Here is a 52804-nt window from a genome sequence, read left to right as displayed (position 1 = left end):
GTTATAATTCAATTTTTACAAATAGAATATTAAAATAAAATTAGAAAAAAATATATATTTCATTTCTTTTATTTATTATCATTTCGAATTTGTAATAATTCTATTACAGTTACAGTAATTATATTAATACATTAATATAGTAATATATAGTATTAATATAGTAATATATATTATATACTAATATAGATAGTATTTAGAATTTAGAATATTCTATCCATTAAGATTTAGTATGTATAAATCTATTTATAAAAGATTGGATTATCAGGATAAATTTAACCATATATTTATATCCTTAAATTAATTGAATTTATATACGATAAAGAATTCTCAATTTATATACAAAATGAATTCTAAAAAGTAATTATCAATTCGATATCTCTATCGAATATATATATATTGGGGCAAAACACTAAAATAAGCTAAGGGGAAGAAATTTTTACGTAAATCTGTCAAACCAAAATCTGGTTCATGAATCAACCAATGCATGTTTATATGTAGTTCGAATCAACTAGATTCGAACTTGATCTACACATAATTCGAATCATCTTGCTTCGAATTATACACAAAACTCACACACACTGACACACACTAATTCGAATAAACCTGATTCGAATTACACACATACAATAATTCGAATCAGGTTGATTCGAATTACACCCTCATTTATTAAAAAATTAATAATTTAAAATTAAAAAATATATATTTTATTTCATATATTAAAAAAAGCTAACAAAATATTTAATTACGAGATTTCTTTAAAATATTAATGAGTTATCAATTCGAATTCCATACAATACTCTTTTGTCCATTTATAGCTCATGAATATTTTTTAATAACTTTTTTTAAATTATATGGTGAGATATTACATGATTCGAATTACGCATGGGGAAGTTCAATCACTCTGATTCGAATTATATGGTGAGCAATTCGAATTCTATACAATACTCTTCTGCCCATTCTTGATAGCTCATAAATATTTTTTAATAAATTTATTTTAACTATACCACAAAAAAATTATTTTATTCACTACAGGACGCACGGAGATTAGCGGCGGTTTAATTGTCGAATTGCGGCGGTTTTAAACCGCCGCTAAACAGATTGTCAGCGAAATAGGAACCGCAAGGCATAAGGGCGCGGCAATTATACTTTGCGGCGGTTTCCAGCAACCGCTGGCATAACCGCAGCAAATCATGAATTTTGCGGCGATTGGTTTTCCGGCGGTTTATGACCGCCGCTATATCATCCGCCAAATTTAAAACGGTCATTTATTCGCGGCGGTTTAAAACCGCCGCTATAAAACCGCCGCTAGTTGCTATATTGCTTTTTAGAGATGTTATTCGCGGCGCTTGAAAACCGCAGCTAGTCTGAATAATTTTATTTAATAATTTACTTTGCTTGATTTTACAAACCTGGATAATTTTTTTTATATATTTGAATTTATCTAAACAATGTTATCATTATTTAATTTTTTTAAACTTTTTATTTATATTTTATTAATTTTTTCTTTCATCCTTTTTATTTAAATATTATTAAACCTTTTTTTATATCTAAAATTCTGCACTATGGAAATATAGCTCATGAATATTTAACTGCGAAGCAAATTAACATATATATTTTAATAATGTCAATAGAGTATTTTAATAGTCACCCAAAAAGGTAAAGTTCTTGGCTAATAATTAATGCTGCATACTTAACATAAACCAAACATATACTGAAAGACAGAGTATCACATAAAGCCTAATCTCTATTTTCTGCCATGTCCGTCCAAACAAATCATCCGTGCAGCGATGTCCGGAGGCAGCTCCCCACAATGCTGTTGGACCAGATAACTCAGCACACTCTCTATTGCCTGCCTCTTCGTTTTCTCAGCTGCTAATTCATCCTCCATTGCTTTTCGCTTCAATTCTGCCATTGTCACCTCCGCCTGTAGTTCACACAGCATCCTTTGGGTCTCTTCTACTTGAGCTCTATCCATAGGCGACTGCGAATTCGGACGGAAGAGTTGACTTGGTGTTGGCCCGTGTCCTATCCCACGCACTCTACCCAGGTGCTCTTTACCGAGAGCTTGGGTAAGGGAATCATTTTGTGACAATAATCTTGTAGATTCATCCAGATGCTCAATCTCATGTATTTTTTCCTGCCAGCATAAATAAAATTACACAATCTCACTAGGCTAATAGCATTCTCAAGACATTCTAATAACTAAATCCAATAGGATACAGCATAAATGATTAACTGTACTTACACCAATCTTCCGAGCTTCTTCATGTATATAACTTCCATCAGATCTTTTGTGCTTTAGGATAAATATTTCTCCTCTACCAACTTTCCTCCCTTGCTTTTCTGACTGTGACAATACAAACTATGCCATGAATATTACTTCTTTAGAGTTTTCCAATAATTCTATGTTGTTTTACTATATAAATAAATCAACACTAAATGCCAGTTATACTTGACTACAAATTTATATTACCTATTCTTCTCTTGCCCTAGCCAAGCTTTTAGAACCGCCAGTGTGCGTGTAAAGTTGCTTCTTTCGATTCAGCCTGTTTTGCTTGCACTTCGCCTATTAAAAATCAACAATATGCTGCTGTTCACTAAAGTAATAAATATAACTATGTAGCATATATGTATCCTACGTTGCAATAGACTCAAAATCAGGAGGCAATAAGGTTGGACTAATGAAATGTGGTGTACATCAATCTCATCATCATGGAAGTTTATATTATGATTTTAGCCAAACATTCTTACTGGACCGTGACATGTGCTGAGTATATATGTTTATATTAAATTTAATTACACATGTATATTAAATAACAGGGTTCAAATTCAAATCAATTGTAATAAAAATTATTTTTATATATCAGATCATATCAAAAAATGATCAAAATTGCATGTTCAGACTTGAAAGGATTTCATTATTTAAATAATTACATATATTAGATCAGATTTTGGATCAATAGTTATTAGAATTGAACCGCTTAAATCACTCAATCAGATTGAATATGTGTGTTACAGATTGAATTGGCCTGATCATAACTAGATTAATGGGGTACCTTTGTTCCAGGATCATTACGATAGTCAATGAACCACCTCCAGTGCTCTCTAGGAATTCCCTCCGGGCGCTTCTCAAGATTCTGCTCAAGTGTCCATAATGGTTTGTAATGCGAGTTATACAGCCTCCCCCTTGTGTCCTTCCATGACTTTCCCATTTGCTGTAAAAGTGTTTTCTTGATTATTCCACTGCTATCCTGAAAGTGGAACATCTCCTGCGACGACAATGTTCAGCTATAAGTAGTTGCAAGTTCTAAGGTTAGATATTATTAAACAACGCCGAAAGTCATTACCTTTATGCAATCATCATAAACTCTATCTTTGCCCCGGACCTTTGCCCAACTCTTTTCACAGATAGGAAATTTGCTGTAATCAGAACCCAGTGCTCCTAGAATGCCACTCAACAGGCCAGCTCCATCTCCGACTGCTTGCAGTTCTTCATTGAACCTCAGTATGATCTTGCTACCATTAAGAGACCGCTCCATAGCCTCTCTCACACTCATTTTAGCTGGCTTGACAATTCCTTCAGAATCTATAAAAAAAATTAAAAAAATGGTATTTACGTGTTCAACGTGCCCAACATGTAAGCCATACATACACATATCATTAGCTAAGCAATTAAAAAGTTTAATGGTTCAACACCGATTACCAATGAGATCAACATTCCAAAACTCAGTGGTCTTTCGTCCTTTGCGCTTTTCAGCATCAGAATTCTCTAGAATCCTTTCAATTTGTTCCTCAGACGAATCTACCTCTTGCGCCTCCCGGTCAATGTCTTCATTGCACGGTTCCGTCACTTGTGAACCGCTAGCGGCATGTGTTCCAGGTCTTGGTTCGCTCCTGGGTGGACGAAAGGGTTGCAGAATAGCCCCACTGGAGACACCGCCATTACTGGGGGGTGGAGGGATGAGCCAGTCATCGTCATCAGATGGTGGAGACACAGGAGGTGCAGCTGTAGGCTGCTGACGCGGTGGCGACACTCTTGCGTTTTTCTTGAAACGAGCTTTCTTGGGCATCTTAAAATCCTAATGTAAACACATGTAGCATACCAACATAAATTTTTATCTCATTTTAAAATTATCTACCTCAACAGGCTGGTAAAGGAACCATCGCGTCTTAGGCTAATAGCATTACGCCCAATAGATATACCCGTATATATACGTACATATATTAATTACATTAATATAATCTCTTTTTCCAAATGATCCAGCCATTGCATAAATAAATTACTAGTTTTCTTAATTCTATTGGGACAATGAAACCCAGTACACATAGCATAAATAAATTACTAGTTTTCTTAATTCTCGAATTGTATAAGCCAGGTCCAGTACATTAGATTATTAATTACAATTATTAATATTCCTATTTATTACAGGTGTACTCATTACAAATATTTTTAACTAAGAAGAGCTTCCTTTATAAAAAAAAAAAAAGAGAAGGAGGGGGGAACAGAAGTTAGAGTGTAAAAATACAAAAAACAAAAAATATAAATAACAGAAAAAATTGAACAAAAAAATACTGCACTATCGTCTTCCTGAAACGTCATTAGCTAGTCTAAACAATTTAAACTAGTTAGTATTAACTTCCAGCCATTGTTTCCCATCTTCCATATTGCCTTTTCATATTGCGGTATCCTTATTTATTAGATGTTCAGGAATACACCCTTGCTAATTAAACTTCTCTATTACGAAATATAAGTTAATATATAGTAAGTTAACTTCACGGCATAGTTGGAAAATCATATATCTATCCTCAACACAACTCACACTGCTTGATTATAAATAACTAAAACTAAATATAAACCACTAAGCTAGCTGAATGTTACACAGTGTAACTTATTAACAGCATAAGAAGTTTCGTTGGATAAGAATAATCACCAGCCAAGATAAACATAAATACATGTACAATCAAAGAATATTGCCAAGAATCAGACTTTAGGAGAGTTGATGATTGACATGACGCAATCACACATTGCTAGGATTTCTATTCATTCCCAATAAGCAAACCAAGCTATAGTACAACATAGAAAGTGGAAATCCTAGAGCCAATTTATTATCAGATGAATCAGGAAGTATGAGACAGGGGAAGAAAATGATGTAATTTTCTAGTAATAATGTACCTGCGTCCTCTTTCGTGCACTCACGCAGGAGGGATTCCAAGTGTTCTCTTCGGTCCTCAACAGAAGCTTTGAATCGTTCTTCAACAGTCTTGACCTTTTTATACCAAATGCAGAATTAGATACCTTGTTAAACATGACAAGTTGGCATAATATATTACTTGAGTTCTTTGCAAAGATAACAGTCCTACACATATCAAACTTTAGAACTGAAACTTTATCTTCACTTCATTTGGTGAGCTTCTCCATTTACCAATCTCAGTTTATATTGTGATTAACTTTTGTTATGTTAACACTAAACAGAATTCTTGCTTCCTGAATCTTGATTTGCGATAACGTATTAACCAGCCAGTGTTTCTTATTGGTCTAATCTTTACCATTCCATTAAATATGCAGCTGCTGCTCATCCAGCCATGCCAGTCTCGACGTTCATGCAATCTGACACGGCCAGTGTTAACCACCACCACCATGAGACAAACTCTTATATGACCAAGTCAATCATTAGAATGAATAAAAAAATAAATACACATTAATGGCATTCGACCAACATCTTAATTAAATTGACAGCAACTTATACATCTGATCTTCACTATCACCCCATGATTTAATTCTCTATTAAATAATTACTCATTCTTTGATCACACCATAATGTTGAAGGTTTAGGTGACACGTATTATAATAAATCATGTGAGGTTTTCTAATTAAAAGAAATAAGGAAGGGAAATTCTATAGAAACAGAACAATATATTGAAGTGGCGGAAAGAGAGTAAAATCACCTTAGAAATTATACAAAATCATAATATTGTACTGCATGTATGATTCACTTTTAGATTGCAAATTAAATGGGGGTTGGTTCTATGTTTGTTAATGCACGAGTTTGGAATTGGAAGACATATAAAAATGGTTGGAATAGAAGTTCACTTTCTTGAGTTTGTAGTTTCAAATATGCAAGAGAACAAGACACTGCATAAGATAATAGACAATGTGATTCTAAGAGTAGTTGCAACCGTGACAATGTTATTAGTGATTCTCTGAATGAACACGCAATACATACATCAAGTAGGCTGATTTGATGTCACAACCAATTATAGGAAAGAACCTTCTCAACTTATTAATTACTCTTGCTTTTCTTCACTTAAAATTTTCTGTTTTAATGCTTGATACTCTATGAAGTTTTGAACTAGATTTATAAATGGCCATTTTGTCAAATTGTTAATTTCAATGGCTAAACACTTTTACTGAGCAAAATACATTATACATTAACCAGGACATAATTATGAATTAACAAGATTATCTATAATTATATGAACTTTACTGCGCTTGTACAAAAATAAAAAACAAAAAAGCAATAATAACAAGATTATTTTATGCTATAACCTCTCATCTACTGCATCAATTCTGCTGAACCCATTAGTCTTCTTAACCTTATGCAGTTTCATTATTTGAAATTCTATGGCACCAATGAACAGGTTTTTTATTGAATGCTAATTTGTGTAAAGTTCTTAATTAGTCCCACTAAATGAGCTTCGAATCGATAGAGTATATACTCAAATTCAAACCAGTCTGTTATTTCATTGATATTTGATAAATATTTTGGACTATAATTGTAGATATAATTGATAGAAATTATCTGCTTCTAGTTTTAGGGCTCATACAACCTCATTAACATTAACAATTCATATGCGAGACAGAGCTAACAAGCAAAGAACAAACTAGAACCTTACAAGAAAAGAGGGGTTTTCTACATACCAGAATTGTAAACCACGATGTTGGTTGACGATGGATCCACCGGCAACGAGAAGCAAGATTCAGCCTGTAGTTGTGTTCTTTGTTTGAACGGCAGCAAGGATGGGCGCGGGGAGATGTGTTTCGTGCCTCTGCCCCTTATGTGTTCGCCCGATGAAGAGCTGAGCTGCGGATCTGATTCCGGACAGGGTCGACGGCAGGAGGTAGAGGGCTGGATGGACATGCACGAGACTCCACGGTCATAGATTGGGCCACGGTAGATTAGGGAAGAGTTTCGCGCGCTCTGCTTTCTCCTTTGGCGGGTTTCTAAGATACTTGATTTTGGGTATTATGAGGCGCGGTTGGGTTAGAAAATCGGTAGAGAGTTTGGGGTTAGCGGCGGGCTTGGTGGGTTCGACGCAAAAGCAGAAGGAATTGGCGTCGGAAGGCTAATTTGGAGATGAATCGCAGCAATCCACCCTTAGTTGCTGCGTCTTGTGAAACCGCAGGAAATTCGGCGCAGGGAACCACCGCGTGTGTTGTAGTGATTCTATGCAAAATAATTTAAAAAATTGATTAAAAAATGTTAGGAGTACTATAAAAATTTGTAATGTTCTAATGACTTAGGTAAATACATGCATGTACACAAATTTTAAATAAAATAGTCTATACAAAACAATTAAAAATATATTTTATTCTATCCAAAACAATTAAAAATATATTTTATTCTATACAAAATAATTTAAAAAATGGCTTAAAAAATGTTATGAGTACTATAAAAGTTTGTAATATTATAGTGATTTAGGTAAATACATGATAAAAATATATTTTCTTTAATTTCTAAATTATTATCAACTATGTAGAGTATTTCTTTAATGTCCTAAGTCATTACAAATTTTTATAGTATTCCTAACATCTTTTAAGCCATTTTTTAAATTATTTTGCATAGAATAAAATATTTTTTGTGGTATGATTAAAATAAATTTATTAAAAAATATTCATGAGCTATCAAGAATGAGGCAGGAGAGTATTATATAGAATTCGAATTGCTCACCATATAATTCGAATCAGAGTGATTGAACTTCCCATGCGTAATTCGAATCATGTAATATCTCACCATATAATTTAAAAAAATTTATTAAAAAATATTCATGAGCTATTAAAAATGGACAAAAGAGTATTGTATGGAATTCGAATTGATAGCTCATTAATATTTTAAAGAAGTCTCGTAATTAAATATTTTGTTAGCTTTTTTTAATGCATAAAATAAATATATTTTTTAGTTTTAAATTATTATTTTTTTAATAATTTTTTTAATAAATTATTAATTTTTTTAATAAATCAGGGTGTAATTCGAATCAACCTGATTTGAATTATTGTATGTGTGTAATTCGAATCAGGTTGATTCGAATTAGTGTGTGTGAGTTTTGTGTATAATTCGAAGCAACATAATTCGAATTATGTGTAGATCAAGTTCGAATTTAGTTGATTCGAACTACATATAAACATGCATTGGTTGATTCATGAAATAATTTTTGGTTTGGCGGATTTGTGTAATTTTTTGCTCCCCTTGGCTTAATATAGTGATTTGCCCTTTATTATTTACTTTCTATATTCTGTTTATCTCTTGTGCCTATGCGTTTAGTTATTGTGTGTGAACGATTTGCGCTCTTGTATCTCTATTTTCTGCGTCTTTGAGCTTTTATTCCTTCATCGGGCTTCTAGTGTATTATATTCCTTAATTATATATATTATTGTTTGAGCTTTAGAACTGTCGTGGCACTTTGTCTCCTTTTGCTTTACGGCTAGAGGTTAGACTTAGGGTGATAGGGTGTTACATTTAGCGGTATCAGAGCGGTTCATCCTCATGAGCCTAAGGGATGGACTGCTTATGCTTCAATGCATACTCTGAGTCTGTGCCTGTGCTATTTAGGATATCTAAGTGATATGTTTAGCATGAAGTTCATGAGCACACTTTTGGGAAATTGAAGCACTTAACTTGAGATATTGAGACTGATCACCTTAATATCACTTGTTTGATATGGACAGGATCCGAATGACGTCTCATGGACATGAGCGAGGTACTCGGGGAGGAATTCTGAAGTATGAACTGGTGCAAGGACGTCGAGATGAAAATCTTGGCATTGGTACAAGCGACATGGTTCGAGACTATAGATCCATGGCTCTTGTTAACTTCCTTTAGATTGGTCCGGCCCAGTTTAAGGGAATTGTTAATGCTTTGGAGGCTGATGGGTGATTTTGCGATATGGAGAAGTTTTTACAAACCCAACATGTTCCCGAAGTACAGTCTGTCGAGATAGTAACCTATATGTTGAAGGGAGATGCTCAGCATTGGTGGAAAGAGGTGTGTTCTACTTTGCAAGTGGAAGTAACTGATATTTTATGGAGTAAGTTCAAGACGGAGTTTTACGAAAAATATTTCTTGCAAGTGATTCGTACCGCGAAGGAGTTAGAGCTAATGCAGCTGAAGTAAGAGGGCATGTCTGTTGCTGAGTATACCCAAAAATTTAATAATGTGTGCCGCTTCTCAAAGACTTGTCAAGGAGATCCAGCTGATTATGAAGAATGGCCCTGTACCCGATACAAAAGGAGACTCAAGAAAGAGATATTCAATTATGTGAACCCACAGAGGATAGAAATTTGCCTGAGTTAATTAGCAAGAGTCAGCTCACAAAAGATTGTTCCATGGAGTGGGCTTTGACGTTAGAAAACCAAGACGAGACTGCTCTAGATAAATTGTGCAAGCTTGGGTTAGGTCTATGTCACCGATGTGGTGTACCAGGGCAAATGTCTAGGGACTATCCGCGTGGGAGGACTCCGGATGCAGATCGATTTCAACAGCAATGTTAAGGTAATTACGAAGATGATAACTAAACTCTAATTGCCATATGGAATACGGAATCACTATGTTTATTCGTGGCTTATGATAGAGATGAGAATTTAGGACCGAGAGTGCCAAACTTAGAACCGAACTAAATTGTGCCGCGTAGAGTACTACCGTTACAGCTAGCAGAGTATATGGCGACTTGGGATAACACTGGGTAGATGGTGAATTATTAAGCGTTGAGGCAGTTAGAAATGGAGACAAACAAGTGAGCATGACCTAGGCTTGAATTTGGTTGGGTTTGGCATTGATTTACATTTTATTTTAGTTATGATAATCGAAATTCATTAGTTGTTTATTATGTCAAGTTATGGTTTTGTACTTATTAAGGATGAAAAACCCGAATAGGTACCCTAATTTGTGTTGAGGTCTTAGGAAATATGTTTATGGAAATTGAAAATTTTAATGAGATTTTGATTTAGGTATAGAGAATACTCTAAGGCCCTAAATTGTGAATCGGAGTCTTAGAATGAACTTAAGAATTATTAAGATAATTGGGTATTTAGTGATTGAAAATCAGAGTGATGCAACGGAAGCTTGCTGAAGCGCTGACATAGGATAATGGTAATGAGGGATAGTAGGAGTTGATTAGAAATATCTTAGTCTTGAATACTCGAAAAGTTTAGTTGGTTAATGTAAATGATGATTTCTAGGTAATTAAGTTTGATTGTACTTGCGAGATTAGATTGATCCCGAAATGGTTGTGGAATTGAGTTTAGGTGTGTAATTGGATTTGGGTGATAAGTGAGTACAAAAATATTGTGTTTGAAGGATAAACATTATGATATTTGATCATGTCGATTTTTGGGTTTTAGGTTGGAAATGGTAACAATTGGTTTTGAATGGGGAACTTGAAAAGTTGAGTTGAAAAGTTAAGTTTGTATTGCAATTAAATTGAGAGAACCCGCTAAGGGTGGTGAACTTCGGTTTAGAGGAGGTTATATCGACAATTGGTAAGGATTTGAAGAGTTTTAGAAATTTTAAGTTAGGATTTTGTTTGAAAATTACGTAAGGTTTTAAAAGAGGCGAGAAGGATTTGATATCGGAATAGTTATTGAAAAAGACTTAGAGGAAACTAAGAGTGAGATAAATGAGTACAGCATACGCTTGAATTCGGTTAAAATATGGCGTCGTAAATAAGAATCAAAGATGTAAATAGGAATTTGACCTGAAGTTGAGGAAACCTTTAATGATGATTATGGATAAGCCCAAATTTTAAGAGTATGATTCTCTAACCGTTAGTGGATGGATTATGAGGATATGATACACTGGGAAGGAAAGAACCACTCTCCAAATTTTGTAGGCAAAATTTTTAATTAGGTGGGTAGGATGTAAGAATCCAAAATTTAATTAACTGTTTAAATAAAATAAAATAATAATTTAATTGTTTGGAATGGATTGAAAATAATAAGAATTTCATAAACATAAATAATGTTTTATTAAACATTATTTATATACATCATACTTGAAATTAAAATACATAGGGAATAAAATTTAACGAAAAATTTTTTACATTATTTATTTACATAAATACTTAACGAACCTAAATATTAAACTTTTCCATCATTGATCAAATGACCAATATTTTCTTCAGGATCCTAAAAAAAATCAGATATTTCATAATAAGTGGTATAATTTTCAACAACATCATTTCAAATAAAATTTGTCTCCTTTCCTATGTCATCATTTTTTAAAGATGCTTGATAAAGATCAACTAAGTGCCCTGGGGTACGATAGATAGGTGACTAATGGTCCTTTCCACCACAAAATATTTATCCTTTTTTTATTTATTTTGTCAATTATTTCTTTCTTTATCCCACTTCTGGTGAGATCCTTTCTTGTGAACATATTTTTTTTCTTCCATAATTTTTTTGTTACCAAAATCTTGCCATTTACTTCTTTTGGGGTTATGATTTGTTGCATTTGCTTCAGGAAATGGGGCGGCGCCAGCTGGGTGCGCTTCATAATTTCTTAAAAGCAAGTCATTGCTAAGTTTAGCAACAAGAAGGTAAGAAATTAACCCAGAATATTTTTAAAATTTTTTTCTCGATACTACTGCTGCAAGAGCACATTTGAGGCATGGAAGGTCGATAAAATTTTCTCTAACATATCATTATCAGTTATCTTTTTCCCAAATAATTTCATTTGTGAGGTAATTTGAAACATTACTGAATTATATTCATTTATAGATTTAAAATCTTGTAGACGCAAGTGTGTCCACTCATATCGGGCTTGAGAAAGTATCAATGTCCTTTTTTTATAATTATACATTTCTTTAAGATTCTTCCACAGATTTGCAGGATCTTTTAGTATGAGATATTTATTTTTCAATCATTCGTCAAGATAATGGTGAGAAAAGATCATGACTTTGGCTTTATCCTTTTGTGATGCATTATTTTTAGCCTTAATGGTATCTCCAATATCCATTGAATCAAGATGGATTTCAACATCTAGTATTCATGATAAGTAGTTATTTTTAGATATATCAAGAGCATTAAATTCAAGATAAGAGAGTTTTGACATAATAAAAATTTGTTACCTGAGTCTTCTTAAATTTTGATCAGGATCTCATACTGATAACGTGTTGTAAAATAAATAAAAAAATAAAAAAAGAAAATAAATATAAAATAAAAAAGTGTAAATAGATAATTCTAATATTAATATTCACCACAATTAATCTGAACAATATTGGAAAATTGAGCTGTTTATATTAAATGAGCATCCACCTCATACTTATCACAACAAAAACCATGTAATTTAAAATTTTTAGGTAATGTTTTAGTGTTTAAATAATTTTATTGTAATAAGTAATAACCCATCTTTCATAATTATAATTTAAATTTTTTAAGATAAATTTGTGGCGCTTAAAATTTTAGTGGTCTTTCATAATAACCCATCTTTCATTTACCGTTTACAGTGAATAAGAATTTCTAGTGTTTATTGTATTCGAATATTCAGGGCAGCAGGTCCTTTACGTTGGAAAATTATGGGGGGGGGGGAATTGGAAAGAAGAGGAAGAGAGAGAAGCAACGACCAACCGTTCACCCAAACAACAGGTACGCTGAGACCCCACTGGACTTCGTTCACTTGGCTTCTTTCTACCCTTCCTTCTGTCCCTACGTCAAGTATTCCACACACAGCAGCGTCGCCCGCTCTTTCCTCGACTGGACCGACTTTAACGCCACCCGCGTCCTCCTCCTTCATGACCACTCCCTCCACTGGTGGATCCCTGATGGCCACCTCTGCCCTACTGTCCCCAATAGGTCCAACTACATCCACTGGCTCAATGACCTTCTCTCTTATCACATCATTCCAACCAACTCCATTTGTTCTCAACAAGGTAAAGTCAGGGGTTTTGATATTGGCACTGGCGCCAATTGCATTTACCCGCTTCTTGGCGCTTCCTTTTTTGGTTGGAGCTTTGTTGGATCAGGCAGCTTTGTCTTTTTCTCGGTTTTCGGGTATATTTGGTTTTACCTGGTTATGCACATTATGTGTTTGATGAAATGAAAATGCATTTTTGTAACGCAAGTTTGTTTATATGAAGATGTGACTGATGTTGCTATTAAGTGGGCCACCAGGAATGTTAACAGTAATCCACATATTGCTGAGTTGATTGAGATTAAAAAGGTTGAAGACAAGGAAAAGGCTTTGTGTGTTGAAGGGTTCCATGAGGGTGGAGCCAGGATAAATATTTGCAAAGAGGTAGGCTGTCTTTGCCTTCATTACCTCTTGAATGGAATGTCTATCAGAATAAGAACTATGATGGACCGTCCATTCTTCTTGGAGAGTAGTAAGGGATGATGAAAAATTTGATTTCTGCATGTGCAATCCGCAGTTCTTTGAAAGCTTGGAGGAAGTAGGACTTAATCCAAAAACTTCTTGAGGTGGCACTTCCAAGGAAATGGTTTGTCCTGGTGGTGAGAAGGCATTCGTTGCTTGTATTATTGAAGATAGTGCTGTGCTAAAGCATCAGTTTCGGTATTACTTTTTGACATAAGAAATATCATTCCGTCAATGTTGATTTACTTGTAATAGAATCATACTCATTTATTTTGATGTGGTTGTAGGTGGTTCACTTCAATGGACTTCAATGGTAGGCAGAAAATCAAGTCTCAAGTCCCTTGTTTCAAAACTTTGGGAGGTTGGGGTCACCATAGAGAAGACGACTGAATTTGTCCAGGGTAGAACATCCAGATGGGGGCTTGCTTGGTCTTTCTTGCCACCCATATAGAAGCCATCGATTTCTTTGCCTTAGAAGAATAACATGTCCTTCGTGTTTGAGGTATGGTATATTCTTTTTCAGTTTGGCAACTGTATAATTCTTATAGTTACAAAAATAAATAAATTTTCTACTTATATTTTGTCGTTAAATGCTTATCAGTTGAGCCTATACCATATATTGTTGCATGTCTTACATATTTTGCATTGCCCCTAATTTTAGATTATATAAAGCAAATTTTCAGGGTCTTCTGCGCCAACATGGTGCCATTAATGTATTGGAAGCTGTAAAATCTTACTTCTCTATGCATGGCCTGTCATGTACACTGAATACATCTGCTTTCACAGTGGATATAAGACTACTTCCTCTAAGTCTCAGATTTTGATTTGGTTTTCTTGTCATGGCTGTGCCTCTTAAGCATGATTACATTTTAACAGGTTGTAGCATCCAAAGATGAATATGAGTCAATGTTGAATGATTCACCTGTTATCAATAAATCCATCTATTTTCAACCTACAGGAGAGACATCTAATGGATCAAGACTAAATTTATCTTCCGATAGGTCGAGTGTTTGTATTTCGATATGATTGCTTGATCACTGGCTTTAAAAATGATTTGATTGGAAGAAGTGACATTAACCTTACATTATTTGATCTGTCTAATAGGTTTTTCAGCAAATCCCTGGGACATTGTTAGTGAAGGGTTCATTGCAGGATAGGAGTGGCCCATTATCAGGTTTTTTCACTTATCTTAGTTTCCAATTCGTATTGTTCTAAATAAGTTTCTTGTTGTTTTAGTGGCATTAGTCTCTAGCCGACTCTATAGATGACTTTGGAGTTATGCATTATTTCCCTCTGTTGCTGAAAAGCCATTGGCCAATTAAAATGATAAATTTTATGAACGTGTGCTTCCTCTGAATTATAAACACGTTCAATGTGATTATTTTTCTATGACTTCAATGGAGTTATCATCTTTCTTCTTGTGCGAGTCCGCTCCTCACATGATTTGCAGTGGTACAGACTTTTACATTGAATCCTGCAGTTTTAACTGTTAATTATTACAATTGGTAAACTCAAGTTGCAATGCATCCTATGGGTTGAGTGAATAAAATGATTTAGCCGTGTGGTGTTTTCTTTGCAGGGATGTTTGCAGCTATATTCCAAAAACTGGAGGAAGCTTTGCGCCATGAATTTTGTACGAAATCAGGATAGGAGTTTTATTGCTTGCCTGGCTTATCATATGGGATAGATTTATTGGATATGATGATAAGTTGTGGGATGATGAAAAAAGTTCATGAATGCTAATTTCTATAGTTCAAGGAAACAAGTGACAAGTGATTGTGCTATTTGGGTCTAAAAAGGAAATAGAGAGACAATCATTAGGGATTTTGTTTAATCATCTCTGTATTGATGGTTCTGCTTGAACTTGAGAAGGGGGTTGAATCAAGTTAGTTTAAAACTTAACGTTTCAGTCTCTGTTTTCGTGAAAGCTTAAGTTGCAGGAGATTTTTTCATTTTGTCTCATATGCAGAACAGAAAAAGGGAAGGGAAGAAGAGAAAGAGGCCAGCATGTATCCTAGTTCGGATTCTTAGTGCAATGAATCCTACGTCCAGTCTCCACCACAAACCATGATGGAATATTCACTATAATCCACTGATTACAAACACCAATATTATTGAATTACAACCTAATTCAACTAGTATCTATCTCTAAGATTTCTTCACCAAAGCTTAGCTCTCAAAGTGCTGTCCCAACTTGGAAGGGGAATCCTAACAGATTCAAACTCACCAAGTGCTAACCCAACTTGGCAAGGGGAACTAATCCTAGTTTAATCTTCCAATTACATAAGAATACATTGGCTCTTTTGCATCACTCTTGCCTTTTCTCTCTTGGCTTTTACAACTCACATGATTAACCTTTTTCTCAAAACAGAAAATGGCACAAGACAGCCATAACAATGAAAATCAGAAATTAAGCTTGAGTAGAAGAAAAAGATTCCAGCTCAATGTTTGAGATGATGCTCTGAGTATTAGCTATTTTTTCTTCCCTTTAAAATATTGAAAATGAAGCTTCTTATATGTCTTCAGCTTGCCTTCATTTTTACCTATTCCATTTGCTTGTCCTTGCTGCCCGTTGGAGCTGTCACTCCTGGCATGCAGTCCTTCTTCATCATGCTCCACTAACTTTGCTTGGTTGAGGAGCTCGTTCTCTACTTCTGTTGTCCTTAGATTTGTCTTCTTCCTTGACATGAATTCCTTTTTCATTTTGCTCCAATTCTCCTACTGTCCGAGAAGCTCACCGCTACCTCTGCTTCTGAATTCTTGTGATTTTTTGTGTTTTGCTCAACCATGATCCAAATAGTGCTCTGCTGATGTCCTTGGGTTAGTGGGTTGTCCTTGTATCCTTCTTGCTTTATTTGAGCAACACTTGTCCTTGCTTTGTCCAGCTGTCCTCACATTTCTTTTAGCAAATACATTACCTCCTATACGCAGAACGGTGCTATGAAGAGGAGCTTTGGGCTCGTTTATTTTCTTGAAATACCAAAGGAGTAGACCAGCTTCATTGTTTGGTGGTGAGATGAATTATAGGCCTGCCACAATAAAACACACATTAAACAATATTGGGCTATTAACCCAACTAATGTTTGTCATCATATATTAGCCCAAAGTCAAACTAAGCTCAACAGTATTTATTTTGTGCACCAAACCCAACAAGAACTATCCACTTGGTTTGAGAATTGTACTTACAAGGATCTGAATTTTAAAACAAGCATACCATTTATTCTGTTATCTTTTTCTCATTCTTTGGTGGTCTTTACTCTTAAGGCAGTGTGGTCTGCGGTATTTCACTGCTTCATTTGAGGAAGTATTACTAACTAGGAGTTATGATAAATTATACATGTATTATAGTTGTTGCAGTTTACTCAACTAAGATTTGACCAGTATTTGAATAACATTTGTTTAGTGCTAGTCCATACAAGTATATATTATAGCTCTTTTTCATCTGTTTCTGTAGATTTCAAGCGAAGAAGCCATTGAAACAGCTAAGCTTCTTGCTTTGAAAGAAGGTTTAGGATGCATTTGCTGCTGCTCAAATAGTTACATATATTGCCTTTGGTCTTTTTCATCCATATGTACTTGAAAAATTGAAGCATGCTTTTATGTTGCCTTGTAAGCTCACTAGGGATCAATAATGCCATCAGTTTGCTGGTTTTTGGCTCAAGCTCAATGCTTGCTTCCTTCTTGTAAATTCTAGTGGATAAAAGCTCCTTTAAATGCATATTGGAATAACATCAAAATTCTGGAACGCGCTTTCATGTGTATTATGTAAAAATTAGATTCAATTCAACCTATATCGCTAGATACGAAAAAAAAAAATGTGTTTTAAACTCGGGATGACAATGGGTCTCCATGGACCTCTTTTCCTCCCTCAGATCCCATTTAGTAAAATGTTCTCTCTCCTCACCATATATCCATCATAAATTCTTGTTTATTTTCTCTAGCAAGAGAAATAGGTATTTATAGATATCAAGTTTTAAATTTTTTTTAATAAAAATTAACACAATCATAATAAAATCTAATACAATTCAACTAAAAGTATTAAATTAAATACAATTCAAATACAAATTTAACATAATAACATGCACATAAATTTTTAACATATAAATTAAAATAAAATGAATTAAGATTATTTACATAACTTATATATATATATATATATATATATATATATATATATATATATATATATATATAGGCATTTATGTAAATTTTCTTTTGCCGATCCCGTGAAACATGTATCTCAATTGAGTCAATTTCCATCCTATTCCTATTTATTTACGAAGCTAGTTTCCATTCTCGTAAGAATTTTGCCGATCCCTGTTAACATCTCTGTTGCGAATAATCTCTAGAAGTATCATTTTCTTAGTCAATATTAGTAATTGTTTTTAAATTATTTTATTTATTTTAAATTTTAAATTTTAAATTATAAACTTAAAATGTAAAGTTAACTAATATTAATTAACTAAAAATTATTTCCTATAATTTGTTTTACATACATGATGCGATGCACTATAATTTGATAAAGGCAGAATTTCATAGCAATTATACTAAGGACATAATTAAAACCACTGCCAAAAATTGTTCCTTATTCAGAATAAAAGTATCTTTTTTACTAAAGAAATTTTCCATGTACGGCTTTGTCTTTGGTGGGAAAAGTATTTTCCAGCCCTTGATGGACCAAGTAAAAAGATGCTAATTCAGTGGCTAGAATTGCATCCGTACAACAAATATTAGAAATTCTATGTTTGACCCAAAATTTAATGAATTTGCAGACCGGTTTAGTATGGTTTAGTTGGACCAACTATTTAAAGACCGATTTTTTAGAAAAAAATTGATTTTTTTTACCAACTATTTTTTTTGTAACATGGGCTTAAAATAATGTAATATAAATCCATACTCCCAAAACAGCCTGAATTACTATCCATACTTTAATGATCAAACACTACATATTTTAATCAAACACATATTCTCCTGTACAATTTCATCTTTCATATTGAAATGTGATTTTTTTTCTGGAAAAATTTGAAGGAAATGAAAAAGAGTTTATAATAAATCCCATCTTCCTCTGGCTCTGAAATTTCACCAATTTATTTATGTGAATCGCCTCCCAGCACATCAATTGCAGGCATATTTGATTCCACATCCTTAATCCAACTCATCAGCTTATTATGAACATCAAGGAAGACAATATTCTTGCTACTTAGTAACCTTATCGAATCCTCTATCTCCTCCATATCTCCATTAAATTTCAAGTACTGTCACCGATTTGTTAAAGGTGGCATCATCAAATGAACCATCCTGCAGACCTTGCTCCCAATTGCTACCAATTTGTACAATGAAGTTCCCATCAAGGTCGGTAATCACCTTAATACATTTTGGAATTTGAGGTTTAATTTGAAGTTTAAAGAGAGAGGGAGGGAGGGAGGGAGGGAGGGAGGGAGGGAGAGAGAGAGAGAGAGAGCACCCACTATATGGTTATGGTTGCTGTCAGAAATAAAAAGCCTGTTGTTGAGGATATCAATTGCTAGCTTTCCAGGAAACTTCAATGGAGATGCTGAAAGCCGAGGATCATTATCTTTCTCCAAATTCAACGTAATTGGTGTATTATCCAACAAATTATGTTTTTCATAAAACATTAGTGCTGCCTCCACAAAATCATCAAGATCCTTTCCAAAATAGGAACAATATAAAATTTTCCTTTCAGATCCTGTCAAACGATAGAATCACAATCCAATGAGTTATTGCAAATCTTTTATTTGGATTATAACACAAGCTGAAGAAAGGTACCCTGCAAAATTGTAGTTGAGCTGTATTCAGCCAATCAAGTTTCGATGGAAATTCTGGACCAATCTGAGTGTTTTCCCTTGAATAGTAAAAAGAAATTAACGACAAATGTCTAATTAGAACTTCTCATTTACAAGCCACAGTTGCTCACTCATGGGCTAAATGCCAAAACAAGGCAAGAGATAGCAATACCAAGACTCCTGAATCTCATTATATCGCGCCGAGAACCCTGTAACCTGCTCATAAATTATTTCTGCACCCTCATGATAATAAATCAACAAAAACTCAGGTTGTTGTACGAAAAAATAAAAATAATTTCATGGTATAAAATTACATATACAGAAAGCCGCAATTCTTCATATAGGAGAACATCACCAATGATGCTAATTATGCTTATCATACAAACTTATTTTTGAAGAAAATATTTAGATTTCAGAACATATGAATGGAAAGAAAAACCATACAACATAAAACTATATTACCCTTCAGTTGGGAATATTCCCTTGTCACTACCACTGATAGTTTTTCTAGCTCTATCATCTTTTTCAACAGCAAGCATAGTAGAGGAAGATTGTGCAGAATCATTTGATGTTTCAGATCCTTGGACACTCTTATCTGCAATGGCATGTTTACATAAGACCTCACACAACATAATATCTACACTCTTGAGCAGTATCCAAGAACAGTTGTTAGAAAACAGCTAATCCTGAGATGTACTTTGATAAAGCAACAACTATAATATATTAAGTGATTCAACCAGTAATAAACAAAGCATCTTGCAATAAGAGATAACAGTTCTTAAGTTATAGGACAAATGTGGTTTTACCTTTCTACAGCAAAGATGATAATAAGAAATTAAAGGGATAAAAAGTTTTACAACAAACTCCCAAGACTACATACTATATCCAACAGAGCCTCTACAGAAATTTTTAGTACTGACAATATTTCTGTATGATTTTCTCCAGAGCTTCCAGCTCAATGAACCTCCTCTGTGGCCTGTGAAAAAGCTGCTCACAGTAAAATTTGTGTCACTTCTTGAAATCATCCTTCATCTACAATCATTTGAACCAAGATAGATACATAATTAAATAATTTATCAAAATCCTAGAAACCAACAAAGATATCAAACTAAAATTTTGAGCTACTTGAATGTTTAAGAAATTAGATTCTAAACTTTAAAGTAAGCACAAAAAAATAAAGAAACATGAGTGATAGAAAATTAGGAATTTAAAAATCCTAAATTGAGAAAAAATGTGAAAAGATGTAAAAAGATCTAATATGCACTGATGGATGAACTTGGCCATGCCGAACTTGAAGACGAGAATATGGAGGCGGCACTCGAGGAAGTTCTCAACAGTGAGAGAGATGGAGGATATAATCGAGCTTGGTCTGCGTCTCGTCAAGGAGGTCGTAATGGAACATCCTCAGAGGCTTGGGCGTTTTGACCAGATCTGGAGAGGCGATGAACTGCGGTGGCGACGGCAAGACGACGGCGAGGCGAGCTCTCTCTCCTATCTGAATCTCTCTGTTTTGCTCTTCTCTCAGATCTCCTCAGCCAGCGACACTGAGTCCATGCCCAAATTGTACTCCGAGTGCTTCACATCCGCCGGAGCAAAAGCAGAACAAGCGGCAGAACTTGTCGGAAAAGATGACGCAGCGATGACACCCTGCAGATCTCCTCCACCATGACGCGCCGTTGGTGCTTTTTTGTAATAAGAAATTCTAAAATTTTTTCAAATTTCTCTCAACCGTTATTCTACTTTATTTGTGAACTAACCCATGCATTTTTTATTATTTGAATTTATAACCTGGTCTTTCAAGATCCAAATTATTCTTTCTCCACCGAAAAAAGCTCCTAATTTGGCCATTTCTTTTACTTGGGCCTCTCATATGCAAATTCATTCTCCTTATATTCTTTTGCTTTCTGATTAAAAAAAATCCAAATTTTACGTAAAATCGAAAAAATAAAAAATATAAAATATAAAATCCTAATAAGATTTAAATCATAAAATTTAATTTTAGTATAAATTTCATAAAATTGATACTCATTTAAAATTGTAATATCAAAATATTTTAAGAATTAGATCGAGATTTTAGTTACTATGGTGTGACCCTTTCCATAACTTCTATTATATCACCAACACCCTCTTCCAGATACTTCTTTGCTCTTTGCTCTGCCAAAATCTGATTCTCCTGCACTTTGCTCCTCGGTATCCTCTCAATTTCCTCGCCTAATTTCACTCTGCGATTTACGAGATCCAAATTCATTCCCTCGACGATGGGTGATCCTTCAGCTGAAACCCAGAGAACTTTGTATGCACTCGCTTTCTCTCCCTCTTCCCTTCTCCATTGCGTATCTGTGACTGTTTCCGCGTCCACATTTTAGGGTTTCCACACATTCGATATACTAACTGACATTTATGGTTCGTTTTTTCTTACAAATCTAACTTTAAACCCTAATTTTGTTTTCTGGCCAGGTATCCGTATGTAACTGGTTCCTCCGTAGTCGCCCTCAAATACAAAGATGGGATTCTTATGGCTGCTGATACCGGAGGTCTCATGCTTTTCCTTAATTAAGTACTTTAGCTTCGTAATTGCAATAATTATTTGAATACTTTATTTGAAACTAGCTGTGCCTTCTTTTTAATTCTGAATACTTTCTTGTTTGCCTTTTCTAGTGCTACATTTTAGTCTTGATCCCTTGAATTTTCACTATAGTATTCAATTGGCCTTTATCTCCATTCCAAAATGCCCTCAATACTTACAATCTTAAGGAAATCAGAAACTGCTTTGACAATAAATTCTGGACAGATTTGCTTTTCAATATAGTATTTTTCTTCTGATTGTCTGCAAAGTATTGATTGGTCTCCCTTTGGACTTATGTCAATGATAGGCTCATATGGATCTACTCTGCGGTACAAGAGCATTGAACGTTTGAAGCCTATTGGAAAACATTCACTTCTCGGTGCCAGTGGGGAAATAAGTGACTTTCAGGAGATTCTACGCTACCTTGATGAACTTATGTGAGCATTTTTTCCCCCCCAAAGCAAAAATTGTTACCGAGTATGCACTGGAATTTCAAATTAGTGAAGAATAGAAGGGTCTGCTTGGTTAAATGATTTAGCTTTACATATGCTTGGTTATTCATATGTTTTGGACAGAGTAAAGAAGCATATTTTTCACCTTTTCAATGTTACAAGTTGAAATTTTCCAAGTAACTCTGATTGAGTTTTGATGGATGCAGCCTTTATGACAACATGTGGGATGATGGGAATTCTCTAGGGCCTAAGGAGGTGCACAACTATTTAACTCGGATCATGTATAATAGACGCAACAAATTCAATCCATTGTGGAACTCACTTATACTTGGTGGTGTGAAGAAGGGGCAGAAGTACCTTGGCATGGTGTGCCTTCCTTTGTCTTCTACATTTAGTTCAACAATTTTATTACCTGTAAAGTTCATTCAGTTTTTGTACTTCTGAATCTTATCCAGGTTAGTATGATTGGTGTGAATTTTGAAGATAATCATGTAGCAACTGGGCTTGGAAATCATCTTGCTAGGCCAATTCTACGTGATGAGTGGCATGAAAACTTGACTTTTGAAGAAGGTGTCCAGTTACTCGAAAAATGCATGCGTGTGCTGTTATACCGTGATAGATCTGCTGTCAACAAGATTCAGGTTTTTCCTACTTGCTTTTTTCACCCCCGACTTTTCAGTTTAACAAAACCAGAACATAATTGAACTATCAATATGTTGTCCTGAATCTATACCTGTTAACAGTTATCATTTGCGTAGTCCGTAGTGCTAGCATATTCATATGCCTGGGTACCAGTTATTATATATATGACAATACTAATTTCAATCTGTATTTTGGGAATCTCAAAGGATGAAAGGAAATCGTTTTGATTTGAATGCTGATTTTTGTGTAGCACTTAGTTTTATCTACAATCCCATCATTTTGTGGAAAGCCACATAAAATTTTTCAGATAGAAGTTTTACAAGTCACATTACATTGAGAAGTATATGGCTCAGCTTGAAGCACTCTTAATTAAAATTATTAGGATTTTGATAACCAATAATAATTTAAATGTTAAAGAAAAAATGAAAAAAAGTAATGTGTAGGGATGTTCATCTACTTATGTTCTGACTTTGCTTCTGAGTATTGCCTGAATAGTTATTTTATCATTTTCCCCAAAAACAAAAAGGAAAATATGGCAACCAGGTGCACAAGCATCCCTCGCTAAAACAGGGTTAGGGAAGGGTCACACCCAAAAGGTGTAATGTAACCTGTGTGCATCAGTGTTTGATTCCATGGTTTGCCTCTGTGGCTCCCCTTTCCTTGAGTTCTTTAAAAAAAAAATGCTTATCCAAGTGCAGAACTTTATCCACTCTTAGTGATGTGGCCCAAAAGAATGTTCAAATCAAACCAGAATAATTATAGATTAGACCATCAAGAACTCAAGCGCCACATACTTCAGTTCTTGTGAACAATGAGTTCATATGGTTTGGGTCGGAAATTCATTCCCCCATTTGCCCCGCATCTACTAATCCTTGTGGGGCTCTTAAGTTCCAACTACAAGGAAATACGTTGTCCACACTCCACAGGACATGTTATGAGAGGACACAATACAATAGCACTGGTATAACCATCTTTACTTCGTGACAAAAGAGTGAAAGACGTCTATTGTTGCATTTTTATTCTTGATAAAATTTTAAGTTTGATTGAATTGTATACATATTTAAGTATATATGTAATGTTCAATTTTCAGATATCTAAAATTACTGAAGAAGGTGCAACTGTTTTCCCACCATTCTCATTGAAGACATACTGGGAATTCTCTGCTTTCAAGAATCCAACAGTAGGAGCTGAAGGTTCATGGTAGTAGGCTCTATGTGAAACGGAAAGAAACAGAATTTAAATGGATGGGATGAATCAGCCTTCTGAATTTAAATGATACTTCATTTTGTGTTTATATTTTCATGATCATTTGGATTTACCTCTGTTTCTATACAATTTATCAGTTCTGTTTTCTTTTTGGCATTATTCATCCCCTTTTCCTTCATTCAAATGCTAAATGCTTAAGCCTAAACCCACGAACATGTGGATTTTAACGCTTGAACATTCCTTCTGTTAAGATCTCAGTTTTATTTTAGATGTGTACTATCTTCATTTTTCTCTTTTTCATGAAAAAACGAAAAGGAAAGTCTTCCAATATTGATCGCATTTAGTCAATGGGGGTGTATGTGTCGCTGGAAAATTTATGGGTGCTTCATCTATAGAATCGACATCGTAATGTCATAACGGAACCAAGCAGTAAAAAAGAAGCATAAGTCCTGTTTCTATCTCAATACTCTTCATAATCATAAATAGGGGTGGCAAGCGGGGAAGCCCGCCCCGTCCCGCCAGAAGCCCGCCCTTTGGTGGACTGGCCTGTCCCGCCCCGCCTAGTGAGGCGGTCCCAAAATCCCAGCCCGCCCCGCCTAATGGCGGGCTGGCGGGCCGACGGGCTAAGCCCGCCAAATATTTTTTTTTTTTTACTTTTAACTATTATAATTTTTATATTCACAAATATTAAAGTCTTTGTAATTATAAATATCTAATAAACATAATTATAAACCAAGTTTTCATCCAAAATATAATTATAAATATTGTTCCCAAAGTAAAATAAACATAATTCAAAACATAATTATAAATAGTCTCTAAAACAAAATAAACATAATCCAAAATACTCAATTTTCATCTTCATTCTCTTGTAAGTTGGGGTGGGGGAAGTTGGATTTTGGTAAAAAAAAATGTAAAAATACCCCTTGATAAAAAAATACTAAGCCTGGCGGGGAAGCCCGCCAAAACCCGCGGTTTAAGCGATGCGGGTTAGGCGGGCTTTTGCTATTTGGCGGTCCTAATTTCCCAGCCCAGCCAGTCTTTTTTAACGGGTTACGCGAGCCGACCCGGCGGGTTTAGGCCTGTTTGCCACCCCTAGTCATAAGGCTAGTTTGAAAAGAGTAATGCTAAATAAGATAATAATCTAAAGGCGGCGACTCTGGTCTGGTGTAGAAGCTCTTACTCTGGTGTAGAAGCTCTTATGACTACTACACATGCAGAAGCGTAGTGGATGGAGCTGTAGACACACGCCTTAGGAGGGAACACAACCTGCAATCCTACATCGTTGCAGGTGATGTGCAGGCGGGTAGGTTCAGTTTGCATCCCGTGGGGATTATGATGGTCTCCTTGTGTAACGATTTTTCGCGAAGCAGTGCTTGTGTTTTTTTTATAAATAATTTGATTATTCTTAACTATTAGGGTAAATCACCCATATAAACCATGGTGTAGAAAAATTTACATGAATCTATCAAACAAATAATTGTTACAGGGTTCAACCAAGAGGTCGAATTAGTCTAATTCGAATTACACACAAGCACTGATTCGCGAATCAGGGTGATTCGAATTACACACAAACTCACATACTATATTGACTCTGACTCATAGTAATTCGAAGCATACTAATTCGAATTATAGAATATTTGTCAAAAGTATTAGAAAAAAAATACTATATAATATAAAAAAATATACTACAAAAAATATAAAAAAAATTATAAATATTAGTTGAACCTAAATTCTATAGCATAAATCTAATCCATACAATTATTTTAATACACCAACAATTATATCTATATGGAGCCAATGCTAAATCGAATTCAATTAGTTCGATAATACGAGTCTATGAAAAAAAATTGCATTTTATAAAGTTTAACAATTTTTATTATGTGATAGGTTAGTAACGAGTACATTACAAACCTTCTATAGTACTCATCATAACCATGTTTAATTTAATAATTGTTATTAAAATTTTAGTTGTACTCGTTACAAAATAAATAATCATAATAATTTTTTTTTTATAAAACTTCTTTAAAAGATGCCATGAATATTATAAAAAGTATCTTAAATCGATTTACATAGATTGACTTATAAATTTTTAGTACTCATAAAATTTTCTAATAAATTTTCATATTTTATAAAATTATTTACAATGAGAGAATAATAATAATAATAATAATAATAATAATAATAATAATAATAATAATAATAATAATAATAAGGTTTAAACATACTTTATTATATTAGGTTAGATAAAAATTAAACTATTTAAATAAATAATTCGGTATTTAGAAGTCAAGCATTAGAATAAATTTTTGGGAAGTATTTATCATATTATAAATTCATAATTATGCAAGTATGTAAAGGATTTATTTTTTAAATTATGTTTTTAAATTAAATGGTTTTCAATATTATTAGATTGTCCTATTTTTAAATCGGTCAATTTATTTTATATTTATATATTATAATTATTTATTTTGTAACGAGTACAACTAAAATTTTAATAACAATTATTAAATTAAACATTGTTACGATGAGTACTATAAAAATTTGTAATGTACTCGTTACTAACCTATCACATAATAAAAATTTTTAAACTTTATAAAATGCATTTTTTTTCATACACTCGTATTATCGAATTAATTGAATTCGATTTAGCATTGGCTCCATATAGATATATTGTTGGTGTATTAAAATAATTGCATGAATTAGATTTATGCTATAGAATTCACGTTCAACTAATATTTATAATTTTTTTATTTTTTGTAGTATATTTTTTTATATTATATAGTATTTTTTCTAATATTTTTGACAAATATTTCACTAATATTTTTTCTAAATTTTTTGGCAAATGTTCCATAATTCGAATTAGCATGCTTCGAATTACTATGAGTCAATATGCCGGGTACTAGTTCGAATCAGTCCAATTCGAACTAGTATGTGAGTTTGTGTGTATAATTCGAATCACCCTGGTTCGAATTAGTGTGTAACTCGAATAAGGTTGATTCGAATTAGTACTTGTGTGCATGTGTAATTCGAATCAATGTGATTCGAATTACTGTGAATGTATAATTCGAATTAGACTAATTCGAATTACATATAAATGTCCTCTTGGTTGAACCTGTAACAATTATTTGTGTGGTGGATTCACATAAATTTTTCTACACCATAATTTATATAGGTGATTTACCCTAACTATTATTTTATCAAATTTTCAATTGAGTCGCTATATATATATAAAATTGAATATTTATTCAATGTACTGTATTTCACAGTCAAATTTGTTACAAAAGAAATTGAGAGGCAATGCAAGCTATAAGTTTTGACATTGAAATCAGGTTTAACGTAAAAAAAGTAGGTAAAAAACATCTGAGGCATAAATATTTAAAAAATTTTATTGTGCCATATATTGAAGTAATGACCATACATTTATTAGGTAATTTAACTCTTATTGGGCATATGGCTTTGTATGTGTGGAATGTAGCAATGTAATGGGTGATATGGACTGTGCCAATGACCTAGGAACCATTGTAATATGATCAATTGAGAGTGCATATCATAGAATTATCTTAAGAAGAAAATTGGACTTCTGTGACATGCGAGACTTGATTCACAATATGGGAAGTTGGGGAGGTATTTTGTTGCAAGAGAACTATCAGGGCTTGCTTTTGATGTTGAATAAAGAAGGTTGATGAACTACCACCATCTTCCTAATAGAGCTTAACAATATCATCATGCTCATCATCATGTACATCAGCTGTGATATTGATGGTAAGAGGTGTTCTGGCTTTAAAATGCGGAGAAAAGACATGTTTTTTGTAGCATTATATTGATCAACTAGATGCCTTCTTTGCCACAAAAAGAACATTGTTTGCTTTGTCCTCGTCCTCCATAACTTTGGCCCTTGCCACTGCGGCCATCTCTGCCACAGTTCCTGCTTCGAAAAGAATTATTTTCAAAGAAGTTGTGAACTGCATTCACCAACTATTTGGAGTCCACCAAATTAGTCCCAAGAAATTGCCTTTCTTGTTGCATAAGCAATGAAAAGTGGTGTCAATCGATGGCAACGGCTGCATTAGCATGATACTTGATCAAACAGCTAAAAATTGCTCGTTTAAGCCACGAAGAAATCGAACTACAAATGTGTCATCTCTGTATCCTCAAGTATTGGATGCACATGGACAATTGGTGCGGCAAACACATGAAGGGATGAGTCAAAAGATTTCTAGTTCCTCTCAAATTCCTTGCAACTTTGTGAAATAGGATGTAAGTTCAAGATCAACTTGTCTGGATGAGAAGAGCTCTTCTTCGAGCTCAGCATGCGGAACATGTCTCCTTGATAGAAGTGCTTTTTGAGTTCTTCCCAAATGCTATGACTGTGAGCGACACCGTTCCAAATAACGTTGTTGTCTATGTCTGGGCTAAGAGAGAGGTGGAACCAAGAGACTACAAGTGTATTGCAATGCTCCCATGCATGCCGGCTTTGGAAGAGAATTATCAACGAAAGCAAATTTATTCTTCAACTGCAGAGTCATCTTCATCAATCTTAACCAAGATCCATAGTTCATGCGATCCAAAGTAATAGGGACAATTGGAGTACCTGAATTCTTGCCAGGGTGAAGAAAGAACAGACTTGTAGGATCTGTGGTGGGATTTATCGGGGGCTTTGGTGTAGCAGCTTGAATGGAATTGATTTGAGCAACTAATTGTGCCAAAACATTCAGATCAAAATTTTGATTTGCTATAGTTGGAGGAGCTTGAGAAGTATCTATTTCGTGTGTAAGAGATGAAGAAGGTATTCATTAATTTGAGAAATTGTAGATTTAGAGCGCCCACTCTTGATCCCGTTGATCGGAAATGGTGGATTTCCCCTTCCATTCTTCTCTATCATTCAAACTTCAAACCCTTTTTCAGCTTCCGTTTTTACATGTTATCATCGCCGAAAATGACCCTGGGTATCTTCCATGTTCTAATCTTCTTCGCCTACCTCCAGATCCAACATCTTTCCTGGACTCACACAATAGAGACTGATGAGACCTATTCATCGAATTTGATCTCTAGGATTTTGGTAACAGTGTTCCGATCAACACCCTCTCGCAGCTTCTTTTTCAACTCACTCAACTCCAGAACCGCATGAATTCAGGAACAGTGCATCCTCCTCTCGATCAGAACAGTCCATACTTCTTGCACCCAGCTGAAAGTCCTAGTAATCCCTTAATTTTTCTTCGCCTCAATTCTCAAAATTACACCAATTGGTCCCGCTCGATTTCGTTGGTACTCGAGTCCGAAAACAAAATTTCCTTCATTGATGGCTCTCTCCCTCGACTGGAGGTTACCGATCCAATGTATGCAACTTGGGGCCGTTGCAATACCTATGTCCTCTCTTGGCTACATGTATCTCTCTCATACGATATTCTTCAGAGTGTCATCTGAAGAAATGTGGCTTCAGATATGTGGAATGATTTAAAGAAACACTATTACCAGGGAGATCTAAACCATGTCTCAGAGTTGTATGAGGAGCTATATAGTGCAAAACAAGGTGATCTTTTAATCACTTCCTATTTTACCAAGATGCAAGGGATTTAGGAAGAAATTGATAACTTCAGGCCGATTCCTACGTGTATTACCTGTACTAGCAAGTGTATCTGTGGTTTAAAATCAATGCGACTGTACTGCACTGAAGACTACATTGCAAGATTTTTGCGTGGCCTCAATGATCAATTTGCAACTACCAAAACCCAAATTATGCTCTTAAAATCCCTTCCTGACATGGATACTGTGTTTGCAATGCTAACCCAACAAGAACGCCAACTCAACCTTTCAGTTGACACTCCAGATTCACGAATCCTATACGCTGCTAATTCTGGTCACAATTCCACCAGAGGCAGAGGCAGAGATAGAGGGGTGTGAATAGTAGAGGAAGAAGTCCAGGCAGGTCTCATAGCACAAAGCATTACTCTTTTTGTGGCAGAACAGGACACATTGTTGATACATGCAACAAGAAGCATGGCCTTCCCCCGCATTTGTAGAAATGTGGAAGCATTAATAACACTTTCACTGATGAGAATGATGAAATCAGTGCATTACCTTCGACTGCTGTTAAAAATGGTGAGAATCCAAGTTATAGCTTGACCAATGATCAATGGATTACTTTAACGTCCATCCTACAACAGTCAACCCAATCTAATCACACTATCAACCAAATCATTACATCAACTGAGCCAAAAGACTTACAGATCACCAAAGGTACCCTTTTAGCTGCATCTTTATCTGTCAATAAAAAATTTCTTAGATTAGATACTTGGGTAGTGGACACAGGTGCTACTGATCACGTTTGTTTTTCTCTAAATATTTTTTAATCTTTAAAAAATATTGAACCTATTACTGTGCATATGCTTGATGGCTCTATTGCCATTACTACCATTGCTGGTACAATGATTTTTAATACAAATTTTTACTTAGAGAATGTTCTCTATATTCCTGCTTTTAAATTCAATTTGGTGTCAGTTTCACAAGTTACAAAGGCATTGAATTGTCTATTTTTGTTTTCATATACATGGTGCCAGATTTGGGACTACCATCTATTGAAGATGATTGGTACAGCTAAAAGCAGCACTGGTTTATATGTATTGGATCACTCAAATGATCACATTGTAGCTCACTACATTACACAACATTTCTCACAAATACTACATCACACATCTGAGAACACTGTCTCATCTACACAACAGTCACAACTGTGGCATAGACTAGGATCACTCAAAAAGATTTTTCTTTCATTAAATGTAAAAATAATATTGCAGCTTGTGAACCTTGTCATTTTGTAAAACAGAAGAGAATTTCTTTTCCTATTAGTAGTTCAGTAGCTGACTCGTCTTTCGATTTAATACATGTTGATATTTGAGACTCTCTATCAATTGTATCTACCTCTAGTTTTAAGTACTTTCTTACTATCGTTGATGACAATAGTCGTTTTACTTGGATTAAGTTCATGAAAAATAAATCTGAGGTTTCATTAATTCTGCCCAATTTCATTAAAATGGTTGAAACCCAATTTTCAAAAACTATCAAGTGTGTCAGATCGGATAATGGCTCGGAATTCAACTTGCATAATTTCTTTGCCTCTAAAAAAAGTTTACAGGAAAAGTCATATGTGGAAACCCCTCAGCAAAATGGGATAGCTGAGAGGAAGTACCAACACATTCTTATGGTGGCTAGGACTCTACTTTTTCAATCAAATATTCTAAAAATTTTTGAGATTTAGTAGTGGCACACGCTGTGCATCTCATCAATAGAGTCCTTAATCCCATTTTACAAACTCTATCCCCCTTTCAAAAATTACATGGCAAATTACCTGATCTAAACTACATCAAAGTTTTTTGTTGTCTTGCCTTTGCATCCACTTTAACTCAAAATAGGAAGAAGTTAGATGAATCAGCCCAAAAATATTATTTTCTAGTATATAAAGAAGGGATCAAAGGATTTTTTTTCTTTATGATCTAAAAACAAGGCAAACTTTTCTTTCTAGAAATGTCATATTTTATGAGTTTGAGTTTCCATTTAAAATCAACACTGCCTCTTCAAATGTCAACCCTGCTGCTATCACAACCACATCACATGTCCCATGGACAGACCCTTTTGCATATCATGATAATCTTTCAATTTACCAACATATGCATTCAACTCCAACTTTGCATCAGCATCAACCGACTTCCGTCACTGATTCTATTCCTCATAACACTGCAAGCTCAATTCTTAATGCATAAGCCTTATCCTTGTCTCATGTACATACTCACATAGACACTCATGCATCACCTCACCCTGCACCTCTTAGGAAGTCTAGTAGGACTAGGCGAGCACCGTCATATCTAAATAATTTTCATTGTGCAAATAATATCACTGCTCAACAAGCTATGCCAATTTCAAAATGCAATTATCCAATTTCAAATTCAGTGTCTTACTCTTCTCTGTCTACTAACTAATTAAATTTTTCTCTTGCTGTTTCCACGCACAATGAGCCAAAAATCTATGAAGAAGACGTCTAAGAAGACTGTTGGAAAGATGCCATTAATGCTGAACTTTTGGCACTTGAGTAAACTAAAATATGGACTCTCACCCCTTTACCACCAAGGAAGAAAACTATTGGCTGCCGTTGGGTGTTCAAAGTCAAGTTTAATCCCGATGGATCAGTGGAAAGGCTCAAAGCACGCCTAGTGCAAAGGGTATACACAATGATATGGTTTAAACTACATGGGCACATTCAGTCCAGTTGTTAAGATCACTACTGTGCGATTGCTACTTGCTCTCACTGCAATCAAGGGTTGGCACTGCCACCAATTGAACGTAAACATCACATTCCTTCATGGTGAGTTGAAGGAAGTAGTGTATATGAAGCCTCCTCCAGGATTTTTGCTCTCCTCTCCTGATTTGGTTTGCAAACTTGACAAGTCCCTCTATGGACTCAAGCAAGCTAGTAGGCAGTGAAACTTTAAGCTTTGTTGTGTTCTCCGTGCTCACGGCTACCAACAGTTGAAGAATGATTATTCTTTGTTCACAAAACCCAAATCTGAGACCTGCTTCATTGTGATCCTTGCTTATGTTGATGATCTCGTCCTTGCTGAAAATGATCTTGCTGAGATTCAATCCATCAAGACCATCCTTGATCACCAATTCAAGATTAAGGACTTAGGAAATTTGAAATATTTTCTTGGCTTTGAAGTTGCAAGAACTACCAAAGGAATTGCTCTTTATCAAAGGAAGTATGCTTTAGATCTCTTGGATGAGTGTGGCCTATTGGGCACAAGACCAGTGAGCACGCCAATGGAGTATAGTTTCAAGCTTTCTAAGGGCTCAGGAACGCCACTATCTGATGTCTCACAATACCGCAGATTGGTTAGTAGATTAGTGTATCTCACTAACACACATCCAGATATCAGTTTTGCAGTGGGTAAACTTAGTGAATTTCTCAGCGAACCATCTAATATTTACCTCCAAGCAGCATATTGTGTCCTTCGTTATATCAAAACAGCTCCGGCCTCGGGGCTATCCTTTGCAGCAAATTCTGAGCTTCACATTTCTGGCTTCGCTGACTTGGATTGGGCACAATGCCCCGACAAACGACACTCCATTACTGGTTTTTGTTTCCTCTTAGGCTCTTCACTTATTTCATGGAAGAGTAAGAAGCAATCTACTGTTTCCAGATCATCTTCTGAGGGCGAATATAGGTCACTAGCTGTGGCCACTTGTGAGGTTCAATGGCTCATCTACTTGTTGAAGGACCTCCGCATTGATCACAAACTCCCAATTTCTCTGTACTGTGATAGTTAGTCAGCCAGGCATATTGCAGCTAATCCTGTATTTTACGAACGTACCAAACATATCGAAATTGACTGTCACGTTGTTCGAGACAAGCTCTTAGTGGCCTGCTTCATCTCCTACCAATCATCATTACAGATCAAGTAGCGCCTATTTATCAAACTTCTATCCCCTGCTCCTTTTGATTCCTGTGTGTCCAAACTTGGCATGCTTGATTTTCATCAATCAAGCACTGCCAGCTTGAGTGGGCATATTACCTGAATGTATTAGTTATAGCAGATTAACATACTTAGCTTAGTTAACATTTGTGATTAATAGTTAGTTACTAGTTACTGTATTCAATTAGTCTAAGATATTTGTCATGTAAGTTAGTATATAAAGCAAGGTTTGCTAATTGATTCTGTTAGCTTGCCATTTTACCCAAATCACTTTCTCTCTCTACCAAACAGATTTCATAACCTTCTCTCTCTACTTCTCCTTCCATTCTTCTCTATCATTCAAACTTCACAATCCTTTTTCAGCTTCTGTTTTCACAAAGGGCAATATTGAACTTAAATTTGGACATCAAAACTCTGGTCCAATTTGGATAAACAGTTTAATTAAGTTTCTTTTGAAAAAATAGTTTAAACAATAAATGTTTATATTAAAAGTAGCTTATAAATAAGTTATTTTGTATTTAGTTTTTTATCTTAAAAGTGTTTATTTTAAAAAAAATATGATAAAAAAAAATTTATTATGAGAGAAGTCAATTTTTTTAACTTCTCTATAAGCGTTTAAATAGTTTCTTAGAAAGCTATAATTTAATTTTAAAAATTGCCACAAACATTAATACTACTATTTTTCATAAGTTAAAAGTTCAAAAAAATAATTTTTAAAACTTTTCAAAGAGACCCACTATCCATTGGCGGCTAATTTTTTTGGATATTATAATCGAAGGAATGTAATACATTAATATTATATTAAATTGGTGTAATGCATTGATATGGAGATTTTTAATGTCATAAAAAATCGTGACTTACGATTTCAGAAAGAGACAAAAAAATTGTGAAAATGAGATTAACGATTTTAAGTAAGACAATTTTTTTTTTCAGAATTTCTACAATCATGAAATCGTTACTCTCATTTTCTAAGTTGATTATAGCCATTGATTGTTGATCCAAAGCTTTCTAATTATTGTTCCTCTTCACTCAAATCGTTGGTAACGATTTTAAACAAATCGACACTAACGATTTCTTTAAAACCAATTATGAGTCTCATAGTTAGGTATTACACATCCAAAATTTCATTTATATGTATTATACAACTGTAATTAGTATATAAAAAATAATTAATTTTCTATTGGCATTATATATTGTTATAGATATATTTATTACATCTAATTATGTATTTATTTTAATAATAATTAATAAATACAAAAAAAAAAAAAGACAAGTTGTGGCGGTTCCCAAACTTTGCCCCAAAACATTTTCCCTTCAAAAACATAAAGGTTGTTAGTAATGCACATTGACAGCGTTAATAAGTCTAGCTAACAGCTATAGATTCATTGTAAGATAAGGTTGTAAGAAAAGGTCCAAATTCTATCCTACCCTATTTATTGCCAGCCCTATAGCAAAGAAGATCATAATTTAGTTGTTGACGACGCAATTATTATTATCTATATTCAATGCTTCAATCAGTTTCAGAGTTGCGTGCAGTTGCATAAGATCAGAGTATTAATTAGCGAGCTGGAACAGAACCGTTGACCAATCAATATCAATGGACCTTCCCTGATTCTCCATCACACATTTTGTGTGCTTTAATTTCTAAAAAATACTATTTATCTTTTAAAATTTAATTTTTGTCAATTTTTAAAAAAATTATTATTATTTAATTAATTTAAATATTTATTTTTATGTAATAATTATTTAAAAAATAAAAAAATTATTTATTTATTATTTTAAAAAAAAAATTAAATAAAAAATAATATTTAAAAAATACCTTTTTATACCGTTAATTTCTGTCCATTCTTATATTAACAACCAATTATTTGGCATATATGCATCCACATGGAAATGAGACCACCTGGTTAGACGAGGTACCAGTACACTTGATCACTAGCGATGAAATTTGATATAATTCATTAGGAAATTATTTTAATTTTTTAATTTGTCTGTAAAAAATACATATATTAATTATAATTATAGATTATGCTAATTTAAATTAAATGACTTATATAATGATGATCTCATTTATTATTATAAATGATAAATTGAATAAGTCATTATTACTTTTGATTTGGAATTAAATAAGAATAAAATCATATATTATATTTTGTTCTTTAGATAATTATCTTTTAGATTTTAGATATATTATTTTTTAGACTTTAGATACTATTTTATTTGGGCTTTAGGATTTAATGGGTGTCATGCTCAAGTATAAATAGTGCCTTCAGAGTTTCAGTCCCAATATACTAAAGTCGTCTTTGTTATTCTTTCCCCATTAAAAGTGTTGCAATTCAGCCGCTAGCGATACAGAAGGCTTTGGTTGAGAAAAATCGAAAGAACCACAAAATTTAGACTCTTTCCATCATAATTTATATTTATGAATTCAGGTATACTTCTGTATCTAGTATTTTCTTTCTTAATGATTTAACATTGATAATCTTTAAGTTAAAAAAATTTCAATAAATGATATCAAAATCATCTATAATTTAATCGTAAAAAATATTCGATTTATTATTCCTTTTGAATTAATATATGTATATGCGTATGTCGTATACATTTGAAATTTTTTTGTTGGGCTGTAAAATTATATATATGTATATATATATTTTAAACATTCTTACGTGGTTTATTGCTACCGCAAATATATATAATTTTACTATGCGCCTACATTATATAAATGTATGTCATCATGGATAATATATATATATATATTCTGTATAAGACCGATTTGTAAGAGTTATTTTTTGGTATAATAAATATTTTAAAATATTTATAAAATATTATTAAATTATAATTGTCTCAAAATTTAATTGTGTGTGCCATTAATTTAATACAAAATTGATTGATTATTCTCTTGGGATATAAGGATTATTATACCTACTAATTTTATGAAGATTTGGTTTTGAAATAAATTGATTGAACATTATATTGCCAAAGTAGCATCTTTTGTGAAAATTGATTTATTTAAAACATTAGGAATATGGTGATATGTAATTCATGCGAATATTAGTCAGCCCAAAAGAATATCTATATTTGGCCGAATTACATATACATATTGATGGTAAATACATGTTTGGATAACTGATTAAGAATAAAGTAATACTTATTATTTATGCGAACAATAATCGGCCCAAAGGAAATTTATTGTTTGGCCAAATGATAAGTATTGCACACTTTTGTTTATTTTCTATTAATTATGCGGTCAATAATCGGCCCAAAGGAATGTTATTGTTTGGCCAATTAGTAGAAAATATATGCGGTAATAAATAGGTTTGCGAAGTTTAAGTTTCCATGTGCGCATTAAGTCGGTCCAAAGAAAGGTTTAATGTGTGACAGAAATTTTGACAATATTTGATTACTGCAATGAGAGTATCACTTACAGTTAATTTTTCTATTCAAAGATTGAAAATTAATGTTGTTCTAGATATCTCAATATGGATTTTTTTCTATTATTTAACTAATGTTTACTGTATGTTCTTTTTGTTCTAATCCAGAAACTATGGCTTTAGCTACCAATATTTCTACACAAATTAGCAGTATTCCTATGCTGAATGGTTCAAACTTTAAAGTTTGGAAGGATACCGTGGAGATTGTCCTTGGTTGTATGGATCTAGATATAGCTCTTCGAGAGGAGAAACCCACTTCCACTCCGGAAAACCTCAATGAGGTTAAAATAGAGAAGTGGGCGAGAGATCCAATCGAATGAGCGTTATGATCATGAAATTCTCAATTCTTGAGGCATTTTGGGGCTCAATTACTGAGGATAAAGAGGCCAAACAGTTCCTAAAGGATGTTAAAAAATTCTTTACTAAGAATGAAAAGACGGAGGTAAGTAGTCTTTTGAGCAAACTTGTCCCCATGAGGTATAAAGGTAAAGGGAACATAAGGGAGTACAATATGAAAATGTCTCATCTTGCTTCAAAATTGAAAGCACTAAAGTTAGATTTATCTGAAGATTTACTCGTACATTTCATTTTGATTTCTCTTCCTGCACATTTTGGGCAATTCAAAGTGAGTTATAACACTCTGAAGGACACTTGGTCCTTAAATGAGCTTATATCTCACTGTGTGCAAGAAGAAGAGAGGCTACAGCAAGATAAGACTGAAAGTGCTCACACGGCTTCATCTTTTCAGCATAAAAGAAAGTGTGATACTACTGTGAATATGCCTTCTCAGCAGAAAAAGGCTAAGAAACAAGATCAAGTTTAACCTGTTTCTTCTGTAAGAAGATGGGACACATGAAGAAGGATTGTACTAAATATGCCACCTGGCGTGTAAAGAAGGTATAATTCTTACTTTTGTTTGTTATGAGGCTAGTTTAAGTTATGCACCTGTTGATGTTTGGTGGGTAGATTCTGCTGCTACTACTCATGTAAGTGTTACTATGCAGAATTGCCTGTGGAGCCGACCGCCAAGTGATGCTGAAAGATACATCTATGTGGCAAACAGCAATATAGTTGCAGTAGAAGCTATAGGAACCTTTAGATTATGTTCCACGAGTGGATTTTACTTGGATTTATTAGAAACATTTTATGTACCGTCATTTAGACGGAATTTGATTTCTGTTTCTTGTTTGGACAAATCGGATTATTTTTGTTCTTTCGGAGATAATAAAGTCGGTCTCTTTTATAATTTAAATAATATTTGCTCTGGTCATTTGGTGGATAATCTATATAGGCTTGACCTAAATTCCTATAATAATGAAATACAGCAAATGGTACAAAATGAAAATTAAATGAGAATTTAGCATCATTATGGCACAAACGCCTAGGTCACATCTCTAAATAGAGAATTCAGAGACTCATATTGGATGGAATTCTCGGACCCCTAAATTTGGCAGACTTTGAAGTCTGCATTGAGTGCATAAAGAGGAAAAGGACAAACGAAAGGAAATTAGGTGCCGAGAGAGCTAAAGATGTCTTAGAACTAATACATACCGATATATGTGGCCCATTCCCTACTGTCTCTTGGAATGAACAACGGTACTTTATTACGTTCATAGATGATTACTCTCATTACGAGTATCTATATTTAATTCACGAAAACTCCCAAGCCTTGGATGTTTTCAAGTCTTTCAAAATTGAAGTTGAAACTTCAATTTGGAAAGAAAATTAAAGCAGTCAAATCTGATTGTGGTGATGAATACTACGGAAGATATGACGGTTCAGGTGAGCAACGTCTCGGTCCTTTTGGTCTTTTCCTAGAAGAGTGCGGTATTGTTCCGCAATACACCATGCAAGGCAAACCTAGCATGAATGATGTTGCAGAGCGAAGGAACCGAACTCTTAAAGACATGGTGAGAAGTATGATTAGTCATTCTTCCTTGCCTGAATCACTCTGGGGAGAAGCCTTAAAGACCGCAATATACATCCTTAATAGGGTGCCAAGCAAAGCAATTAACAAAATCCCATATGAAATTTGGACTGGAAAAAGGCTCAGTATAAAGCATCTGCATATTTGGGGATGTCCATCTGATGCGCGACCTTATAGGCCGCATGAAAAAAAATTGGACTCAAGGACAATTAGTTACTACTTTGATTACGCCGAGCGTTCACGGGATACAAGTTTTACAATCTTGCATCAAAGTCTATTTTTTGAAACGGGAAATGAGAGATTTCTTGAGGGTGTTGAGTTTGGGAGAAGGAAATATAAGGAATGTTGCTTTTGATGAGGATTTTGTAACTGATAATGATCAGGTCTTTGTACCTATTATTGTTCAAGACACAGTTATAGTACAAGAGTACAATGAGAATCTTACTGTAGATCCAGTTACCGTACAAGAGAATAATGAGAATATAGTTGTTGCTCAAGATACTGCTACAGCACAGAAAAAATAATGAGAATCCTCCTCAATCCCAATCCATACAGCAAGCTCAACAACCTCAAGAAGTGTCATTAAGGAAATCCAATAGAGAAAGGAGAAACAAGCTTCCCGTCAATGGTATCACAAGTTCATGAAGTCATTACCTCATGGTTTTGAGGTAAATATCATAGATGAGTGTGTATACCGCAAGTTCAGTGGGAGTAAATACATCTTTTTAGTCTTATATGTTGATGACATTCTACTTGCCAGTAATGATATAGGCTTGTTGCATGAAACTAAGAAATTTCTATCGAACAATTTTGAAATGAAAGATCTTGGTGATGCCTCTTTTGTATTCGGAATCGAGATACTAAGAGATCGCTCGCAAGGTATTCTTGGATTATCACAAAAGAACTATATCAAAAAGATTTTAAGTAGATATGGCATGGAAAGATATAGACCAATGGACACACTCGTAACTAAAGGAGACAAGTTCAATCTCAAATAATTCCCTAAAAATGATATTGAGAGGACAACAATGTATGATAAACCTTAGGTTTAATTACTCTGTTGGTCCCTATAGTTTCGTGAAATTTTCAATTAGGTCCCTATACTTTTTTTCTTTTTAATTGAGTCCCTACACTATTTTTTTTCAATTAAGTCATTCTTAGTAGTAATTGGCTTAATTTTATAGGGACCCAACTAAAAAAAAGAATTGGTATAGGGACCTAAATAAAAGAAAAAATAGTGTAGGGACTCAATTAAAAAAAAAATTGGTGCAATGACTCAATTAAAAAGAAAAAAAAGTATAGGGACCTAATTGAAAATTTTGCGAAACTATAGGGACCAATAGAGTAATTAAACCTAAACCTTATGCATCAGCACTAGCAAGCTTAATGTATGCTCAAGTCTGCACACGTTCCGATATATCATTTATAGTGAAAGTATTGGGTAGATACTTGAGCAATCCAAGCATGGATCATTAGATAGTTGTTAAACGCGTAATGCGTTATTTAAAGAGAACAAATGATTACATACTTATTGGAGATCAGAAAATTTGGAGATCATTAGGTACTCTGATTCCGATTTCATGGCATATGGTTACGAAACTTTGTCACTGAGCATCATATAGTAGATGACATTGAAAGGTCATTAAAGATATTTTGTAACAATAAGTCAGCAGTACTATACTCCAACAACAATAAGAGCTTGACAAAATCGAAGCATACAGACATCAAGTTCTTAGTTGTCAAGGAGAAAGGTTAAGAAAAACAGATTTTCATAGAACATATAGGAACAGAGTATATGCTAGCAGACCCATTAACCAACCGATTGATCCCTAAAGTCTTTCATGAGCATACTGCTCGGATGGGTGTCAATATTTGTGATGCCTTGGTTTAGTGGGAGTTTATTTTATGCTATATGTCCTATGACAGATATTGAATTATTTTTCTGCAAAATTAAGTTGATGGTTTATTTCATGTTATGTGAAATATTCATTTGTTTTGTGTTTGATCTCAATAAAGTTTTAAATTTGGACCAGCTGGAAATAGACATGCACGAAATCACTTGACATGTAATTTTCATATTACTCATCCAAATTTGATCTATGCCGTTAAGTATGTTAGGATGGTGATTGTCGTGGTTTAGTCACGACATTAATGTGATAAAAGCTGCGGTGATTCCATATCTAATATATGGGACGGACCAGATTGTTAAATTAATGAGAGAAATAGCATTCAGATGTACGCATAAAGTTTATAAGATGTGATTATGTCAAGAAAGAATATATGTATAGCCCAAGTGGAAAATTGTTAGGAAATTATTTTAATTTTCTAATTTGTTTGTGGGCAATACATATATTAATTATAATCACAAATTATGCTATTTCAAATTAAATGACTTATATAATGGTAATCTCATTTATTGTTATAAATGTTAAATTGAATAAGTCATTATTATTTTGATTTGGAATTAAATGAGAATAAAACCATATATTATCTTTTGTTCTTTAGATAATTATCTTTTGGATTTTAGATATATTATCTTTTGGATTTTAGATACTATTTTATTTGGGCTTTAGGGTTTAATGGGTGATATGCTCAAATATAAATAATGCCTTCAAGGTTTCGGTCTCCAATATACCAAAGCCGCCTTTGTTGCTCTTTTCTCATCAAAAGAATTGCAATTCAGCCGCCTAGGAATATAGAAGGCTTTTGTTGAGGAAGATCGAAAGAACTACAGGATCCAGACTCTTCCAATCATGATTTATGTTTATGAATTCAGGTACGCTTTCGCATCCAGTATTTTCTTTCTTAATGATTTAACATAGATAATCTTTAGGTAGAGAAAATTCCAACAATTCACATTCTAACAAGTAAATTCTTAATTTTCACCTAAATTTAGTTAATATTAATAATATAAATATCAATTATGTTAAGTGTATATTAAAATTAGTTATTATTATAAAATATAAAATATATATTAAAAATAAATTAAATTATATATAATTAATTTTAATAATTAATTTTAATATATATCAAAATTAATTATTATTATAAAATATAAAATATATATTAAAAATAAATTAAATAATATATAATTAATTTTAATAATTAATTTTAGTGTATAAATAAAATTTAAAATGTACAAACATGGTTTGTGTGTCACAAAATTAGAATGTACAAACATGGTTTGTGTGTCACAAAAAAAAAAAAAAACATGGTTTGTGTGAAAAATGCTGCATATTAACAATGTGATGAATGGCACACAATAGTCTATTAGAATAAGCAAATTAAGTTGACAACCATGCATCTTATTATTACCAACTTACTGTCCTATATATACATACCGCCATCGATTTCTGGTAACAACACTAGTTGCCATTCATCAGACTATATACTATAATAATAGACCATTTCCTAAGTTCTTTATATTCCTTCTTACATCACTAATTGTTAACTCTCTCACACACATACGACATGTCTTCATCATCATCAAAATCTCCCTCTCCCCTGATTACAGTGAAAAGGTGCAAACCAGAGCTAGTAGCTCCGGCTATGCCCACTCCCCGCGAACTTAAACTGCTATCAGACATTGATGATCAAGAAGGGTTTCGTTTCCAACTTCCAAGCATATTTATATACGGTCACAATCCATCAATGGAAGGAAAAGACCCAGTAAAGGTGATAAGAGATGCACTCTCAAGAACACTTGTGTTTTACTACCCATTTGCCGGTAGGCTTAGGGAGGGTCATGGCCGCAAGTTGATGGTGGATTGCACTGCAGAGGGTGTCTTGTTCATCGAGGCTGATGCTGACGTGGCACTTGACCAACTTGGTGACTCCCTTCAACCTCCGTTCCCTTGTTTTGAAGAACTCCTTTACAATGTTCCAGGATCGGAAGGAATTGTCAACTGTCCCCTTCTACTCATACAGGTTCCAAAAAATGACTCTTCAAATTTTGAATATATAGTAAAAACAATCCCTGTCATTGTAGATTTACAAATATTTTTTAACTAAATTTTCAGCTAAATTAGATATCAAAATAGCACAAAATCTACTTAAATGTCAAAAGGAGTAAACTATTATTTTTATTTATGAAAATTTTAAATATGAACAAATTTATTTATGAAAAAATAAAATTAAAATTATACTATGGAAAATAGATTTTGTACAGTAGAACTATTCAAACACTAAAAAATTAAGTTATTTAAAAATTTTAAAAAATTTCTAAATTAAAGATATATTCATGAAAAATGAATAATTTTTTAGAGTTTGAATAAATTTGTGGTACGAAATTAATCTTTTATAGGTACAATTTTAATTTCGTTATTTCATAGATAAATTGACATTAATTAGCCATCATCAATATTTTTAATAGTATAAAACGACATTTAACATCTAATGATATAGAATTAATTATTTTTTTTATAATTAAATGCTGGTAAAATTTTAACAAAATACTGGCCTAGACTTTTTCTTTCCCTTTTAACCTTGAATAGGTGAAAATATATGTCCCTCCATTACAAGAAATATAATACGAACCTAAGTAATTTGTTGTTTGACTTTTTACAAGGTAATAGCTAGGGAAAAAATAAAACTTTATAGAATATATTTTAAAAATAAAAAATATAGAAAACTAATTTTTTTTTTAAAAAAAAAAATTTCATTTTTTAAAAATTTAGAATTTAAAATAAAAAATTTAAAATAAATAAAATAATTTTAAAAAATTAATTAAAATTTACTGTAAAAAAATTGATTATTTAGTATTACTTAAATAACAGGTGACACGCTTTAAATGTGGTGGTTTCACCCTTGCCTTCCGCCTAAACCACACCATGAGTGATGGCACTGGTTTTGCACAATTTATGACTGCCATGGCTGAAATGGCTCGTGGTGCACATCAACCTTCCATTCTACCTGTGTGGTCCAGGGAGCTCTTGAGTGCAAGGCACCCACCTCGCATTACATGCACCCATCGCGAATACGAAGAACCCATAGTAGACACCTCCACCATTATTCTGAGCAAGAAAGACATGGTTCAACGCTCCTTCTTCTTTGGACCAACCGAAATAGCTTCCCTTCGTCGTTTGGTTCCACGTCACCTCGGCGAATGCACTAGATTTGAGCTTGTAACTGCATGTCTATGGTGTTGCCGTACAAAAGCATTGCAACTTGCGCCAGAAGATGATGTTCGCATGATGTGCATCGTGAATGCACGCGCTAGGTTTAACCCTAAAATACCCCTTGGTTATTACGGAAACGTTTTTGCTTATCCTGCAGCAGTTACAACTGTAAGGAAGCTTTGTGAAAATCCGTTTGGATATGCGGTAGAGTTGATAAAGAAAGCAAAAGATGAAGTGACGGAAGAGTACATGCATTCTGTGGCAGATCTGTTGGTGACAAAAGGAAGACCGTTATTTACAACCGTAGGATCTTGCATTGTGTCAAACTTGACACGTGCTGGGTTAAGAGAAGTGGATTTTGGATGGGGTAATGCATTGTACGGTGGAGTATTTGAAGGTGGGGCTGGGGATTTTTTTGGAGTAACGTTTATGATGGATTGTGTGAATGGCAAAGGAGAAGAAAGTGTAATGTTTCCAATTTTCTTGCCGGTCAAAGCTATGGAGAGGTTTGAGAAAGAGTTGGCTGATATGCTTTGTAAGAGTTGTGATGATGGATATCCTACATTTATCAGATCTTCCTTGTAGCTCTAACTTGTAGTAATTTGTGAATGTTAAAAGAATGAGCAGAGCAATAATCTACGGGCTCATTATATATAATTAGAAGTGGGTGTGTTTTAAGGTGAAATTGAAAGATGAAAATTGATTTAAGGTGGCTGATATGCTTTGTAAGAGCCATGATGCTGAATTGCTGATGGGTATCCCACCTTTATCAGATCTTCCTCGTAGCTATAACTTAAAGTTATTTTTAATATATATTTATATTATATACTAATAATTAATTTTAATTATTAATTTTGCTCTACACCTAACACAATTATATTACTAATGGGTGGATTCTTATGGGGTGAAAATGATAGCCGAAAATTTGTAAATGATTTAATTTAGTTAGATTAAATTTTAAGAAAAAGACAACAAATAATTTTATAATACAAAGAATTAAAATAAAACTTTTAAGAGAATTAAGATAAAATTTATATATAATTTATAAAAAAATAATTAAAGCTTATTTAGAGGGAGCCAATGTTCTCTTTGGATCCTGCGAGGCTTTGTCCCTTGTTTGATATATATGTTAATAAGGTTAATAGTCAAATATATTTGAAAGATTGGTCCATCGTCTTTTTTATTTTGAATGATTTTTTTAATTAAATTAGTCCTTAAAAAATTTAATACTAATTTCGTTTGTTCTTCCCTCGTCTGTTTAACTTCTTCAAAATACAGAAAAATATGCACACCTGCAACTACAACCATAATTGATAATAGTGATACTGAAAATAACACAACACAAAGATGGCGATTCACGTGGGAAGCATAATTGCATAATTCCAACACTTTGTTTATTGCTCTTCACCGCTAACACCATCTTCAATTCTTTCCTCCAATGCTACAATTTTAATGTCAAATTTACTTCTCCACACTTTGTCCTATTTTTGGCAGGGTCTGAATTTGATGGCGCTGCACCTTTCAAGCTTAGCGTTTCGATTCCAAGGGTTTTAGTTGATAAGAAATTATCAGTGATTTTCTGGGCACTCAGTGATCACATTGAGGTGAAGCTCTACCTCCTCCTTTTTGTAAATCACCCCATCCTTTCCTGCATGTCCGACGACCACCAAAATTTGTTGCCCGGTGTTTTCGTCTCTCTCAAAATGAAATCTGGATAATGGCTTTGCACTAGTAAATGTTTCCGTCGATTTTAGGGATTAGGGTTCATACAAATGAGAATAAATGTAACTTAACTGTCACGACCTTGGATACACTCCAACGCTATCGTGCCGACCCTCGAACTTACTCAACCTCTTGAGCTAAGACCAAGTCAGCCTAATCCTCAATACTTAGCAAGAAAGTTAAGAACACAAGAGAACACAAGAGAAAGGAAGTTTTGGTGGAAGAACACTTTATTGCTCAAGTGTCTATTACAAATGACTCACACTAACTCTCACTCCTATTTATAGCCATCCACCTCTTTAATGGATGGTTAGGATTAAATCTAATCAACGGTCCAGATTAATTATTTAGAACCTTCATTACAAATATCTATCATACTACAACTTTCTAAATACTTCCAGATTCTTCTATACTACTCTTCATATTCCTATATACATCCACACTCTTCTAAAATAATCTATGACCTTCCAGAGTCTTCTAGAACCTTCTAGAGTATTCTGGGACCTTCTAGGACATTCTAGAATATTTCGGAACCATCTAGAGCATTCTCAAACACTCCAGAAAATTATACAAACACTGTTAAATCTAACTTTCTAAAATTTACCGTGATATTCTCCCCCACCTAATGCGCAATCGTCCTCGTTGCGTTCTGTTCATGATAGCGCTCTAGGTATTCTTGGAATTGCCACAGATCTTCACGAGCTTCCCAACTAGCTTCAGTTATCGGGAGCTCTTTCCACTTGATCAAGTATTGGATACTTGGTGGTACTCCTCATTGTCGCACGACGCGATTAGCTAAGATCTATTCGATTTCTTTATCAAAGGATCTAATCACCACGGGCGGAGCACGACTCGAGTCACCTCTACTCGGTTCGTCTTGGTCTCCATGATATGGTTTAAGCATACTCACATGGAAGACCGGGTGGATCTTCATAGAGGGAGAGAGTTGTACTTTGTAAGCAACCTCCCTAACAAATCCAATAATCTCAAATGGCCCTTCGTATTTGCGGATTAAATCCTTATGAACCTTGCGAAATACTTTAAATTGTTGTGGAAGAAGTTTGATCATTATCTTGTCTCCCACTTGATAGTTTGCATGCCTCCTCTTCTTATCTGCTCATTTCTTCATCCTCTTGGCAGCTTTGTCTAGGTAAGAACGAGTGATATCTGCTTGTTCTTCCCATGACTTAATCATATGATAAGCTCCAGGGCTCTTCCCTGAGTAAGAGAAAGAAAGAGAGTGAGGTGTAAGCGAATGTTGTCCAGTCACAATCTCGAATGGGCTCTTCCTTGTGGACTCGCTCCTTTGTAAATTGTATGAAAACTGAGCAATGTCGAGGAGTTTTGTCTAGTCCTTCTGATCAGCGCTTACAAAATGACTCAAGTAACACTCGAGTAAGGCATTCACTCTCTCAGTCTGCCCATCGATTTGAGGATGGAAGCTTGTTGAAAAATAAAGCCCCGACCCAAGGAGTTTGAACAGCTCTATCCATAGTCGTCCGGTGAAGCGTGATCTCCATCACTAATGATGCTCTTAGGCAATCCCCAGTATTTCACCACATTCTTGAAGAACAGTCGGGCTGCTTCCTCTGTAGTGCAGTCAGTAGGGGCGAGTATAAAGGTAGCATATTTCAAAACTGATCTACTACCATGAGAATAGATCCAAACACCTCGAACTTTGGTAAGACAGAGATGAAATCTAGAGAGACACTTTCCCACTGTCGCTCTGATGGAGGCAGAGGTTCCAACAACTCGCTTGGTGTCTTGTTTTCAATCTTATCTTGTTAGCACACAAGACAAGTCTTCACATAGTTCTCTACTTTATCTCTCATTTGAGGCCATTAATAAGAAGATTCAATGAGTGCCAAGGTCCTTTGCTGACCTTAGTGACCAGCCCACTTGGTGTCCTGGCATTCTCTCACTAATTTTCTTCTTAGATTTTTCCATTTAGGGACGTATAGTCTTCTCCCTTTAGTGTAGAGAAGGTCATTGTGTGCACGAATCCCCAAACTTTCGTACAATTGTACCAGCAAGTGCACTGGGTTGTCCAAGTAATACCTGAGCGAGTCAGAATCGATCCCACGAGGATTGTGATTTGAAGCAAGCTATGGTCATCTTGTAGATCTTAGTCAGGCGGATAGAAGAGTTATTGGATTTGAATGCATAAAAGTGAAATAGGGTATAAAATACTTTGTGAATTCGAATGTAACCAGTGATAAGAAGATGGTTAAGGCTTGGAGATGCTTTATCCTTCTGGATTAACTCTGGTCTTACTGTCTTCTTCAATTGTGAATGATTTCTTCTATGGTAGGCTGTATGTGATCGACGCCGTACGGTCGCGGTCACCAATCTCCTCCAGATCTAAACCCCAGGGTTAGTGTGGATCCATTCTGATTGAGGGTGAAGCTTTTGCAGTCCATTCTCCTTAATGATCCTACTCAAAACGCCACAGACAAGGTCGAATCTTCCAAATCAGAGAATGCTGCGCCTTTGAGTTCTAGCCTCTACCACAGAGACCCTAATCTCCCCATACCTCGACTGAACTAGTGTCTTGAGAAGTCCCCAATGAAGTCGTGGATTAGCCATCTAAGAGATGTATAATCAAGCTGGCGGTTCAATGCTTTCCAGTTACGTATTCACACGAACCCAAGAAGAACACGGCTGGTTGTCAGGCACGAGGTCTTAGTATGAAGAACGGAGATGATTGTCACGGGTCATACCATTCATAAAGTTGAAGAACGAAGATACATCTTAGAATTGAATCAATCACGGTTTGAAGAGAAACAGTAATACTTTTATTAATCCATAAAACTCAGCAGGGCTCCTCCCCTCAACCTAGGAGGTTTAGAAACTCATATTGATAGAAAACACAATGATACACGAAAATTTGGCATAAAGTCCTGTGTGATTATGTAAAATATCCCTTAAATACTAAACAAATGACTAAGGATTACATAAGAAGGGTAAAATAGTCTTTTTAGTGCTAAAATCCACTTCTGGGACCCCACTTGGTGAGTGTTTGGGCTGAACTTTGATGAGATCCACATGCTATGAGGTCTCTAGGGCGTTGAACGCTGGCTAGGGGGTCCTCTTTGGGTGCTTGGATGCTGGTCTCCTCCTTTGGGCGCTGGACGCCTGGACTGGGGCAGGAGACTGGCGTTGGACGCCAGTTTTGGATTTTCAATTCTGATACAAAGTATAAACTATTATACATTTCTGGAAATATCTTGAAGTTAGCTTTCCATAGCCGTTAAGAACGCTCTATTTGGACTTCTGTAGCTCCACAAAAGCTCTTTCAAGTGCAAGGATGTCAGATCCGGAAAGCATTTACAGTACTTTCTCTGTCTCTGAATCAGACTTTTGCTTCAGCTCCTCAATTTTAGCCAGAAAATACCTGAAACTATATAAAAAACACACAAACTCAAAGTAGAATCCAAAAATTTGAATTTTACACTAAAACCTATGAAACCTTAATAAAACTTAAACAAAACATGCTAAAAACTATATGAAAATGATGCCAAAAAGCGTAAAAAATATCCGCTCATCAGTCATTTTCTAGCCAAAATCTTTTGGTCTTACCTTCACTAGCCAACTCCACCAACTTCTTGGCTAACAGATTGTGATGCAACCCTTCCTTGATGGTATGCACAATATCTCCTTCAACCATAGAAATGGTTACTAACTCAGCCTTGCGGCTCAGCGCAACTGTTACCACATTAGTCTTGCCAGGCTTGTATTTGTAACACCCTCACTACCAGAATGTCACACTCCGGCTGCGCCACTCTGATAGCAAAAAGTATTACGACTACTTTATATACTTAATATTAAAATAGGAGCCTGTGACTCAACACCGTATCGTTGATTTCTTTGAAAACCGGAAATAAATACTTTATCTTAAAAAAATTAAGCAGGCATAAATTCATATACAAGACTTCTTACATAATATCTTAAAATATATATATATATATAATATACAACTCCTATCCCTCTTACAAAATTGTAAAAACAAAGACGAGGGAAGAAAATAATCTAATTAATACAACAACATATAAACCAAATGCAGTATAACTCTTCCTAATGCTTCTTCATTCGGTTCCTGAAAAGGTAAAGCTGTAGGGGGCGAGAACCTAACCACACGGTCTCACCACGGAGTTTTAAAGTTGTCATAAGAAGATATTTAATAAGAAAACTATTTTCAAGCTCAGTGATTATCATTGCCTTATGAATCTTTTAAAAAACCAATAGAAAATTGTTCAAAACCTTTTCAAAGAAATAATGTTTAATTTTTCAGAAATCCGAAACATTTCCTTTCTTATAAGAAAATCTCAATCAGAAATCAACCATGCAATCAAACAACACAATCATTAATTCAGCATCAAAGTTCATTCTCAGATGTAGCACGCCAGGACAAACACAGACAAGACAGACAAGGAAAGCACAGGTTTAGGTAGCAGTTACAACAAATAGTTCAAGTAGAAGTTAAGAACAGTTTAGCAATTAGGCAATCCAAAACAAGTTCAAACCCAAGCAAAGCATACAAATTCATATGATGCATGCCTGTCCTATGGCTGATGAGTCTCATCTGTCGGTTATCCAGCCAACCCGACAAGTCTGAATTGAACTTAGACTGTCTCCCGACGTGCATCCCCAAAAGTCTATGCATAGCTTTTTTCTCAAATAATCAATATTGCTCAATGGGGGTTACATTCCCGGGAATTTATATAGTGCCCGGTCACACTTACATCGTAGGGTCAACAGAGTATCGAGTTTTCAACCTGGTACACGTGGTGGCAAGCCATGGTACTTTATCCAGGAAACCTCGTATCTCAGATAATTCAAATTCTTAAGCCATATGAATAATTCAAAGATCATATCTCAACATTCTCAATCGATATCTCAACATTCTCAACATCATAATCATTCATCAATCCAAATCTTATTTTCCAAATTCAATCAAAACCATATTTCAAAAAAAATTTTCATCATCCTTCTTTCCATTCCGTCCATTAACAATCCCAATTCAAAACATAATTCCTTCTTTGATAAATAAATCAATCTTAAGATATATAATGTTTAAAACCAAATCTTAAATAATTACTTCAAATGAAACTTCCAATTTTATAAAATTTCGATAGCATCTCCTCTAATACTTGGATTCTGCCACCCTTTTCGAGTCCCAACCAAACCAAACCAAACGCCTGTTAATCATTCAAATCACTTCCAATAACCATTATCACAACAACAACACTCAACCCAAAGAAATTACAAAATCCAGAATTCAATCAACCAATCCTATAAACCACAGTTTAAACCAGCTTCAATCAACAACATCAATCAATAATTAAAAATTCTCGGTCTTCTCAAATAGTTTCAAACCAAACCCTTCCTCTAACCCTTTTTGAATCATTTCCAAAATAGCAAATCGTTCTCAATAAACAAACCGTTTTCAAATATCAAGTCCTTTCTAAATTTGTTTCAAAATCAAATTCCGATAATTCAAGGAAAACCACTTTAACAACATCACTCAACTAATTAGAATATTCAACTTTCTCAATCGATCGATCAATCGAACTAATAATCTCAATCATCCAAAGCAACTAAATTCAATTCATAAGACTTACGAAATCACAAAAATGTATTTTATGCATTAATATCGATTTATAACAACTCTGGAAAGTAAAACAAGTTTAAGAAAAGCGCTCCTACCTCGAATAATCAAAACCCGTAAATCAAATACGTTCAAGAAACCTTTTTCTCTCGACTCGCACTCAACGGCAGCTGCATCCGCCGCTCCGTTCACTTCCACAACAACAGAAATGGCTTCTACTTTAACTATGCAATTACTGGAACTCGACCCTAGAACGTCAACATCACAAAATTCTCAAAAATCTATAGCAGAATAACAGCAGTAAGGATATCAAGGTTAGAATAACTCACTGCATCTATAGAAAACAGAACGATGGAGCAACAAAGAAGAGAATCATGGACCTGTGCATCCGTTCTAGTGGCAATAACACCATTTTGATCGGTAAGACAGCAGAGACACCAGCAAAATCAGAATAGTAGAGCAAAATAAAAATGGAACAAATTCAAGAAAGGAGGAAGTGGTTACTGATAATCTGGCCCGATTCCGACAACAGCGTACAGTCGAGTTACTACAACAATCAAAACCCAAGAAGACAGAGGCCTCATATGCGTTCTCTGGCGGCCAGTACAGCGGCGTGAAGCTCCTGCGACGCAGCAGCAACATGGGTGCATCGACGGCGAGCCCAGTAGCTTCGGTGACGGCGGAGGAAAGGCGGCGACGACGCTGGGCGTGACCCTCCTCTCACCGCATCTCTCTCTCCTCGGCTTCAATGGTGACGACGGCGGCTCCAAGGCGGACCAGCAGCGACGGCAACGACTCGGGCTGGACGAACGGACAGCAGCGGCGACGTGCTTCCTAGCGAGGATGACGGCTGCGACAGGGATCCGCAAAGACTACGACGAACGCGAGGCAGTGGTGGCTTCTCCTCTGCATGCGTCTCTGCTCCCGACGACGGCGTGGCCTAGCCACTCCGGCGCCCTTCCACCGGCGCTCTCTCACCCTCGGATCTCCCTCTCTTCCTCCCCCTTTCCTTCTTTCTCAGATCTCCCTTTCTTCCTCCCCCTTTCCTTCTTTCCCTCTTCTTTTCTATTTTTTTTTCTTTCTTTCCTTTTTTTTTGTCTGAAGCTGGTAAAGGTTAGGGTTTTAGGAAAATGGTAAGACGATGGGGGTAGAAGGTTAGGATTAGGGTAGTTTAGGTAATTTTAATAAAATTAGAGGTATAGAGTATTAATTAAAAATCTAATTTAATCTCTTAAAATTATTTTGAAAATGTTATTTGATTATTAATTTACTAATTGACTTT

At 34.6% G+C, this 52804-nt stretch overlaps 5 protein-coding genes and 1 pseudogene across 5 annotated transcripts; 4 read left to right on the top strand and 2 right to left on the bottom strand.

The window, feature by feature from the left end:
• Positions 1 to 2473: 2473 nt before the first annotated feature.
• On the bottom strand, positions 2474 to 5555 carry LOC107646472 (uncharacterized). The gene is made up of 6 exons (XM_016350654.3): positions 5548 to 5555; positions 5174 to 5267; positions 3704 to 4079; positions 3348 to 3586; positions 3057 to 3269; positions 2474 to 2566 (listed from the first exon to the last, which is right to left on the bottom strand). The coding sequence occupies exons 1-6, from the start codon at positions 5553 to 5555 to the stop codon at positions 2474 to 2476; spliced, it is 1023 nt and encodes a 340-aa protein (XP_016206140.2).
• A 3606-nt stretch (positions 5556 to 9161) lies between these two features.
• On the top strand, positions 9162 to 15233 carry LOC107645844 (psilocybin synthase-like; annotated as a pseudogene).
• Positions 15234 to 19218: 3985 nt separating this feature from the next.
• Positions 19219 to 20412, bottom strand: LOC107645845 (uncharacterized). The gene is made up of 5 exons (XM_016349970.3): positions 20308 to 20412; positions 19850 to 19982; positions 19560 to 19620; positions 19371 to 19446; positions 19219 to 19290 (listed from the first exon to the last, which is right to left on the bottom strand). Exons 1-5 carry the CDS (start codon positions 20410 to 20412, stop codon positions 19219 to 19221), a joined length of 447 nt encoding a protein of 148 aa, XP_016205456.1.
• A 1061-nt stretch (positions 20413 to 21473) lies between these two features.
• LOC107645846 (proteasome subunit beta type-4) lies at positions 21474 to 24521 on the top strand. Its single transcript, XM_016349973.3, has 6 exons — positions 21474 to 21680; positions 21845 to 21921; positions 22261 to 22390; positions 22612 to 22771; positions 22861 to 23046; positions 24138 to 24521. The coding sequence occupies exons 1-6, from the start codon at positions 21646 to 21648 to the stop codon at positions 24249 to 24251; spliced, it is 702 nt and encodes a 233-aa protein (XP_016205459.1). The 5' UTR covers positions 21474 to 21645; the 3' UTR covers positions 24252 to 24521.
• A 4856-nt stretch (positions 24522 to 29377) lies between these two features.
• LOC148554710 (uncharacterized) lies at positions 29378 to 30154 on the top strand. Its single transcript, XM_088490447.1, has 3 exons — positions 29378 to 29638; positions 29729 to 29783; positions 29928 to 30154. The coding sequence occupies exons 1-3, from the start codon at positions 29378 to 29380 to the stop codon at positions 30152 to 30154; spliced, it is 543 nt and encodes a 180-aa protein (XP_088346573.1).
• A 12321-nt stretch (positions 30155 to 42475) lies between these two features.
• Positions 42476 to 44972, top strand: LOC107647997 (benzyl alcohol O-benzoyltransferase-like). Its single transcript, XM_016352032.3, has 2 exons — positions 42476 to 43002; positions 43851 to 44972. The coding sequence occupies exons 1-2, from the start codon at positions 42547 to 42549 to the stop codon at positions 44775 to 44777; spliced, it is 1383 nt and encodes a 460-aa protein (XP_016207518.1). The 5' UTR covers positions 42476 to 42546; the 3' UTR covers positions 44778 to 44972.
• The last annotated feature ends 7832 nt before the right edge of the window (positions 44973 to 52804 follow it).

Source organism: Arachis ipaensis, chromosome B6, assembly GCF_059453495.1.
Source record: "Arachis ipaensis isolate K30076 ecotype BB chromosome B6, ASM5945349v1, whole genome shotgun sequence".
Classification (NCBI taxonomy): domain Eukaryota; kingdom Viridiplantae; phylum Streptophyta; class Magnoliopsida; order Fabales; family Fabaceae; genus Arachis; species Arachis ipaensis.
This window is presented reverse-complemented; position numbering and strand designations above follow the sequence as displayed.

Bases quoted from the DNA above. Each gene is read 5' to 3' on its own strand.
- LOC148554710 (XM_088490447.1), top strand. From the start codon at position 29,378: ATGAATTCAGGAACAGTGCATCCTCCTCTCGATCAGAACAGTCCATAC. The intron at 29,639-29,728 runs GTATCTCTCTCA...CACTATTACCAG, and splicing joins ATGTCCTCTCTTGGCTACAT to GGAGATCTAAACCATGTCTC. The intron at 29,784-29,927 runs GTGATCTTTTAA...ACTGCACTGAAG, and splicing joins GCTATATAGTGCAAAACAAG to ACTACATTGCAAGATTTTTG.
- LOC107645845 (XM_016349970.3), bottom strand. From the start codon at position 20,412: ATGATTTCAAGAAGTGACACAAATTTTACTGTGAGCAGCTTTTTCACA. The intron at 19,621-19,849 runs GTAATATAGTTT...ATGAGGGTGCAG, and splicing joins GGAATATTCCCAACTGAAGG to AAATAATTTATGAGCAGGTT. The intron at 19,447-19,559 runs GTATTGCTATCT...TTACTATTCAAG, and splicing joins AATGAGATTCAGGAGTCTTG to GGAAAACACTCAGATTGGTC.
- LOC107646472 (XM_016350654.3), bottom strand. The intron at 3,587-3,703 runs GTAATCGGTGTT...TTTTTTTTATAG, and splicing joins TTGGAATGTTGATCTCATTG to ATTCTGAAGGAATTGTCAAG. The intron at 2,567-3,056 runs GTACCCCATTAA...GATTTTTAATAG, and splicing joins GTAATGATCCTGGAACAAAG to GCGAAGTGCAAGCAAAACAG.
- LOC107645846 (XM_016349973.3), top strand. From the start codon at position 21,646: ATGGGTGATCCTTCAGCTGAAACCCAGAGAACTTT. The intron at 21,681-21,844 runs GTATGCACTCGC...TTTTCTGGCCAG, and splicing joins GCTGAAACCCAGAGAACTTT to GTATCCGTATGTAACTGGTT. The intron at 22,391-22,611 runs GTGAGCATTTTT...TGATGGATGCAG, and splicing joins CGCTACCTTGATGAACTTAT to CCTTTATGACAACATGTGGG.
- LOC107647997 (XM_016352032.3), top strand. From the start codon at position 42,547: ATGTCTTCATCATCATCAAAATCTCCCTCTCCCCTGATTACAGTGAAA. The intron at 43,003-43,850 runs GTTCCAAAAAAT...CTTAAATAACAG, and splicing joins GTCCCCTTCTACTCATACAG to GTGACACGCTTTAAATGTGG.